Below are 60,948 nucleotides of genomic sequence, written 5' to 3' on the forward strand. Positions count from 1 at the left end.
GAACAGATCCAGCTGAGATTGTAGTAGCTCTTACAAATGCTGAGATTGTGGCATTAGGGGTGATTAATGGGGATTAGTGAAAAGTTTGTAGTAATTTCTTGGGTGAAATTAATAACAGCTGAAAAGCAAACATATGCAGTTTATAAAATCTAATTGGATTATTTCATGTATAGTAAAGAGAACACCAAGTCCAGAGGCACCAACACTTTATACTGATGCAAAAAAAAAAAAAAAAAAGGGGATGGCAGGTTATAAGTCATATAAAATAAGCAAGGTTGCCGGGCGGTGGTGGCGCACGCCTGTAATCCCAGCACTCTGGGAGGCAGAGGCAGGTGGATTTCTGAGTTCGAGGCCAGCCTGGTCTACAGAGTGAGCTCCAGGACAGCCAGGGATATACAGAGAAACCCTGTCTTGAAAAAACCAAATCCAAAAAAAAAAAAAAAAAATAAGCAAGGTGATCAAAAGTTCATATATATCAGTTCAGAAATCAGAATTGTATGAAATCTTTATGGTATTATTAGATTATCCTGACCCTCTTAACATAATTACTGAGTCTTTATATGCAGAGTCATTTTGTATATAGAAACTGCTGAATTTGTACCTGATAACTTGGAATTAACTTTGCTACTTGTACAATTACAAGTCATCAGAAGTAGAAACTATCCATTATATATTACTCATAATTGGTCTCATACAGGTTTACCAGCTATTAGCTCAAAGAAATGACAAAATTGACCAATTACTAATAGGAAATGTGTTAGAAGCCCCCAAATTTCACAAGAAGTATCATTTTAATGGGGAAGGGTTAAAGAAAATTTTTCCATCACTTGGTAATAACTCCAAGAAATAAAAAAAAAAAAAATGTCCCACATGTTCTCTATACAATCAAACTCCATTAACTGCTGGTGGTACCAAAAGAAATGACACCTGGCAGATGTTTTCCATTTGCATAATTTGGAAAGGGAGGGTATATATACCATACCATTGACACATTCTCAAGATTTCAAGGCAACTGCTTTGAGTTCTGAACAGGCTGATTGTGTACTTACACATTAATTGAAAATAATGTCAATTACGAGGCTATCTGCACAAATTAAAACTGCATATATATTCAGTAAGATGAAGCAATTCTTTGCATTTTATGATATAAAGCATGTCACTGGTATACCACACAATCCCACAGGACAGGCAGTTACAGAAAGAGCCAATTGTACCTTAAAAGAGATGCTTATTAAACAAAAAGGGAGAATGGAAACCCCGGGCACGGACTAAATAATGCATTATTAACTCTGAATTTTCTTAATGTTGGTGAAAGAGGGGCAGCAGCTGAGAGACACTGGGTTATCGAAAAAACTGAGACTCTAAGCCAACCAATACACTATGAAGCTGCGTTGACATTAGCATGGAAACCGCAACAGTGTTAAGATGGGGACAAGGTCCTGCTTATGTGTCCACAGGGAATGAGAAAATATGGCTGCCAGCAAAACTTATGAAGTATAGATCACACCAACAAAACTTATAAAAATCAGATCTGACCAAGGAAAACCTCTTATCCCCTGAGATATGAATGTTATCACAAAGCACATAGCCCAAAGAATTCAGATGGTCTCAATTACTGATTTCTTTAAAAAAAAAATGCATGCAAATCAACCTCAAAGGGGCTAGCCCAAGTGATCGATCACAAAGAGACAGACTGGACAGATGAGGCAGAGACTGCATAAATAGAGGCTGGGTGATAAATGCTACAGCTAGCTTTTTTTTTCAAGCTAATCATTTCTTTTCCTGGGGGCCCAAAACAAATTCTTCACCCCAATTCATCAAGAAATAAATATATAGAAGAAGACCATTGTCTTAATCCCTTAAGTTGAGGTGGGTGGTTTTGGTCACTTGATGTATTATAGTTAATGTCATTTAGGATTTTAGGTTATTGTACTGGCTGGTTTTGTGTGCCAACTTGACACAGGCTGGAGTTATAACAGAGAAAGGAACTTCCATTGTAAAAAATACCTCCATGAGATCCAGCTATAAGGCATTTTTTTCAATTAGTGATCAAGGGGGAAGGGCCCCCTTGTGGGTGGTACAATATCTGGGCTGGTAGTCTTGGGTTCTATAAGAGAGCAGGCTGAGCAAGCCAGGAGAAGCAAGCCAGTAAGAAACATCCCTCCATGGCCTCTGCATCAGTTTCTGCTTCCTGACCTGCTTGAGTTCCTGTCCTGACTTCCTTTGGTGATGAACAGCAGTATGGAAGTGTAAGCTGAATAAACCCTTTCCTCCCCAACTTGCATATTGGTCATGATGTTTGTGCAGGAATAGAAACCCTAAGACAGTTATTTTGCTTAATTATTGTTTATTGGTAAAAATTTAAGTTTTTTTGTTTAATTATTGTATATCGATAGAAATTTCAGGTGTTTCTTTATTGTATCCTATTTTGAGAGAAATATAAGGTTTTTGCTTAATTATTCTATATTATTAGATGTTTAATATTTGTTCAATTATTGTATATTAATAGATGCTTAAGGTTTTTTGTTGCTGGGCAGTGGTGGTACACACTTTAATCCCCACACTTGGGAGGCAGGAGGCAGAGTTGGAGGCCACTGTGAGTTCCAGGACAGCCAGGGCTACACAGAGAAACTCTTTTTTTTTTTTTTTTTTGGTTTTTTTTTTTTTTTTTGGTTTTTTGGATTTGGTTTTTTTCGAGACAGGGTTTCTCTGTATAGCCCTGGCTGTCCTGGAGCTCACTCTGTAGACCAGGCTGGCCTTGAACTTAGAAATCCTCCTGCCTCTGCCTTCCAGAGTGCTGGGATTACAGGCATGTGCCACCACCACCCAGCTAGAAACCTTGTCTTGAAAAACAAAAAAAAAGAAAAAAAAAGGTTTTTGTTTAATTATTGTATGTTAATAGAAATTAAAGTTTCTTTAATTACTGTATAGTAATAGAAATTTAAGTTTTTTTCTTTAATTGAATATTTATAGAAATTTAAGAGGTTTTCCTTTAAGGATTGTATATTGATAGATATATAGGGTTTTTTATCATTGTATATGGCTAGAAATTTAAGGTTGTTACACTGTTGTTTGACTGTATTGTACATTAGCAATTTATTAAAAATGTGATGGTTCTTATTTCTATTCTGTGTAGATTGTTAATGTTACAGAAAAGGACAATTCTTAAACAGAAAGGGAAATATGAAGTGGAAACCTAAGGGTTCTTTGGAAAGTCAGTTGGTTGGTGTTTTGCTGGGGCAAACATGTGAAGGAACATTTTGTTAAAATGGGCACAGGTGTGAAAGGCTAAGGCAGACTCATAAGGAGCCTTTTGCTGAAGCAGACACAGGAGAGAGGATGTTCTGCTAAAGCAAGCACGTGAAAGGACACATGATGAGGGATTCTTTGTCAATGACACGAATGTATTGATGTGCCTCACGCTGCGTAATTGATCTGCATTTGTTGGGACGCCATAGAGAGAAAAGCACCAAAAAAACTTCCAGTGGAGTGCCACAGTGTCTTGTAGTTTCTGCGGACTCAGGCTGATTGGGTGCAAGTGCTGAGGCAAGACACGTGGAGGACACGTGGAGGACACGTGGAGGGCACGTGGAGGACACTGGAGGACACTGGAGGACACGTGGAGGACAAGTGGTATTGGAGGGCGTATAAAAAAGGACAGTGGTGGGTGTGGCTTGCTGGTACAGTTAGCTTGCAAGGCTTGTGGGTCTTCACCAGAGTCTTCACTGATCTTCGTTTTCCTGAGAGAGACACAGCTAAGACCTACTCCTGATGTTCCTGTTGGTCCCTCTTACTGACTTGCACCAAGGCTGAGGCCTGGCTGTCTCTGCTAGATCGTGTCACCACTTTTGCTAACCCAACTCTACCAAACTGAACTACTGATGTGTCGGGAGCCGCCCGAACGGTCCTACGTCCTCCATTACAAGATGGCGCCTACTTCCTGTTCTTGCTGAGCCGTAAACAGGCCGAGTGCGCATGCCCGAGCGGAATTTCCCGCCACTGAGTCTCTGCCTACCTCGTGGCGTCATATGGGGTAATGAGCCGCAGCCAACCAGGGTACGCCACATCCAAGGCGGGAGGACTTGCCTATATAAGACTTGGGTCCCCGCTCCCTCGGGGTCTCCGCCCTGTAAGCTTATGCTCTCCCTCTCAAGATGCATTAAAGCTTTCTACAGAAGGATCCTAAGTGTGCCGCGTCGTTCTTGCTGGCGAGACGGTAGCGCGGGACAACTGGTAAGAGAACAGATCCCTGCATTTAGCAGGAAGCTTTTGCTTCCACATTAAGGAAGATGGCTTCAATGGTCCATGCATCATACTAAGCAATTCCTCTTCTGCATGGCTGAAGGAAGCCACAGTAGGCGGCCCCAGTTCTAAGATTGTCGCAAATGCCACGGTTCTCTATGGGTGGTGGCCACAATTCAATATGACCAGGAAAGCATCCTCCCCGCCAATCCAACCCAAGCTTGCTCCCTTCTGCACTGGACGGCAGGATGTTAAATTAGCCCTGCCTTGGACTGGATGTCAATCCAGAGATGCTGGCTGGGCTATAGAAGGTTTGTTCTCCTTCTCTCCCTTCATTGGGCAGGGACACAATTTCACAAACATGGATCCCAGCCAGGCTAATGCTAACCCCTTTGACCAATGGTTGTTGTGCGGGATTAATGGTAGCTGCACGGACCTCTCACCTTTAGCTATGATAAAAGGAGGCCGAGGGGAGATGGGCCGGTTGGAATTTGATTGGAAAGGGACCGTAGGCGAGTCTAGCTCAGGACAACGGACTATGAGTGGTGTGAAGTATAAGGCTTTTGCCCATGAGGAATTTCCAGCCGCCCCTGTCTGTGTGTGGCCGCCCTTCATTTGGATAGTTAGCAACCTGAGTCGGGTGACGGAAGTGTTAGACTGTGGTCATGGGGGCTGTTTTTACACTCTGTGCTGGGATGCGCAGCGATTCCCCATGTCCGTGGTCACCCGAATGCCCCGCTTTGTGCCCATCCCCGTGAATGCACCCAACAGCATGACTCTGTTCAGGCAGAAAAGAGACTTTGGCATCTCAGCTATTATTGTAGCAGTGATAGCCGCCACAGCAGTTACCGCCTCAGCCACTGCCGCGGCCCTTGCGCTCTCTGGATCTGTCCAAGCGGCCCAGAGCACTAATGATTTATCAGCCAATGTGTCATTGGCGATTGACAAACAGAATTCAGCCAATACCCAGATACAGGGAGGCCTTATGCTGGTCAACCAGCACATTGATTTAGTTCAGGAACAATTGGATATCCTTTGGCAGATGGCTCAACTAGGCTGCGAGCAGAAGCTCCCTGGCCTATGCATTACCTTCATCCCTTATGAAAAATTTACCAGAGCTGCTAATCTTTCTAAGAGTTTGTCTCAGTTCATGTTACAGAATTGGATCTCCGAGTTCGAGCAGACGCTTCGCAAGCTTCGAACTGCAGTACTCCAGATTAATTCCACACGACTTGATCTATCCTTCACCAGAGGATTGTCCTCCTGGGTCTCATCGGCTGTTTCCTACTTCAAGGAATGGGTGGGGGTGGGAATGTTTGGCATGGCTGTCTGCTGCGGGCTGGTGTTACTGTTATGGTTAGTCTGTAGGCTCAGAACCCAAAGTAAACGAGACAAAGTGGTCATTGCGCAGGCACTTGAGGCTCTGGAGAATGGAACCTCCACGGAGGTATGGCTGTCAGTCCTGAGGCAATAGAAGGCCGGCCCAAACAGCTCTTGCACGCCTGGAGTTAAGCTCATTGCACATGGCAGAGTGGTGGACTGGCGCCTGGGGAAGGTTGTTGAACGAGGTATCGCATGGAGGCTAAATCACCTCCAGGAGGCATATCGCCCAGCATGGGGGTTACCTGCCCAAGTCTCCCCTCTCCCAAAAAACGGCAGAGGACAGGTCGAGGATACCCCGGACGTAGCAAGGAGTCTAGGGGATATCCCCGTACATGGTCTGATTTCTCACAGGGAGGGACGATCACTGTCTCCACCTTCTAACCAGGTTATCTGTTAGCCCTCATAGTAAATCAAAAAGGGTGAGATGTCGGGAGCCGCCCGAACGCTCCTACGTCCTCCATTACAAGATGGCACCTACTTCCTGTTCTTGCTGAGCCATAAACAGGCCAAGTGCGCATGCCCGAGCGGAATTTCCCACCACTGAGTCTCTGCCTACCTCGTGGCGTCATATGGGGTAATGAGCCGCAGCCAACCAGGGTACGCCACGTCCAAGGCGGGAGGACTTGCCTATATAAGACTTGGGTTCGCGCTCCCTCGGGGTCTCCGCCCTGTAAGCTTATGCTCTCCCTCTCAAGATGCATTAAAGCTTTCTACAGAAGGATCCTAAGTGTGCCGCGTCGTTCTTGCTGGCGAGACGGTAGCGCGGGACACTGATGTATGTGTGAAGTGTTTGCAAATGGATAGATCTGTCGCTGCCTGCTGACATGTGAACTGAACTGCTGATTTCCAGACAACACATTTAGGAGTGTTGTCCAAAGAACCTTTATAAACAGGTCTACTCCCCCCATATCCTTTCTTTTCCACCACCTCTGGTGGGTGGTGGGCTACAAGGGAGGTTAAAGCATTTAAGAACCATCATTAAAAACAAGGTTTGAGGAGTACACATGGAGGGACCCTTGGCTCCAGCCATGTATGTAGCAGAGGATGGTTTTGTCGGGCATCAATGGGAGAAGAGATCCTTGGTCCTGTCATGGCTCGATGCCCCAGTGTAGGGGAATGTGAGGGTGGGGAAGTGGGAGTGGGTGAGTGGGCTGGGGAACACTCTCATAGAAGCAGGGGGAGGGGGAGGGGATAACATCTGAAATGTAAATAAAGATAATATCCAATTTTAAAAAAAAGAAAAAAAAATAAGGTTTGAAAAAATTAAAAGTTACAGTGTGTCAATATCCACAGTGCTTGGAACGCTGGGATCTGCATCCTGTCCCCTGACAGGGAATGACACCGCAGGCATTGGAAGCAAGCTCAGGCCCCACCCAGCCCCACGTTCCTTCTGTCTACAGTAAAAGGACTGAGGTCCAGGCTGGAAGAGGGGCGCAGTACACAGGGATTAGCGGACTGTGGAAGCCAAGTCCCCTGGGTCCAGTAGCATCTAGCCTCACACAGAGTGAGGCGACTGCGGGAGGCGAGGCAACTGCGGCTTACCTGTAACAAAGCTGCAGCTGCAGGCGCTCAGCAAAGACCGTGGTCCTTGTGGTCCTCGGTTAGAGCGGAGGAACCCTGGACCCAGAGCTTACCACTTCTTTTTGCTCTGCAGCAGAAAAGTGAAAAGGTCCTCAATACACCTAAAGAATGCTCATGCATGTGCGTGTGTGCGTGTGTGCGTGTGTGCGTGTGTGCGTGTGTGCGTGTGTGTGTGTGTGTGTGTGTGTGTGTGTGTGTAAGCATACAGCAGTTGAACTGAGGGTTTCCAATGGGCTTGGCCGTCATATGATCCTTACAAGGCCTGGATTAGAACCCAGATCTCCAACTCCATAGATCCTCTAGGCCAAAGCATAAACCACTTGGAGAAGCGTTGACTACCCTGGGCCTCATTTTCCTCATGTGTGGAATGACCGCATCTGGACCCCACCCCCGGAGGGCCCCCAGAGGCACACCCGCACAGCTTTGGGAGAGGTTTGAGAAGAAGCTGGCTGTGCGCTGCTGGGAGCTAACATCAGTGGGAGAATTTTTCTGTTTTCCAGTTTGCTTCCAAACAGCTCGCCCCCAGGTTTACAAACGGAGAAGCGCCCAGGAAGGTACCATGGCAACCATAGCGACTCCAGGGAGCTGAATTTGCCTGACTTGTCCAGACTGACAAAGCATGTCACCACCCACGGCCTGCCCTCTTGCAAGTGTGTCAGGATAGATCCCCAGGCTGGTCCAGAGGAGGAGAACAAGACTGTCGGTGCAGCTTGAGCAAACCACTTTCTCTGAACCTCCCGCCCTGCGCGCACCCAGCATGGAAAATATGGACAAAAGAAAATATCCGATATTATGGTTACCGAATTCCAAATTCTGAAGAATTAGATATCCAGAAGATAATGGTTTTGAATGGGGCTTTCTGTGAGGGTGTTCGGTTGCTTAGTAAGAAGTTTTACTGCCCTCGGGTATGAAGAGCCCTTTATACGTGTAGACTAACTGACCCTAGCACTCCCTATAGAAAGGGTGTGTTAGACACCACGAGGACCAGTACAGTGAACCATGTGTGGATTTGCGTCACCCAGAAGACATGATGTGGCGGTTATATTAAGAGACCCCTTGTGAACGCTGCTGGAACTCAGGAGACTGAGACCGACCACGGATTGAGTCAAACAGTTTCAGGGAGGGTTTGCCTGGGGATGAGCCAAGTGGGGAGGAAATTGATCTCTGTGCCACAGCTGTACCCCCACTGCAGACGCCTCTGGGCAGGCATACACTTCCTGGATTCCAGTTATTTATGGACATTGTCAACTGGGACTCTGGTTACAGAAACCAGAAATCCATGCTGCTAATTTAAACAGACAAAGGGATGTCTGTGAATTGCCAGCAAGGATACAGACCCAGAACAAGGAAGACCAAGAACAATGTCCAAGGGGCAGGCTCCCAGCTGCCACCTGCCCTCGCCAGCTCTGCCCAACCGCACCCTTTCCATAACCCAGGCCCCTCTGTACTGTAGACACTGATGGATGATGGATCTGACACCCCAAAACCCTTACTCCCAGTCAGCCCTCACTCAGGAGGTAGGATAACTCACAGTCTTTGATGGTGGCTTTCCTGGGGTTCCCACTTTAACTTCTCAGGCCCTGAAAAACTGGGACAGTCAGCCATCCTGTCAGCGCTCGGGAAACGGTTTAACCAATAAGTATTCAGGGCAGCATTTGAACAGCCACTTCAGCAAGCCTGGGTCCAAACTAAATCCCACCCACTGAGCTCTAAGCTGTCTTCTTTGCTCTGTAGTTTCCTTCTCAACATGAGTTACCCCCTGAGATTATCCTGGTCACGTACTAGTCTCAATTGTTTCCCCAACACTATAATGTGTACCCCAAAAAGACAGAGGCCTCACCTCTCTTATCCGTCACTGTGTCACCAACACAAAGATAGAGACTGCCTCCTCGCAGGTATTTAAGAAATACTTGTTAGAGGAGCCAGGTGTGGTGGCACATGCCCATAATCCCAGCACTTGGGAGGCAGAGGCAGGTGGATTCAAAGATTTACACTATTCTGGGCTACATAATCTGCTTGAGACCAGCCTGAGCAATAGAACAAAGGCCCATTTAAAAAAAAGAAGAGAGAGTGACTGGAGAGATGGCTCAGTGGATTAAGAGCCCTGGCTGTTCTTCTAAGAGACCCAGGTTCAATTCCCAGCACCTTCGTGGGTGCTAACAATCATCTCTATATCTCTAATCCCAGGGAATCCAGTGACCGCTTCTGCCTCCTCAGGCAACAGGCCTGCAAGTGGACATAGACATTATAAGTAGGCAAAAAACCCAAATATATATAAATTTTTTTAAAAAGGGGGGTTCAGGCTTGGTAGCACATGTATTTAATCTCAGAATCTGGGAGGCAGAGCAGGTATTTGAGGATAGTCTGATCCACATAGTGAGCTCCAGGACAGTCAGGGCTATGAAGAGAAACCCTGTATAAAAAAAAAAAGGTAGGCTCTCCGCCAGATCGCTGCCATCATGGACACGAGTCGCGTGCAGCCCATCAAGCTGGCTAGGGTAACCAAAGTGCTGGGCAGGACCGGTTCCCAGGGACAGTGCACGCAGGTGTGAGTGGAATTCATGGATGACACCAGCCGTTCTATCATCCGAAACGTCAAAGGCCCCGTTCGAGAGGGTGACGTGCTCACCCTCTTGGAGTCAGAAAGAGAAGCTCGGAGGTTGCGCTGACCTTGGCCACTGGGTCCTGGATATCCACCACTTAGCCCACGAAATGACCTGCAACTGTTGAATAAAGCATTTCTATTAAAAAAAAAAAAAAGGTAGGTAGGTAGGTAGGTAGATAGATATAATACATATATTAGATTTTCTGAGACAGTGTTTGTCTGTGCAACAGCCCTGATTGTCCTAGAACTCACTCCGTAAACCAGGCTGACCTAGGGCTCACAGAGATTCGCCTGCTTCTGCCTCCTGAGTGCTGGGATTAAAGGCATGTGCCACCATGACCAGCTTAAAATATTTTTTAAAAGCTACATTGCAGACATAATTATTGTATAATGATTTAGGTGCTATTGCAGACTTTTATTTTTTTAAAACATATTTATTTATTTTTATTTATACGAGTATACTGTAGCTGTCTTCAGACACACCAGAAGAGGGCATCAGATCCCATTACAGACGTTTGTGAGCCACCGTGTGGTTGCTGGGAATTGAACTTAGGACCTCTGGAAGAGCAGTCAGTGCTCTTAACCGCCGAGTCATCTCTCCAGCCTGCAGACTTTTAAAAAAGAGTTATTTTTATTTTGTTTGCATGAATGTTTTACTTACATGTATGTAAGTGCACTATGTATGTGTGTGTCTTCACTAAAAAATATTAATATGAAATAATATTAATTTATGTGGCAACCTGGCTAGTGCCCAGAAATGGGGAAATCCCACCCCCACTCCTACCCCCACCCTTAGCTTTTTGAAATAAGGCCTCACTGTGTTGCTAAGACTGGCCTTAAACTGTGTATCCTCCTGCCTCAGCCTTCCAAATTCTGGGATTGCAGGCATGCTCTCTGCCCTGCCTGTCCTAGAAGATGCTATGTATCAGATGAGATTAGCATTCGAAGCGTAGGCTTCTGGGTAAAGCCGAATGCCGCGTAGGCTGTGGGGGGTCTCACCCATCAGACAAAGGCTATGCGAGCCAATGAGCTCTGTCTCAGACACACTGCTCTCCTCTGGACTTGAACTTCGATATCAGCTCTTCTTGAGATCTCCAGCCTGCTGGTCTACTATACAGATTTGAGTTTTGGCAGATTCTTTGATCCCATGTATCAATTTTTTAAAAAAAAGATTTATTATGCATATGTAAAGCATGTGCTTGCATTGGTTTATGTGCACCGCATGTATGCAAGAGTCCATGGAGGCCAGAAGAGGAGGTCAGATCTCCTAACCCTGGAGTTACAGGTGAGCCTCCATATAAGTGCGGGAACTGAACCCAGGTCCTCTGAAAGAACAGCAAGTACTCTTAACCACTGAGCCATCTTCCCCGCCCCCTGAGCAGTTCTGTTTCTCTAGGAAGCCATGCCTGCGGGATTTACTATGCACTCAATTTCCAAGACAGGACAGCAAGCATGACAAATGTGAGTGATCCCACAGTAAAAACACTAGTGGTGACTGTTGGCAAGCACGCTGTAGGGGGGCGTGGCGCGCTGAGGGGGCATGGCGCGATGAAGGGGCGTGGCTGTTGAGGGGGCGTGGCGCGCTGAGGGGGCGTGGCGCGCTGAGGGGGCTTGCCTTTGCCTAAACTGAAGCCAGGAAGAGGAACCGGGCAGGGAGGCCTTGAGGAAGACCTAAGATTTTTGGTTCAGTTTCCTCTTTTTCTCTTCTCTCTTTCTTTTTCCTCCTCCTCCTCCTCCTTCTCTTCCTCCTCCTTCTTTTCTTTTCTGGAGACAGGATCTCCCTATGTAGCCTTGGCTATCCTGGAACTCACTCTGTAGACCAGGCTGGCTTTGAACTCACACCTGTCTGTACCTCCCAAATACTGGGATTTAAGGCCTGCACCGGCACCTCCTGGCTCAGTTTCCTCCTTCTTAAGAATAGAGAGAAAGAAAATGACCTCCGTTGTCACAGAGAGAGCATGGAATGAGCCCTTTTTTTTTTTTTAAATTAAGGGGTGGGGAGGACCGAAGATTCAGCTCAGTTAGTAGAACACTTACCATGTGCACAAAGCCCAGGGTTCAATCCCCAGCATCACCTAAACGGGGTCTGGTGGCACATTCCAGTAATTCCAGAAGTGAAGGCAGGGACAGTCACAATTTCAAGGTCATCCTGTCAAGAGTCTAGTCTATGTAAGATCCTGTCTTGGAGGGGAAAAAAGTGTGTGGAAGGAAGGAACTGTGGTAGAAACTGCTTAGTACACTGCAGGTGTCAGGCTCTATCCCCAGTGCTGATATAAACACACAGAACCCAAATAAATGTGTGAAGGATGTGCCTGGTGAGCTAGAAGGACATGGGAACTTACATTTTTAAAAACTCATTTATTGTTGGAGGGATAGGGGTGTGTGCAGTATTCCCTAAACCCCCCAGCATGCCATGGACACACATGGAGGTCAGAGGGCTACTCCTCTGACATGGAAACTTCTGGTTTCTTTGGAAAGTAAGCTATGTCAAATGAAGTTTTCCTGAAGCAGACACAGGTGAAAGGATGTCTTGCTCTAGCAAACACGTGAAAAAGACATGTGATGCTCAGAAGAAATAGAAACATGACCCCACAGACAGTGGGAGGCGAGCATTGGTTTGCTTTGCTCCACCTCGCTAATCTTTGCTAACTACATGTATATATTGGTTCGCCTTATATTGTGTTGCTGGGCTCCGCTTGTGTTGGCACTAGAGAGAAACTCAGCAAAGAACTTCTTGTAAGGTTCCTGCAGCTTCCATGGCCTTGGGCAGGTTGGTGAGTCTTGTAGTTTCTGCAGCTGCTGGTTCATGTGTGGTGTCTGCTGGTTTGTATTTGGTGTTTGCTATGGGCCTGAACTGCTGATATCCTGATAACAAAGAATGGTCTCACCCTCAAAGAACTATTTCTAAACATGTCTACTTCCCCTGTGTCCTAATAACTTTCTCTTCTACTACCTCTGGTGGACAGAGGGCTAGAGGAGAGGTTGAACATTTATTAAAATAGGCTGCAAATTTTTTGCCTATACTCCCCAGAAGTCAGTTCCCTCCTTCTACCAGGTGAGTCCCTGGGAATGAACTCCAGTGGTCAGACGTTCAGCATGCACTTTTAAAAACCTGTAGGTCAGGCTGGTGTCCCCAGGAAGGAGGCTTCTCTGTCCTCCCTGAACTCAGGACCCAGGGTCAGCTAAGATTAATGAAGGGGTGGGAGGAGTCTAGGTCTGAGTGTGGAGCTGAGATCTCATTTACTCATCTGTCCTTGAGGGCGGGCTCAGGCACCTCTGAGCCTTGCTATGGAAGTTAGCTTTGTGGAGGGGAGGACTGGGCAGTCTGCATTCTCACTGAAGAGACAGAAGGGAAGAAATGAGCAATCTGTGAGCCTCCTTGGGAGCCTGCTTTCATGTCCTATTTATTATATTTTTTCTTTGCCTTTTCTCGTTTATATTAAAATGTATTTTTATTTGTGTGTATGTGTACTCGAGTATATATATATGTGCATGGGTGTGCATGGGTGCGCTTGAGTGTATGTGCATGTGTGTGTGTGCTTAAAGTAAGTGCTTGTATATGCTTGGGTATATGTGCATGTATGTGCTTCAGTATATGCACACATGTGTCTTTGTGCTTGAGTATGTGTGCACGTGTGTGCTCCAGTGCATATACATCTGTGTATGCTGATGCACCTGAGGACATGGGATTCCCCAGGACCAGAAGTTACAGGAGTTTTCGTGACACATAGTTGTTATGTGGAGGCTGGGCTCTGAATTCCGGTCCTCGTGATTGTACAGAAGCGCTCTTACCCCATGAGCCATCTCTCTAGGATGCTTTATTTTGCTCCCACTGTGTCTTTGAAACAGGCTCTCACATAGCCCAGGATGGCCTCAAACTTGCTAAGTCAGAAAGGATGACCTCGAACTGCCGGCCTTCACCTCCCCAAATCTGGGATTATACATTGCTGAGGTATGTGATGCTGGGGATAGAGCCCAGGACTCCATACATGCTAGACAGGCCTCCACCAACTCATCTGCACCCCCAAATCCATTTTATTTTCAATCTGCAGCAATCCAAGTGTGAGAGAAAACTCCGAATTTCTTCCCCTTATTCTCTTATCCTTCCTCCCCCGAAGTTTCCCCCCTTCCTGAGAAGATTCCTACTGAACAGCAGCAGTAAAGGCAGTGTGTGGAGTTATTAAGGCCCAGTGACTCAGGAACCCCAGTACCAACCCTAAGAGAAAGAAGTGTTGTGAGCCACCACTAAGCTGCCAGCACACGCCTTCTGGACAAAGCGACTGTATGTTACTTGTTTATTTTTTATGACTTTATGCAACTGTCTAAATCTTGTAAAAATAAATAGGGAAAAATCCAACGAAGTTCTTTTCATCCTTTAAAGTTATAAATGCATAAACCTTCACATGGCAGCATCTTGTAGAAGATCTGAGATGCAGGCCCTCCTTACCAGGAGCAGATGGCAGAGGGCTGAGCAGAGTCTGGGCTGCTGTCCTTCCTGCATTTGGAAGCGTGACTCACTTCAGCCTTCAGACTTCTCCGAAAAAGAGAAGCAGGCTCCCAAGGAGGCTCTCAGATTGCTCATCCCTTCCCTTCTGTCTCTCCAGTGAGAATGCAGACTGCCCAGTCCTCCCCTCCACAAAGCTAACTCCATTGCGAGGCTCAAGCTGCCTGAGCCCGCCCTCAAGGCCAGGCAAGTTGGCAAGATTGCAGGTCCACGCCCAAGCCTGGGCTCCTCCCACCCCTCCATTAATCTTTGCTGACCCTGGGTCCTGAGTTCAGGAAGGACAGAGAAGCCTCCGTCTGGAGCCATCAGCCTGACCTTTAGCAAGGTCCCGGCCACAGTCAGGTTCTTGAGACGCCCTCTTACAGTCTGCACGGGCACCGCTTCAGCCCCAAGATCTTGAATTTCTGGTGTCCACTCCCCGGTGATCTTTCTTGTGCTTGCGTTGGATAATCAGAGCCGGATAGGTGTGTGGTCTGGAAAAGGCAGGCTCCCTTTCACTGTAGAGGGTGCTGCCAGAGCTCCTCCTCCTCTTCCTCTTTCTCCTCCTCTTTCCTTCTTTCTTTTTTCTTTCTTTCTTTTTTCTTTTTCTTTCTTTCTTTTTTTTTTTTTTTGATTTTTTGAGACAGGGTTTCTCTGTGTAGTTCTGGTTGTCCTTGAACTCTGTAGACCAGGCTAGCCTCTGCTTCCCAAGTTCTGTGTGTCTAAAGAGCTATGCCACCACACCCGTGGTTGTTGTTGTTGTTCTTCTTCTTCTTCTTCTTTAAATTTATTTTTATTTATTTTTACTTCATGTGCATTGGTGTTTTGTCTGCACGTATGTCTGTATGACGGTGTCAGATCCCCTGCAACTGGAGTTACAGACAGTTGTGAGCTGCCATGTGGGTGCTGAGAATCGAACCAGGGTCCTCTGGAAAAGCAGCCTGTTAACCTCTGAGCCTCTGAGCCTCTGAGCATCCTCTGAGGTGCTTCTTTTATAAAGTCAACAGATTTACCACTTCAGGCAGCTTTTGAAAATCACGTTCTTCCTGTCTGCATTAGCTCACTGCCTGTTGCCAATGGTGCAGTAGCAGCCGAGTGAGTTTTAGAGAAAAGGTTTGTTTTGTCTCACAGTTCTGAATGTGTGAGATTGAGAAGCTGTGTCTAGGGGTGACCTTCAAGCTTGCAGGCTCCATTATCATGTTTTTATCTTTATATCTGTGACTGAACTCACACACATATTCCAACTCGCACACACATGCCAGGGTGCCCACATGCAAGTCAGGAGACAACCTTAGGTGTTAGTCCTCACTACCTTATTTGGGACAGGTGCTGCGACCCTGTGCCTGATCCTGAAGGCTTGATTTTCCCTCTGCAGATGCCAGGCTAGCTGATCCCCAAGCTGCCGGGGAGTCTCATGTCTCTGCCTCTCATCTTCCCATAGGAATCCTGGGATTCTGGATGCAGTGGCTCCTGCTGCTTCTTCCAGCTTTGCTTGGGTTTTAGGGAATCAAACTCCATCTTGCCAGCCTACCTGCAGCCTCTGTGTGCCGTGTAAGGCATTATGTAAAGGAAGATGCTAGTGTGTGTGTGTGTGTGTGTGTGTGTGTGTGTGTGTGTGTTCTGGTCTCTCTATCAGGATCATCAGGCCCTGCCCCCACAGCCATGTATAATTCCTCTCATCTCCCAAGGACACGGCTCTAAAGCCCACATTCATATTTGATTTCTACTCCCACACAATGGGGATTAATTTTCAACTCATGAAGCCTTGAGGGACACACTCAAACCATATCCAGACCACAGCTCCTTTCCTGTTACAGTGTGAACAAACAAGAACTAGGAAGTCTAAGCAGAACACAAATGCCAGCCAGGGCTGGGGCCGGAGGCACTGCTTCGCCAGGCAGGCAGTTCTCAGTGCCCTAGAGGTGCAAACTCTTCTCCTTAGTACTTCCCCGAGTTACTAATTTTTCAATTCAGCCTCCACTGGTATTTGCATATTAGGGAAAACAAAAGAACCAATACACATCAGGTGTGTTGCTCTGGCTTCAGGCAGTCTGGGAATGGGGGGGGGGGGGGAGGCTGCATTCACAGGATCGTCAACAGCTCTAGCTAGCTGCTGCTGAGCTGGAATTCTCCCAGAGAGATGCAAGGGCCCAAGGGGACCAACCATCTGAGCTTTGTGCTTTCCCAGAGTAGGGGCCTCCTGCTGAGCACAGCAGGGTCTTGGGGTCTGGCACAGGGTCACTACTCTGCCACAAGGTGTGGGGGGGAGGCAATGGGGTGTCACTCTGTAGCAGGGGTACTTGCATTGCAAGCTGAGAGAGAGAGAGGGAGAGAGAGAATGAATACACAATACAACAGACTATAGACACATCAGTGCACTGTAAACCAACAAAGGAAATGAGCCAAGGATGGCATCTCAGAAGAGATGTGTCCCCTGCAGGGTCATCCTGAACCCCCAGGATCATAGGGAACTGAGCATCACTGGTTGTAGGTCCTTGTCAACCCCTGTGCTGACCAGAGCCTCCTCTTTCACATTCCGGAGGCAGAGGCAGGTGGATCTCTGAGTTTAAGGCCAGCCTGGTCTACAGAGTGAGTTTCAGGACAGCCAGGGCTACAGAGAAACCCTGACTCTATAAAAAGATAGATAGATAGATAGATAGATAGATAGATAGATAGATAGATAGATAGATAGATAGATAGTATAAAGATGTTATGTGTATGGCTGCTATGTATATATGTATGTATGTATGTATGTATGTATGCATGTATGCATGTATGTATGTATGCCTGTGCACCACATGCATGCCTGGTACTCCTGAAAGCCAGAAGAGGCCCTTGGAATCCCTGGAGTTGGAGTTAGACTCGGCTGTGAGGTGCCATGTGGGTGCTGGGAATTGAACCTGGGTCCTTTAGAAGATCAGTCAGTGCTCTTAACCGCACAGCCATCTCTCCAGCTTTCCTCCTTCACATTAATGTCTTTTCAGAGCTAAGCTTCAGTGTCAGGCTTGGGGAGATGGCTCCCCCTGCAGAGCTCAGCTTTGAGGAAGGGCAGCCATGCCGGAGGCAGGAAAACAAGAAGGAGAAGGGCGGTAACAGGTGACAGGGGGAGCTTGTCTTTGGCACCTTGGTCTCATGCCCCTGGAACTCGGCTGTTTTGTGCTACCCACGCAGTCTCTAGCCCTTGCGAATGGACTGCAGCCAGAGGACACTCCTCTGTGGATGACCAGAGTCTACTCCACAGCAGCTTCCTCTGTGGATGACCCAGTCACCAAAGCCCTTACTCCTGAGTCTCTCAGGAGCAGCTGATGCTTACAAAATCATCACTTCCCAAGAGTAATTCAGCGACAGTGGCACCAAACTGTGATCCATCACTCAGGAGGCTAAGGCAAAAGGAAGTCAAGTTTGAGGCTAGCCTGTGCTATAGAGTTCCTGGCCAACCCACGCTACAGAATGCTAAAAAAACAAACAAACAAACAAAACAAAACCCTTAATTTAGGATCTGGAGAAATGGCTCAGAGATTAAAAACATGTAATGGCAGCCAGATGGTGGTGGTAATGGTGGCGCACACCTTAATCCCAGCACTATAGAGGCAGAGGCAGGCAGATCTCTGAGTTTAAGGCCAGCCTGGTCTACAAAGTGAGTTCCGGAACAGCCAGGGCTACACAGAGAAACCCTGTCTCAAAAACAAAACAAAATAAAAACGAAAACAAAAAAGGAGGAAGGTGTTCTGCCTATTGATGGTTCGGTTCAGGGACTAAAAACACGTGTGTGTAGGTGGCTAAAGAAATGGCCCCAAGGTAAGAACACTGGCTGACCTTCTCAAGGACCTGGGTTCAATTCCCAGCAGTCACATGGCCGCTCACTGCAGCCCGCAATTCCAGTTCCAGGGGACCTGACACCCTCACACAGACTTACATGCAGGCAGAACATAAATAAATTATTTAAGAAAAAAAATCAAGTGCCCAGAATCATGAACCCTGGGATTTAGATCCCAGCACCCATGAGGCGGGCAGGGTCCCCGGGTCTCCTGCTACTCAGCTGAGCAGAAACAAGAGGATCAATTGGGCTTCTTAGCTTTCAGCCTAGGGAGGAAACTGGAGTTCCAAGTTCAGGGAAGCCCCTGCCTCACTGGAATAGGCACTGGGAGAAGAGGACACCTGATACCCTCCTCTGGTCTCCATGTGAGGAGTCCAGATACATGCATACATGCACATATGCACATGTACTCACTTAGGTATACATACATACATACTTACATACATACATGTATGCACATATGCATATGTACTCACTTAGGTATACATACATACATACTTACATGCATACATGCACATATGCACATGTACTCACTTAGGTATACATACATACATACTTACATACATACATGCACATATGCACATGTACTCACTTAGGTATACATACATACATACTTACATACATACATGCATGCACATATGCACATGTACTCACTTAGGTATACATACATGCATGCACATATGCACATGTACTAACTTAGGTATACATACATGCATGCACATATACACATGTACTCACTTAGGTATACATACATGCATGCACATATACACATGTACTCACTTAGGTATACATACATACATACTTACATACATACATGCATGCACATATGCACATATGCTCACTTAGGTAGGTATATATACATACATCCATATAGATAAATGCATATACATATACTCACTTAGGTATACATACATACAGATACATACATACACATATGCATGTATATTCAGGTAAGTATGTATACATACATACATGCATATACATACATAATTACATAAATGCACAGGCAGGTGGGGTGGTATAGGCCACCTGGCTCACCTGTAGTTCTAAAAGTGACTGGTAGCCTTGGAGAGTGGGTGTCCAGCCATCAGGCATGCTGGGTTTTGTAAGGCACAGAAAGTGTTTGTGTTCAGGACACCGCTGTGGCCTCACTCCTGAGCCCCTCAAGGCATGGTGCCAGGAGATGATAGATGACAGACAGACAGACAGACATATATGTCATGGATATTTTTCTACAGGTCCTGGATTCATTTCCAGCACCTACATGGCAGCTCACAATATCTATAACTGGAGTTCCATAAGATCTGATGTCCTCTTCATAGACATAGTCGTGCAGGCAAACAAAACACCCATACAAATAAATCCTTTAAAAATTTAAAGTCATGATCATATTCAAATGTAACTGTAAAATAGGTAACTTGGGGGTGTGACCAGGGCACAGTAATAGAGTGCCAGCCTAGCATACATGGGGCCCGGGGTTTCATTCCTAATATGAGAGAAAATAAAATTAAGGCTGGAGAGTTGGCTTAGAGGTAAGAGCACTGGCTGCTCTTTCAGAGAACCCAGGCTCAGCTCCCAGCACCTCACAACCTTCCGTAACTCCACTTCTGGGGATGGGAGACCCTCTTCTGGCCTCTGCAGGCTCCTGTATGCACAGTACACATACACATAAAATATAATAAAAAAAATCTTAGCCAAGCATGATGAGTACACCATTAATCCCAGAACTAGGGAGGCAGAGGCAGGTGGATCTCTGTGAGTTCAAGGCCAGTCTGGTCTACAAAGCAAATCCAGGACAGCCACAGCTACACAGAGAAACCCTGTCTTGGGGAGGGGGGTTCAAGACAGATAGATAGATAGATAGATAGATAGATAGATAGATAGATAGATAGATAGGTAAAAACAGGTAAGTGCTGCAGAAACACACCCTACAGTACAGGGGCTTAGAGAAGCCTGTTTTTTGGACATCAGTTTTCTCCCTGTTTTTGTGAGCTGGATAACAGCCTCCCTCCAGAGGCTCAGTTAGTTCTTGAATCTTTTATGTTGCAGCCATCTTATTGGTGGCCCCGATGGCTGCCTCGCCTCCCTCCTACATGCTCTCCTGTGAGGTCCAGTACACAGGGCACTCTGGTGAGGTCCTGTACATGGGGCGCTCTGTGAACCCCACAGCCTGCTGGCAGAAGAGCGATTCATCATTCCACATCTCCCGGTTGGTGCCCCTCCCATCATGTAGCCACCTCCCACAGAAAGGAACCAGCAAAACAACCCGCAATCCCATTAGCTGAAGGGGATGAAGGGCCAGAGAGCCAGCAGTAAGGCCCCTAAATAGAACACTCACGGTACACTTCTAATCACCTCGCTCACCATGACTTGTGCCATTATGTAATCCCAACTTTTTTTTTTCCTTTTTTCTGCATTGTAAACAGACAGCAAATACTCTGCAAAGCCATTTACCAGTGATTCCCGACTCCATCCCAGGGCGTTTAAATGCACACAGCACACTGTTAGCCGCTTTGCCCCAGCTCTCCCCTGCGGTTCCTCCTCCCGCTAGCGCTCTGCCCTGCCATTCTCGATGCTGAGCTAGAAGAAATCTTCCCTTTCTAGAAATATCTCTAGCATTTTTCTCCCCAACATAATTTCCAAGAAGTAAATTATATACACCCTCAACAAACTTTTTTTTTTTTGCCTTCCAAATGATGGGGACTGAACTCAAGGCCTGCAGCATATGTTAGGTGAGCAATCGCTCACACTTTGCCATCTCAGATCAAGACCCCGGAGAGGTCCCTCTACCCCATCCCCCACCCACTGTCTGGCTGGAATCAATCTTCTGTCTTCTATCACCATAGATTGCTTCTGTCCATTCTAGAGCACCATAAAAACGAACTGTGTAGCAGCAGAGTGCTCAGGACTGGGGCAGGAGGATTACCTGATGTAGGGGGCCAGCTTGGACCCTTGGGGCTCCCTAGCTCCAAGTGAGACACCCTGTTTCAAGGAAATAAAGTGGAATAAGACAGAGCGAGATGGAGCAGGACACCCAGTGCCCTACTCTGTTCCATGAGTACCCACAGGTGCACATCACACACACACACACACACAAGTACACATAACACACAAGTGCACACAATACACACACAGAGTGCACATAAAACACACACACACACGTACACATAACACATACCAGTGCATATAACACACACACACACATGTACACATAACACACAAATGCATACAATACACACACAGAGTGCACATAAAACACACAAACACACACACACACATACACATAACACACACCAGTGCACATAACACACACACAAGTGCACACAATACATACAGAGTGCACATAAAACACACACATACACACACACGTACACATAACACACACCAGTGCACATAACACACACACACACAAGTGCACACAATACACACACACAGTGCACATAAAACACACACACACTAAATTCTCGCCAGTAGGGCTTTTTCTCCATTCCTCTTTCTCGACCACCAAATTCAGGCTAAACAAGGCTTCTTGCCAATTCCCCAGTTTCTCATGAGTATGTTCTCTCGACCTACAATACCCCTCCAGCCAGATAAGGCCTCCCAAAGTCCCTTAAGCACTATGCTATATCCCTAGCCCATTTCTAGGTCCAGTTCCAAAGCCACCTCTGTGAACCTTCCCCGACTGCCTCAAGCAAGTGGAATCTACCTTTCCTCCGCTCCCACTGGCAGAACAGCGTGTGTTATCTTTTAGAGAGTTGATCTCCCGTTGGGGTTACAGTCTTCCTGGCCCATTTGCGTCTCTTCTTAAAAGTCCCTGAGCCAGGCAATGGTGGTGCACGCCTTTAATCCCAGCACTTGGGAGGCAGAGACAGGCAGATTTCTGAGTTCGAAGCCAGCCTGGTCTACAGAGAGAGTTCCTGGACAGCCAGGGCTACAGAGAAATCCTGTCTAGAAAAACAGACAAACAGTCCCTGAACAGGAGGAGGCTAAGGATTTGTATGATTATTGGTTAAAAACACTTCCTCGGGGGCTGAAGAGATGGCTCAGCGGTTAAGAGCATTGACTGTTCTTCCGAAGGTCCTGAGCTCAAATCCCAGCAACCACATGGTAGCTCAAAACCATCTGTAATGGGATCCGATGCCCTCTTCGGATGTGTCTGAGGACAACTATAATGTATTCATATAAATAAAATAAATCTTAAAAAAAAAAAAAAAAAAAAAAAAAACACTTCCTCATGGGGCTGAGAGCCGGCTCAGCAGTTAAGAGCACTGGCTGCTCTTCCAGAGGTCCTGAGTTCAGTTCCCAGCAACCACATGGTGGCTCACAACCATCTGTAATGACATCCGACTCCCGCTTCTGATGTGTCTGAAGACAGCTAGAGTGTACTCATACATAAATATAATAAACAAATCTTTAAAAAAAAAAACCCACTTCCTAAGAACGTTGACTGCCTGAATTACATGCCTGGATCCCATGGTGGCAGAGAGAACCTCCCCACCCCCAAAAATTGCATGCCTGCACTCAGGGACACAATACACAATAATGACGTCAGTAAATGAAAATTTGCTATAGCAAGTGTTTACACTGGTCAAGCTATGTATGACACCTCAGATTACAAAGTCTAGGCTGAGAGCCAGTTCAGAAATAATACTTTAGTGCCACCTACTGGCGTGGTGGAGTATGACAGCTCTCAGTTTCTCAAGTTCGGGGAAACTCAAAATCGTGTGTGTGTGTGTGTGTGTGTGTGTGTGTGTGTGTGTGTGTGTGTGTGACTGTGGATGGCACCATTCCTCCGTGCTGAGCTCCGAGACTATAAAAAACAGGGAGGGGCTGACCAGAAGCAGTCGTTACTCTCTGCTTCCTGCACGGTAACCAGCCAGCTGTCTCAAGTTCCTGCGGCCCAGACAACCCACCATAGTGGATTGGACCCTGAAACTGTGAGTCACAATAACATCTCCCTCAAGCTGCTTTTGCTGGGTGTCTCTGCAGCATTGGGGAAAGTAAAACATTTACTGATTGAGCTAACCCGGCCCCACCCCAGTCCTTTCTCTTGCCTTTTGAGACACGGTCATAATGCCCAGGTTGGCCTCGAAAAGAACTATGTAGCTGAGGGTAACTTTGAACTCTGACCCTCAGGCCTTCACTTCCCAAATACTGAGGGGAGAGTGGGAATCGGGATGAATGGCTTAAAGTTTTGTGGGCACCATGTAAGGCTTTGGCTTTTACTGAGAGCAGAGACAAGATGGTGAATTAAGAGACATCCTCCGATGCCCACACTCAAAGGACCCTTCTGCTGCTGTGTGGAGGGAGCAGGGGCCACAGCAGGCAAAGAGAGAAGCAGGCACCAGCCGAGAGACTGCTGCAGTCCCCACGGTGAGGGAACACAGGAACTATGGCCAGTTGTGGTCAGAAATAATGCACTAAAGAGCATGGTCCAGTGTCGGAGAGAGCCCATCATCCACCAGATACGGCCTTAGGAAGCCGTCCTAGTCAGGGTTGCTATTTATCTTAGTCAGGGTTTCTATTCCTGCACAAACATCATGACCAAGAAGCAAGTTGGGGAGGAAAGGGTTTACTCAGCTTACACTTCCACATTGCTGTTCATCACCAAAGGAAGTCAGGGCAGGAACTCAAACAGGTCAGGAAGCAGGAGCTGATGCAGAGGCCATGGAGGGATGTTTCTTACTGGCTTGCTTCCCCTGGCTTGCTCAGCCTGCTCTCTTATAGAACCCAAGATTACCAACCCAGGGATGGTACCACCCACAAGGGGCCCTCCCCACTTGATCACTAATTGAGAAAATGCCCCACAGCTGGATCTCATGGAGGCATTTCCCCAACTGAAACTCCTTTCTTTGTGATAGCTCCAGCCTGTGTCAAGTTGACACACAAAACCAGCCAGTACACTATTGCTGTCATGATATGACCAATGGTGTGACCAAAGCAACTTGGGGAGTGTGGTGTTTGAATGAAAACTGTCTTTATAGACCCACAGGGAGTGGCACTATTAGGAGGTATGGTCTTGTAGAAGTAAGAGTGGCCTTATGGGAGGAAGGGGTGGGGGGAAAGGCTTTGAGGTTTCAGAGACTCAAGTCAGGCCAAGTGTGTCTGTCTGCTGTCTGTCTGTCTGTCTCTCCCTGTTACCATATCCAGATGTAGAACTCTCAGCTATTTCTCCAGTACCATGTCTGCCTTCCTGCCATGAGTATAATTCATGGAACCTTTCCAGCTGTAAGGCAGCCCCCATTTTCTATTAGAAGGGTTGCCGTGGTCATATTTATTCACAGCAATAAAACCCTAAGGCTTACACTTCCACATCACAGTTCACCATTGATGGAAGTCAGAGCAGGAACCCAACAGGGCAGGAACCTGGAGGTAGGAGGTGATGTAGAATAGAATCCAGGACCACCAGCCAGGGACAGCATCACCCACAATGAGCTAGACCCTCCATCAATCACTAGTTAAGAAAACTGCCTTACAGGCATGCCTACAGCCTGACCTTAGGGGGGCATTTTTTTTCTATTGAGGTTCTCAGATGACTCTAGCTTGTGTCTAGTTGGCATAACAGTGGCATCACTGAAGTGGATGGACAAATTGGTTATTAATGAGGTGGAACAGCTCAGGGAAAAGTTTGGGTTTGGGCCACAGACATGGATAAAATGGCTAATGACAGCCTTGCTGACAGTGGGGCACTGCAGTGTTCAAGAGACAGACTTGGTTTGTCTGAATGTATTGACCTGTGATGGTGTACGTATGCTTGGCCCAGGGAGCAGGACTAGTAGCAGGTGTGGCCTTGCTGGAGTGTGACACTGTGGGCATGGGCTTGTCATAGCTGCCTGGAAACCAGTTTTCTAGCAGCCTTCAGATGAAGATGTAGAACTCTCAGCTCCTCCTGCCCGCACCACGCCTGCCTGCATGCCGCCATGGTCCTACCTTGATGATAATGGACTGAACCTCTGAACCTGTATACCTCCAATTAAATGTTGTCCTTATGGTGTCTGTTCACAGCAGGGAAACCCTAACTAAGACAAGACCCAACGCTAGATGAAATTGCCTCAGGCTGTGGTTTATCTATTTTGTGTGTCTGCTTGTGGAGGTCAGAGGATAACCTTTAGGAGTCAGGTCTCTTCTACCATGTCGGTTCCCGGATGGTACTTAGGTTACTAGGTTTGGTAGCCAGCACTCTTATCCTCTGAACCACCTTGCCGTTGCCCTGGTTTAGTTTTTTTTTTTTTTTGTTTTGTTTTAATTTTTGTTTTTGAGACAAGTCTTCATTATGTAGCCCAGGCTTGCTTCCGTCAAATTCATGATCCCTCTGCTTACAGCTCCCAAGGACTAGGGCTACAGTGCCCCTCCATGTTAAGAACCCTGCCTTGCCAGGGTTCAAGTACATAAAGGATCAATGTACCAGCAACATCACCCACCGCAGCTGGGCCAGCAGACTGGGAATCAGCACTGGGAGGAGCTGGAGAGCTCACTGGGGAACCAACCGGAGAGGACTGAGTAAGAGCAAAGAACAAGGTGGGTAGATAAGTGAACAAGACTCTAGCACGCCACCTAAGTCCCAGCTACAGTTAATTCGTACGACACGGCCTCCCAGGCTGCCAAGATGGCGAGGAGAGGTGCTTGCCCGCCAGCCTGCCTGCCTGAGTTAGATACCTGGGACCCACATGGTGAAGGAACAGAAACAACTTTTACAGGTTGTCCTCTGCACACACATGTACTAAATTAATAAATGTGATATTTATGTATGTTTACTCTACCCATTTATTCATTTTGGTTTTTCAAGACAGGGTTTCTATATGTACTCCTGGTTTTCTGAAACTCGTTGGGTAGCCCACTCTGAGATCTACCTACTTCTGTCTCCTGAGTGCTGAGGCTAGAGGCATGTGGCACCACCACTCTTGCTGACAAATGTATTTTTTTTTTTTTTTTTTTTTTAGCTTTTAGGAACTTTATTTTCCTTCCATCTTTTTTCCCTGTGCTCGGCTGTGTGCGGAGCAGCTCAGGACCACTCAGTGGTGGCTCCGACCCACTCGGTGGCCTGCGCTGTGGGAGCTGCTGACCAGTCCTCAGTGGCTGGCTGGGCGCTCCAGTCTTCCGTGGGGAACTGCTGGATGGGCACAGAGGGCACCTGCACACCCTCAGACCAATCGGCCACCTCAGGCTGGGCAGCAGTGAACTCAGGAGCTGGTGCGGTCCATTCTCCCTGGAATTCCTCCTTGGTCACAGCCTTCTCGGCAGCAGCCTGCTCCTCCTTCTCAATCTCCTCTGGGTCTCGGTAGAAGTAAAGATCAGGCATAACCTCCCATGGGTGCTCACGCGAGATAGTACCTCGCATGCGGAGTACTTCCCGGGCCAGCATCCACCACATCAACCCCACCGAGTGAGCTCCCTTGTTGTTGCATGGGATGGCAATGTCCACATAGCGCAGGGGAGAATCTGTGTTACACAGAGCAATGGTGGGCAGGTTGACGTAAGAGGCCTCTGTGAGCGGCTGGTGGTCAGCCCTGGGATCAGTCACCACTAGAAGCCGTGGCTCCCTGAAGGCAGCTTGGATCTGGTTAGTGAAGGTCCCGGGTGTGAAGCGGCCAGCAATTGGAGTAGCTCCTGTGGCAGCAGCAAACTTCAACACAGCTCGCTGGCCAGTGTTCCTGGAGGAGATGACGCTGACGTCAGCAGGGTTCTCAATGGCAACAATAGCTCGAGCTGCCAGCAACAGCTTCTCCCAGGTCCTCTTCAGATTTATAATGTAGATACCGTCACTTTTCCTTTTGTAGATGTACTGCTCCATCTGAAAGTCGAGGTTTGTGCCACCTAAGTGGGTTCCTGCAGCAAGGAATTTGAGGACATCCTCCTCCTTCATCTGCAGGACGTCGAGGGCTCCGGACATTGTGTAAGTTTCCCTTTAAGTTACGATGGGAATCAAGAACAACGCCGTATGGACCCGTCCCCGGGTAGCGCGGAAAGCGACAAATGTATTTTTAAAAAGGAATATTTGGACTGTTTGTATGCCTATGTACAGTATGCATGTAGTATCCGCAGAAACCAGAAGAGGGCGCTGCCAGACCCCCTGGAACTGGAGTTAATAGGGTGGCGGCTAGGAATAGAATCCAGGTCCTCTGGAAGTGCAGTCAGTGCTCTTAAACATGAAGCCATCTCTCCACCCCACTGAAAAGCAAGTTTTAAAAGACAGTCTCAAGGAACCCTCCAGTCCTTACCTCCCCAAAGCAGGGATCCAGCTTTTTACAGGTGCTGAGGACTCTAACTCAGGTCCTCCACCAGCCCATCAAGTAATTCACTAAAGCAATTGTTCCAGGCCCTAAAATTAATTTAAAGCTCTATAAAAGAATATCACTGCCTTCAGCATCCATTTTTTCTTTGCAATGGTGAAATTTACACAGAAGCTTGCCCAAGATCCCACAACGGGGTAAGAGGATGGAGCGGAACACCAAGAAAGGTGAGGCTGTGAAAAATAAAAAGCAAAAGAGAAGCCACACTGGGAAGTCCAACTGTGACAATTTTATAGGTCGGACACCATCCGGCTTGCCAAGACGGCACATGCACAGTACTGGGACTCAGTCATTGTTTGCTGAAAGGCTAGAAAGTGTTCTACTGCTGAGGTTTTTACATTCTGAGACTTGGGAGGTAGGTGACCTTTGAACTTGTCACCTGCCTGCTTCCATTCTGCGATCAGCTGGGTTCCAGCGCTGCACCACTTTCTGATCTCACTCAGCATTCTCTCCCAAAACTCTAAACTCAGCGCATTCATCTCTTCCTTCTCTCCCCTGTGCCCGGCAGGGGCAACAGGTGTTCGCAAAACGGTTGATGTCAACCGTTTCCTTTCTTCAGGAAGAAAGAAAGCAGACAGAGAAGCAAAATTGGGAGTTTCCTGCGGGAGGTGCTGACCGTTTACAGGACAACTTGGCCAGCAGGCGGGACTTTCCAGCTTTCAGCATTGAGAATTCCTATCTAATTTAGGAGCCTTGAGGTCAATCCCGGGACTCACACGGTGGAGGAAAAGAACCAGCTCCCACAAATTGATCTATACATACAATAAACAAAGGGATAAAAGGCAAGCGCCATTGGCTAGGAAGCAGATCTGAAGCAGAACACACTGAAGCCCCAGAGCGGTCCTGGCTAGGGTTAAGTGGACCTGAAGAGCGGCAGAGTGCAGGGCAAGAGAAAACTGGACCAGCATCGAGGCAACCACCAGAACACGGCGGGAGTTCCGGAGTCGGTCCAGAAGCAGCCTCCAGACGCAAGCGGGTGGAAGCATCATCCCAATTAGCCTTTACAGAAAAGCACCTTTTGCACCTGCAAAGCCTCCAACAGCTATTCCTAAAGCCTCGGGGTTAAGGAGTTTCACTGCCTGTGGTGATTCAACTCCCAACGCAGGAAAAAAACTTGGACTATTACTCCTCAGATCTTAGGCCTAAGGACCTATCCTACTACCTACATTCTCATCTTCAGGGCATTTTTGAATTTTTGAAAGTGTATTCCCATGCTCTCCAAGCATTAAAGAAGGTGTGGGGCAAAAAAAAAAAAAGTGTGGGGCGGTGGTGGCGCACGCTTCTAATCCCAGCACTTGGGAGGCAGAGGTAGGTGGATTTCTGAGTTTGAGGCCAGCCTGGTCTATAGAGTGAGTTCCAGGACAACCAGGGCTACACAGAGAAACACTGTCTCAAAAAAACAAAACAAAACAAAAAACAAACAAAAAATAAAGGAAGGAACAGAAAACTAGTCTGCTGCCATTTTCCATGGGAGGAATGGAAAGGACAACTTGCAACATGTTAAAGGTTAAAAAAAAAATTAAGATGAAAACCAATCCATGTCTCCTAAGCCCCAGTTTAGAATAAATAAGGACAAATAAAAGTGCCCTTCAATTCAAAGACCCCTTCTTCACACAGCTAGGGAGGGGAGAAGTGAAATGTTCAAGTCTTCATTACGTTAATTCTCTACCTAGATTGGATCATCTTGTTTTAAAAGGCTGGGCGAGACCAGCCTGGTCTACAGAGTTCTAAAACAACGAGGGCTGAACAAAGAAACCCTGTCTCAAAAGAAAAAAAAAAAAAAAAGGATAAACTAGCCAGGCAGGGGTGGTGGTACAGATCTTTAATACCAGCACTTGGGAGGCAGAAGCAAGTGGATCTCTCTGTGATTGAGGCCAGCCTGGTCTACAGAGGACTGCCAGGGACTACAAAGAAACCCTGTCTTAGAAAAAAAAAAAAATCCGCCAGAGCGAAAAGGCAGGGTGGGGAGTTGGGGGTTGGGGGTATGGGATGGGGCTTGGTGGGAATCCACTGCACTGTCACAACACACATGGGTAGCTAGGGACATAGCTCAGTGGGAGAGCTACAGTAGTTTTGGATTCAATCACCAACACTTAAGTAAAAAAAAAAAAAAAAAAAACCTCTGGAGTCACCTTATGGGACAGTTCAACAATATAAACTACAGGTGGAGGTGGCTCAGCGGTTAAGAGCACTGACTGCTCTTGCAGAGGTCCTGAGTTCAATTCCCAGCAACCACATAATGGATGGCTCACAACCATCCATAATGAGATCTGATGGCCTCTTGTGGTGTGTCTGAAGACAGCAACAGTGTACTCACAAACATAAAAAAATATATAAACTACAGAACTGATATTAATCCATAATGATATACCCGAATAAATGCAGAGACACGCCACATCCTTCTGATTATAATTAGTAAATGAAGGAACTGAGGTAGTGAATTAACATTTGACCAAATCCACAGTAATATTTGCTGCAGTCAGTAGCAGTCCATTGATGCAGAAATTAGGGTCAGAGAGCATAACCTCAATTACATGCCTGCATGTGACTACAAAGGGAAAACCGTGCAGTGCAGAGGTCTGGCAGACACTGCTCTAACCTAGTGGTGTGGGTGTGCCGTTGCTAGTCATAGCATCACATAATGGATACAATACACTGAAAGACAAGGAACTGTGAGTCTCTGGTCAAACTAGTAAGAGTTATCAAGTGAATAGGCCATTCTGTGACTGGCTAGCACTCTTAAGGTGTCAATCTAGAAATAATGTGTAAAGCCAGGTGTGGTGCCACCAATCTGTGTACTCCCAACTACTGGGGAAGCCATGACAGGTTTACAGATTCAATGTCAGGCTTCAGTTTCAGCCAAACTGCCTCAGATAAAGGTCAGAGACAACTCTGTGGCAGGGTACTTTATACACATAAGGCCCAAGTTCAGCTAGGACTAAAGAACTGAATGTTCAGGCTGGAGAGATGGCTCAGCCATTAAGGGCACTGACTGCTCTTCCAAAGGTCCTGAGTTCAAATCCCAGCAACCACATGGTGGCTCACAACCATCTGTAATGAGATCTGATACCCTCTTCTGGTGTGTCTGAAGACAGCTACAGTGTACTTACATAGAATAAATAAATAAATAAATCTTAAAACAAAACAAAACTGAATGTTCTAAAATGCAGAGGAAGTGGGATGCACTGGAGGATTCTGGGTAGTATGCCGAACCAGAAAAAAGACAAAAGGCACACACAATTCAAGTCTGTAGATTAGCTCATAGTGCTTCATGGATATTTACTGGTTTGGGTAACTTTATTATGGTTATGCAGAATGTTAACATTTAAAGGGAAGTTGAGTGAATAGAAGAAAGTTCTATTATTTTTGAAAAAATAAGTTTTAAAAATAGGACATGCTGGGAGTAGACAGCAATCAAATACAACTAAAAATAAAGTGAGGAGACTTGAGAGATTCATGCACTTTGTTAATATTCAAAATTTGAAATTCTCTGAACTCTTGACACCGATGTAAGATTGTTTCTTCTCATTTCAACACAGGAAAGTATCCAATGTTATGACACTCGTAAATGACAAAGTGAGCCAAGCTGAGAGACTAGTCAGAGCAGGAGAAAGGGCTTAGCTGTTGCCCGAGGTCTTCAGCCAGCAGGAAGCAGGAAGCAGCATTACCTGCTCCCTAGAGTCTCGCATAGCCCAGGTTGGCCCAGAACTCACTATGGAACCAAGACCAACTTCCTGCTCTCCCTGCCCCCAGCGCTGGGATTACAGGTGTCGCTACCATGTTCTCTTATGTGGTATTAGGAACCAACCGCAGGGTTTTGTGCACACTAGGCTAGTACCGTACCAACTGGGTTGCAACTCCATCCTGAGTCTAACATTAGAAAAAAGGGGGGGGGGGCCAACACAGGGTTTGTGTAATTTTTTTAACAGACCAAATCCAAGATTCTTAATGCCTCCAATATTCAGGAAGGTTACAGCTCCTGCTCCCATTGGTCTGTTCCCAAAGTCACGACAGTGTCTATGTGATATGAAGAGATTGGGAAGAAACAGTTTTAATCACTATGGTGCTAAACTGCAAAAAAAAAAAAAAATTTCAATAACCTCAATAAAGTATGAAAAAACAGAGGTAAACCTGCTTTTCTCTGGATATTTTTCCACTTAAAGGCAAATTACTAAACAAAGTGACCTATGAGAATACTGTTAAACCTGGAGATGGCTCAGTGGTTGAGTGCCTGGACTGCTCTTCCAGAGGACTAAGGTTTAGTTCCCAGCATCCAAAGCAGCTCACAACTGCCTACAACTCAAGTTCCAGTGGATCTAACACTCACACAAATGTACATGCAGGCCAAACACCAATGCACATAAAAAACTTTTTAAAAATTAAATGTGAAAATTTTGTGTATTTAAACTAACAAAATCATTGAGAACTCCAATATGGGGGAAGATATATTTTATAATAAAAAGTTTGGCAGAGGTGACTGGAGAGAGAGGTGGCTCAGTGGTTAGGAGCACCAACTGCTCTTCAGAGGTTCTGAGTTCAATTCCCAGCAACCTCATGGTGGCTCACAACCATCTGTAATGGGACCTGCTACCCTTCTGGTGTCTAAGAGAGCATGCTCATATGCATAAATAATTCTTATGCATAAGTCTTCCCTGTGCCTTGATACACAGTGCTGACTCCAAAGCTAGAGACTGACACTGATTTCTCACTAGCACCAGGAAGCACCAGCTGACTGAGACAGACATCCCAGCATCCTTGAGCTCTCTTACATAACAGCCTGTGGATCATGGCCCTAAATTCCAGTGTAACACTGTCCACAGTATTAAACTTTATTTCCAGAATCTCTTCGTACTGAGTTTTTGAACAATTAACTCTCTAGAATTAGGACATCTTAAGAGCAAAGACTCTCTAAAGCAGAAAAGCCTTTTAAGCCTTAGGGAAAAAAACAAATTCCTCTGTGATTAAAGTTTGCAAAGAGCAAACCACTAGAATTTCACCTTTGGGACCTACATCTTTGGGGCTAATCAGACACTTACATACTAGGATCCTGGGTGCGACCTCTTTTTATCGGGCCCTATGGAATTAACACAGTACCTTGGCACCATAAAGCACAAATACTGTTGAGTGGTTTAGCAGTGCTTTTTTCTCTATGAAGAACCAGAAACGAGCATTATGAATATTGTCACAGCCTGGTTTACAGAAGTCAGGGTTTCTAGTCCTTAGGAACAAAGCAAGCCCAAACAATGAATGTCCTTCCAATGCAACCTTTTTGTTGACAGGGTCTCATGTCAACTGGCCTTAAACTTGCTAAGTTGTGAGGATAACCTCTCACCTTATCCATCCTGCTCCTGTCTCTGAAGTGCAAGGTACAGGCATGCAACACCATGCAGGGTCTTTAACACAAACCTTCTAAAATGAGTCGCTATTTCACCTCTCAAAACTCCTTGTACTCCACAATCTCTCCCCAGAACATAGCAGACTCAAATAATACTAAATGGCACTACAAGTGATGCTCAACAGGATCTCACGTTTATTGAGAAGTGATTAATGGTAAAAAGAAAGGCAATGCCCTTTCCTCATTGGCTGAACAAGAAACTGAAGAAACATTCACTACATGTTTTACAATATTTTCTCTTCCAAAATGCATTTCTGAAAACAAGTTTTTACCACTGTTCTTAGCTTTGAAATCAAATTAATCCTGACTTAATCAGTATAATACACAAGAACAGAACTTTCTTAGGACTCCTAGTACTTTACTTTCAGTAACAAAGGGTCAGAGAAAATGAACCACCCTTACAGACACAACCTTGGGTAACACTGGTATTAAACTTTCCTAGACAAAAATTCTTCATAAAAATTTTCTTCCAGTTCGGAAGGGAAAAATCAAATTCCCACTTTCTGGGGTGGACACCCAAAATCTGCGCAACTCAAGTGTTCTCCAAGTGCAAATGTCAAAATGGGAGGAGGAAAGGGTTTAAAAATGAGAGAAAATTGTATGCACTTACGGACTTAAAAATCCGAAAATATAGTAAAAAGACACACACACACACACACACACACACACACCCCAAAACAAAAAAAACAAAAACAAAAAACAAACAAACAAACCCAAAGCATTATGCTCTGAATCACAACCAAAGCCAAAATAAAAGGGACATTTTTTTACCTAAACTACCTAGAGGGAATTTTTGTTTAGGTTTTTCTTTTTTTTTTTCTTTTTTCCCCCCCATTTTCCAGTTAAGTCCTATGTCTTTTGTGAAATTCCAATACTTAAACTGCAAGTTTGCAATTGTCTCTGAAGTCAATGAAATTAAGAAAAAAAGTCCTAATTTTCTTGCAGGTCATCGTGTCCTCTTAGGATAAGCAGATGCAACCGTTGCTGCAGTCTATGCAGAACCGCTTTCTATTTCCCACGACCTTGACGTTCCTAAGGAGGCAAGAAAAAAAAGAGTTAAATTAGCTAAAAATTATCTAAATTAAAAATTTATTGAACAGAACCTCTAACTCCTTATCCCAAATAAAAATGAGTAATTTTGTACATAATTTTTACAAAACTTAATGATTAGCCAGTGTGATTACATACAACTATAATCCCAGTATTTGAGAATGCTGAGGCAGAAAGATCATAAGTTTGAAACTAGCCTGGACTATGAAATAAGACCTGTCTAAGGAAATAACATACATACAAACTCAAACGACAAGGTTTTTAAAAGGAAAAAGGGAGCCGGGCAGTGGTGGCGCATGCCTGTAATCCCAGCTCCATGGGAGGCAGAGGCAGAGGTAGATTTCTGAGTTCGAGGCCAGCCTGGTCCACAGAGTGAGTTCCAGGACAGCCAGGGCTATACAGAAAAACCCTGTCTCGAAATGGGAAAAAAAAAAAAAAAAAAAAAAAAAAAAACCAAAAACATTTCTAAAACAAAAGGAAAAAGGGCTGTCCAGCTGTAGTGTACCCATCTTTGACCCCAGTTCTGAGGAGGAAAGGCAGATGATCTCTATGAGTTCCAGGCCAGCCTGGGAGGTCTACAAAGTGAATTCTAGAAGAACCAGAGCTATGTAGAGACTTTGTCTCAAAATACAATAAAGAAGTGCAGGGTCCTAAACTTACCTATTTTCTTCCAGTGACCTTACAACTATGGTTCTGATGTTAGTATGAGTCTTCTAAAAACTATAGCAACCCCAATAGTTAGTGCTAGTTAGTTTCCATGTCCCAGATAACAATTAACAATATTAACAATCTCCTACTTTCACTCCAAGACTCTAAGTACTTCTGAGGCTTATTTTGTTATTGTTGCTGTTGTTATTTAAGAGTCACAACCTGATGGTGGTGGTGCACGCCTTTAATCCCAGCGCCTGGGAGGCAGAGGCAGAGGCAGGCAGATTTCTGAGTTCGAGGCCAGCCTGGTCCACAGAGTGAGTTCCAGGACAGCCAGGGCTACACAGAGAAACCCTGTGGGGGGGGGGGGGGGGGAACAAAAACAAAACAAAGAGTCACAACCCAAGCTGGTCTCAACTTGGGAATCCTCTCCCCTGCCTCGAACTCAGTGTGCTGGTATTACACCACAACAAACCATTATTTCCATCTTAAACTACTCAAATCTCAAAGTTACTTACCTGCCTGAGTCTATCTACCCAAGATGAAAAAGAACCAAAATTAATAACAAGGATCAAATCTCTTTCTACAACGTGTTAATCTTTGAGAGAAACTAAACAATTTTACTCGTCATTACTCGGAAGGTAGAGGGGATTCCCAGGGCAAACTGGATAAATCCTAGAACTGGGAAAATCTAGGACCAGCAAGAGATCCTGCCTCGATACATAAATTAGAGAGCAACCAAAGAAGAGACCGATGTCACCTTTAGCCCCCTATAATATTGTATGCATCAAAAATTTAAATACAAAGTAACTTATATACACGTGTGAAAATGTCACAAGGGCCTACTTATCACAACAGTAAACATTGTAACTAACCCATATATTCCAATCTCTAGAAATCAGCTGCCATTCAGAAAGGGAAAGAAGTTCCATCAATGTAACAGAATCATAAGTTTTAATGTTCTTAGAAGTTTTCTATTAGACTCTCCTACAATCTCAATAATGGATATTATGATGGTATGCATGATAACAGCTCGCAGGGTTAGGGTTAGTAGATTAGATGTTCCTACTTTAGTCTCCTGAGTGCTGGGGGGGGGGTGCTGTGCTGATGCCATTATGCCTGACAGTTTTGTTTACTTTTTAAAACCGTTTTCCAACTGTTTTCATTACTTTTCTTTGCTGTGATGTAACACCATGACAAAGCAATTTCTAAAAGAATTCATTTAATTTAGGTTTCAGATGGTTAGAATCCTTGATGGTGGAACAAAAAAAGCATGATGACAGGAACATCTGAGAGCAAATGTGTGTGTTCAAATATTTGGTCCCCAGTTGCTACAACTATTTGGAAAGGATTAGGAGGTTAGCTTTTTGAGATGCTAATTGTAGGAGAAGGCTTTGAGGCTTCCTTCCCTCTCTGTGTGTGTCACACACACACACACACACACACACACACCAGTTCAGGTCAACCTATTAGAATATGACCCTGTTTCAAAAAATAAATAATCCTGAAGTCAAATAATCTTTCAGTAGTGCCTTTTATCAGTCTTTCTTCAGAGGTAGGAAGTAGCTCAGTGGGAGAATGCTTCACTGCCTGGCAGGGCTCTGGTTAATCTCCAGCACTAACAATAACAACCAATTAGCTGGCACATGTCTGTAATCTCAGCACTTGAGAGGCTGAGACAGGACAGGGAGTTCAGGGGTGGCCTGAATTTTAAAAACTAACTAGTTCACTAGTTCATCCCGAAGTACCATTAAAATCTTAAGAAGAAAAATCCAAAAGCAAACAAAAAAATACATCTTCATTTACCTAATAGGTGATTAACTATTAAATAAAATGGTGCTTGTCATATCTTAACATAAACCCAGAAATAGTTTTAACCTGTTTTCCTTATATTGTAAGAGATTAAACCCTAACACATATCTAATTTTATCAAAATTGTTTAGTTATAGCACTTAAAGCTCAGTATGTGACACATGCTTGTAATCCCAGCACTTGGGAGACAGAGGCAGATGGATCTCTGAGTTTGAGGCCAGCCCTGTTTACATACTGTGTTCCAGGAGAGCCAGGGCTACAGTGAAATACTGCTTCAAACTACAAACAAAAAGAAATCAAAAAATCAGAACTCAGTGGTAGGATCTCAAGTACCAGGCAAGCATTTTTCAGTATTAAAATTCAAAGAGCCATCTTAAATGTTCTATTTCCAAACACAGTTGTTTTTAATATATATACCAAATGATGATGATGGTAATAATAACAACAAAGTCCTTAAAGACTATACAGATGGGCTGGAGAGATGGCTCAGAGGTTGAGAGCACTGGCTGCTCTTCTGAAGGTCATGAGTTCAATTCCCAGCAATCACATGGAGGCTCACAAACCATCTGTAATTGGATCTAATGCCCTCTTCTGGTGTGTCTGAAGACAGTGACAGCATACTCATATATACAGAGAATAAATAAATCTTTAAAACAAAACAAAACAGCTGGGGGGGGGGGGTGCAGTGCACACCTTTAATCCCAGCACTTGGGAGGCAGAGGCAGGCAGATTTCTGAGTTCGAGGCCAGCCTGGTCTACAGAGTGAGTTCCAGGACAACCAGGGCTACACAGAGAAACCCTGTCTCAAAAAAACCAAACCAAACCAAACAAACAAACAAACTATACAGACACTTTAGCATTTACACCAAAGCACCTTAAAAAAAAGTAAATCATTTGGAAACTAGTAAATAAGTCACATCTTACATACTAAATTAGGTTTTTAAATAGTTTTGAGGGGCTAGATAGAAATGGCTCTGTGTTTAAGAGTACTGGCTACTCTTCCAGAGGACTAGAGAACTATGGTTCAATTCCCAGCACCAACAAGGCAGTTCACAACAATCTCTAATTCTAGTTCCAGGAGATCCAACCCAACACCCTCTTTTGACCTCTTTAGGTCAATATACACATAATACACAACACAACACATACACACACAAATTAACAAAGCTAATTATTATATGACCAAGGCAAGATTTATTAATTAGTATCTAAAGGGGTAAAACTCTAAGGAACAAGATATTCATAATCTCCTGCTTGTGGAAAAACAAAACAAAAAGCCAGGATTTTAACACAATTTTTAAGATTTTAATTTATGTGTGTGTATATATATGTGCATGCCTGTGGAGGACAGAAGAGGGGTGTCAGACCCCTGGAGCCAGAGCTATAAGATGTTGTTAACTGCCCAACACAGGTGCTGGGAACTCAATTCAGGTCCTCTGAAAGTTTAGCAAGTTCTCTTAACTGCTGAGCCATTTCTCCAACACCTTAACACAGGGTTTTATGTAACTCAATGTGCTTTGAAATTACAATTCTCTCACCTCAGTCTCCCAAGTGCTGAAATTACAGGCACACACCATTACATCTACTAAAAATAGTAAAGTGGAAATCCTGGAAGGTTAATACCTTATACGAAATTACCAAAATTAGTATTCCCAATAATGGCATAAACTCTCTTGAAATCACTAAGATTAAAGCACATGAAACCAAATAATCCTGGACAAAAGAAACTTGCTATATGACATTAAGAAAATTGGAACCACGGGGCTGGAGGGATGGCTCAGCAGTTAGGAGCACTGACTGCTCTTCCGGAGGTCCTGAGTTCAATTCCCGGCAACCACATGGTAGTTCACAACCATCCATGATGAGATTTGATGCCATCTTCTGGGGTGTCTAAAGACAACTGCAGTGTACTTACATATAATAAATAAATAAATCTTAAAAAAAAAAAAAAAAAGAAAATTGGAACCAGGCACTGTGGCCAGCACCTATAGTGCCATTTACTCGGTGGGCACCGGAACCAAGGTGTTCTCAGCCAGCATAGTCACTACGCTAAAGCCAGACAACTGCAAAAGGCTGTGTGTGGGTAATAAAACTATACTGCCAATGTAGAATTTCCTGATTTGGATAACACTGTGGCTATATTAGAGCTGATTTGGCTAGTCTTAGCAAGCCAGCTTGCTTCAGGAATCTTTTCTCTCTGCCTGAGGGATCCTAAAAACCACAAGGTGGCAGTGTTCACTTCTTTTTTATCTTTTTTTTTTTTTTTTTTTTTTTTTGTTTGTTTGTTTGTTTGAGACAGGGTTTCTCTTTTAGCCCTGGCTGTCCTGGAACTCACTCTGTAGACCAGGTGCGCCACCACCGCCCGGCTTTTTTTTTTTTATCTTTTTTTTTTTTTTTTTGGATAGTGTTCACTTCTATTCTTTGAAATGTCCTACGAAATCTCAAACACACAGACCCAACTCTCCTGCCCCTTACCTCAATGGATGCCTCAAAGAGCAGCACCTCAAGCAAGACTATGACATATAAACATATAGACAGACAGACAGACACACACACACACGTACAAGTACATGTTAGGTTGTACCTGCACAAATATAATTTGCAATCTAGGTTAGTATCAAAATGGCTGAAAACTCTTTGCCTTAGCCTCAGCCTCCTAAAGGCTGATTAGAAGATTAGCCCAACATTCTTTTTTTTTTTTTTAAGGATTTATCTATTTATCTTATGTTTGTGAGTACATTGTTGCTGTCTTCAGACACACCACAAGAGGCCATCAGATCTCATTACGGATGGTTGTGAGCCACCATGTGGTTGCTGGGAATTGAACTCAGGACCTCTGCAAGAGCAGTCAGTGCTCTTAACCGCTGAGCCACCTCAGCCCAACATTCTTGCCTTTAATGTAATACCCTTTCTTCTTTAAAGATATCCGTTCCATAGGCTGGAGAGAGGGCTCAGTTGTTAAGAGCACTGGCTGTTCTTTCAGAGGTCCTGAGTTCAATTCCCAGAAACCACATGGTAGCTCACAAACCCGACACCCTTTACTGGTGTGTCTGAAAACAGCTACAGCATAGTCACATACATAAAATACTTCTTTAAAAATAAAATCCTTTCCAGCCTCTGAGACACAAAGGCAGGTGGAGCTCATGAGTTCAAGGACAGCCTGGTCTACAGATGGAGTCCTGCAGAATCATGGAGCTCTGAGCTTAGATTACAAGAATCATGTGAAAACCCAACCAGATGGTGGTGCATCTCTATAATCCTAGAGGGAAAGAAAAGTTAGGACAGACATGCAGATCCCAGAGAGCTCTCACTGACCAGTCACTTAAACTCCAGAAAGAAACTCTCAAAAATAAGCAGATCAAGAGGAAGACACCTGACAAAGTGCACACACAAGCAAGTCAACCCATACGAAATATTCTCTCATTTTCTATTTATTCTTTGTATTCTGCCTGCTTATCTGTGTGTTACATGCACATTGAGACCCTTCAGAGGCCACAAGAGAGCATTAGATCACCTGAAACTAGTTACAGATAGCTATGAGCTGCCATGTGGGTGCTGGGACTTGAACCTGAATCCTTTGAAAGAGCAGCCCATTTCTCTTAATCACAGAGCCAAATTTCCAGACTCTCTTCTCGCTTTTTAGTTTTCATATTATTTTAAATATGCATGCAAGTGTCCACGGAGTCCAAGAATTAAAGGTAACCGGTTGTCAGCAGCCTGACTTTTTTTTTTAACCAGGAAACAAATTTCAGTCCTCTGCAAGAGATCCAAGTGCTAAGACATCTCTCCAGGCCCAGTTCTCATTTTTAAAGACAGTGTTGGTGACACAGGCTGAGTTTCAACCTCCTAGATAGTGTACTACCTTTCCCAATTCTATATTTGCTTATTCTTTCTTCCTTCACTTCTTTTTCTTTTTTGTGGTACTAGAGATTGAGCCCTATGCTTTCTGCATACTAGGCAGGCTCTCCCACTAATCTATACTCCCTGGGCCTCTTTCTATTTCTAAGTGTTCATAAAACACAACTGAGTCATATTCACGGTCTTTGGATATAATTTTATTAATGCTAAAAATGTGATAATACACCCCATAAATCTGAATAGTTCTGAATAGTATTTAAATTGTACTCAGTGCTGTGAATAAGCCTAACAGTGTTGACTGGATGAATCTAACAGAATGACCAAACTACTACTAAGCTTCCCTACCATAGGCCAAGGAGTACAGCTCTATCAGTTTCCAGCTTTAAAAGAAGGCTGAAATAGTTTATGAAAATCATCTTTTAACTTCCCATCCCCTCTTCAGTCACGTAACTGGCTAAAGTTTTGGGAACACCAGAATGAAATACATTCGTTAATAACTTTTATTTATAGCATGCTGGCTCAACCTATAATCCCAGCATTATGAAGCTAAGGCAGGAAAAAAATGCTGTGAGTTCAAGGCCAGCCTATGCTAAACAACACAGCCAGTACAAAACATACATATAAACCCCCTCACTTTCTTATTGTCTCATTATTTTCCAAGACTAGTATTTGGTAGCCAACTCCTGTATACATTTAATTGAAACAAGCTTGAAAGCCCCAAATCTATTCAAGTCCCTGAGTAAACTTGACAATTTCTCAGGTGTGTGATAAAGCAGAACTTTTTTTTTTTAAAGATTTATTTATTTATTATATGTAAGTACACTGTAGCTGTCTTCAGACACACCAGAAGAGGGTGTCAGATCTCATTACGGGTGGTTGTGAGCCACCATGTGGTTGCTGGGATTTGAACTCAGGACCTTCCTAAGAGCAGTCGGTAACCACTGAGTCATCTCTCCAGCTCCAAAGCAGAACTTTTTTAAGTGAAACTAAAAGTAAAAATTTTAAGTACTATTTCTAAACTGAATGAAAGAAACTGTTTGCAAGCTGGACTATTCCCAGAATCATTATTTGACCCTCTACTAACAAAGAGCTACATGTGAACTGCCAACATCTCACAAACGATTTTATCAGGCAAGGCACAATGGCACAATCCTAGAATCCCAATAGTTGGGAAGTGGAGGCAGGATCATGTATGTTCAAGATCATCCTCAAACTATAAAGTGAACTAAAGGCTATGCTGAGCTAGAAAGCTACATGCTTTCTCAAGCAAATGAACATCCCCACAACGGCTAAAATCACATATTTAAGTCACAAGATATCTAAAAGGCACTCAATTTTCAAGTTTAAAACTTTTAAGTGAAATGGGGACTGGAGAAATGGCTCAGCAGTTAAGAGCACTGAATGTTCTTCCAGAGGTCCTGAGTTCAATTCCCAGCAACCACATAGCGGCTCGCAACCGTCTGTAATAGGATCTGATGCCCTCTTCTGGTGCATCTGAAGACAGCTACAGTTTACTCACATACATACAATAAATAAATCTTAAAAAAAAAAAATACATGTGGAAGGGAGGGACAAGACACTGGAAAGATGAAAGATGGTTCCTAATACCTACAGGGGTGGCTTACAACCATTTATAACTCTGCCTCCAGATCTAACACTTCCTTTGGCTTCTTCAGGTACTCACAAACATGTGGCATATAATCTCTCACAGACACACTTTTAAAAAATTAATTAAAAGACATTTCAGAGCCAGAGGCAATGGTACTACCCACCCACAGCCTCACTTGTTCTGGAGACTGAAGCAGGCTGATCATTTGAGACCTAGACAATGGGAGGAGAGGGAGAGGAAAGACAGACAACTAACTCTCTCCATACTTGCCTCAAACTCCTGAGCTCAAGCCTTTTCTATCTGTACCTCAGCCACTGAAGTGACAGGAACTACAGATTTCTATCACCACACATGACTCTTCACTTATAATCTCTAAGAGATGCCTAGAATGCTTTTCTAGTAAAGAGCCTAAGTCACTCTAGCCTAAGTCACTTTGGAGGTAGAACCTAGCTATAGAAATAGTGTTAAACCCTTTCAGACAACTCAGATGATATCCTGGGTTGTAATCCCAGCATAGGCTACAACAAAACCCTGTCTCAAGGATAAGAGCCTGGTATGGTGAAAGGCACGCCTTTTCCCAGGGCTCAGGAGACAGAGGCAGACTGATCTGGCCAGTGAGTTCCAGGACAGCCAGGACTACATAATCCAACCCTGAGAGGAAGAGAGGGAAAGAGAGGGAGAAGGGGAGAAGAGGGGGAAAGAGGGGGACGGAAGGAGAGGAACCAGGAAAGAGTATTAATATTCTTCAGTAGATAAGAACACTGGCTGTGGCTACTCTTCCAGAGGACCTGGGTTCGACACACGGCTGATTGCAACCATAGGGGACTAACAAACACCCTATTTTATCCTCTACAGGCACTGCACATACTTGGTGCAGACATACATGCAAGCAAAACATTCATACACATAAAACAAAAATAAAGCTTAAGGACACACACAAGAGGACCATAAGACGAGCACAGCAAGTGAAGGTCCTTGCTTCAGAAATCTCCTAGAATGGCTGGGTGTGGTGGCGCATACCTTTGGTTGCACTCAGCACTTGGGAGGCAGAGGCAGGTAGGTGGACCTCTGAGTCCAAGTTCAGCCTGGTGTACAGAGAAAAACAAAACAAAGCCTGACAACCAAATCCAATCTCCAAAGCCTACATAACAGTGGAAGAGCCAAGCTCAAAGGCTTGTTCTCTGACCTGCATGGGTGCTGTAGTATACTCCTCGAATACCCACATCAACGCTTTTCCTCAAATTAAAAAAAATCAGTAGCTGTAGGAGACTGATTGGGAGGATTTATACTCTGAAGCTTTCTCCACTTCTACCCAGTGCCCACCTCCTTATCCCTTTGCTGGATAGGCCCTAAGGAATTGTTTATATAAATTATCCAAGAACTTGTCTATGTTTTTACGAGAACTCTGCCAATGAGATGATGTAACCTTTAATTTGTGTGTAAACTAGGAATAGACTACAGCCTTCCACTCAGTCTTATGACATCTCAGCAAATAGTTTGCATTCTTTTTTATTCTTCCTGCCTATCATTAAATCACAATCCTTGAAACTTTCATCAAGTAGGCTCTAATTCCAGGAGATCTGGCCCTTTTCTGACCTCTCCAGGTTCCCGCATATATGAAGTACAGAAACATTCAGGCTTAGATATACATAAAACTAAGTTTTTTTAAAAATTATTTTACTTTTGAATCCGTGTCTTGTGGTACAGGGAGTTAAGATGACTGTGAGTTATCTATCATGTGGTCGATAGGAATTGAACCTGGCTCATCTGCTCTTAAATCTTTTGAGCTATCTTTCCAGTTTCATAAATACTTTCTTTAAAGTTCATGAAGGGAGCAGTGGCCCATACTTTTAATCCGGGGAGGGGAGGGGAGGGGGAGGGGAGGGGAGGGGAGGGGAGGGGAGGGGAGGGGAGGGGAGGGGAGGGGAGGGGAGGGGAGGGGAGGGGAGGGGAGGGGAGGGGAGGGGAGGGGAGGGGAGGGGAGGGGAGGGGAGGGGAGGGGAGGAGAGGAGAGAAGAGAGACAAGACAAGACAAGAAAAAAGAAAAGAAAAGAAAAGAAAAGAAAAGAAAAGAAAAGAAAAGAAAAGAAAAGAAAAGAAAAGAAAAGAAAAGAAAAGAAAAGAAAAGAAAAGAAAAGAAAAGAAAAGAAAAGAGAAAAGAAAGAAAATAGTGCGGGGCAGTGGTGGGGCATGCCTGTAATCCCAGCACTTGAGTTGGAGGTCAGCCTGGTCTAAAGAGTGAGTTCCAGGACAGCCAGAGCTATACAGAGAAACCCTGTCTCAAAAAAAAAAAAAAAAAAAAGGAAAAAAAAAAAGAAAATGGTAGTGATTGCACACAACCAACACAAATTTTCTTGTGTGATGCTGAAGACAGAAGGTAGACTTTGAAAAAGCTCTACCAACATTTCACCACTAAGCAACATACCTGATACACTTTACATCATCCCTAAATCATATAGTATCAAATGTAAATGCTTGGTAAATTTACTATACTATAATATACTGTTTAGGAACAATGACAAGGCTGTAAGTGAAGGAGACTTATCTCAGGGCCTTGTATGTACTAAGTACTCTACTACTGAGTTAGACTACCAGACCTTCAATATTTCCAATCCAGTCAGCTCAATAGACACAGAAACCACAGCTATAGAGAACATACTAAATGCAAAGAAGTTGAAAAGAGCAGTTTCTTTTATGTCCAACAACTCAAACTTGGATTAGCCTTCTTTTTTAAGTATTTATTTTTATATATGTGAATACACCATCGCTGTCTTCAAACACACCAGAAAAGGGCATCAGATCCTATTACAGATGGTTGTGAGCCACCATGTGGGTCTTAGGACTTGAACTCAGAGGAGAGCAGTCAGTGCTCTTAATCACTGACTCCAGCCCCTCAGGGGAATTTTTTTTTTGGGGGGGGGGGTTCCCGAGACAAGGTTTCTGTGTAGTCCTGGATGTCCTGGAACTCACTTTGCAGACCAAGCTGGCCTCGAACTCAGAAATCCACCTGCCTCTGCCTCCCAAGTGCTGGGATTAAAGGCGTGCGCCACCACCGCCCAGCCAGGGGGATATTTTTAAAGGTAGTTCCCTCCTCCTTACTTTTTTGTGTTTTATGTACATGTACACCACCGCCCAGCCAGGGGGATATTTTTAAAGGTAGTTCCCTCCTCCATATTTTTTTGTGTTTTATGCACATGTACAGCTGAGTGTGTTGTAGGTGTGCTTGTCTCTGCTGGAGATTGACATCAAGTATCTTCCTGGAACTCACTCTGTAGACCAGGCTGGCCTCAAACTCAGAAATCCACATGCCTCTGCCTCCCAGAGTGCTGGGATTACAGGCGTACACCACCACCACCACCCGGCTATTTTATTTTTATGTGTCTGTGAGTGCAGGTGCCCTCAGAGACCAAAGGCACTGATCTCCTTGACCTAAGTTATTGGTGTTTTTCAGCCAGCCAGCATAAACTCAGGTCCAATGCTGAGTGCAGTATAGTCCATGCGCTAACTGCTGAGCCATCTCTGAAGTTTTTTGTTCCACCTTTTAAAAAAAAAAAAATGGGGTCTAGGGATTGAACTCAGGCTGCCAGGCCAACACAGCACTTTACCCACTGGGCCATCTTGTTGGCTGAGTGTCAGCATTTTAACATACACTGTTCTGAAGCATTTCAAATGACTCATGTTCTAATTATCCTTAACATCAGGTCTGCTGGGGCTTGTTCACTCAGCAGGGTGGAAAGTATTAGCCAGACTTGCACTACCTTTGTAGGTGCTATCACTGTGTCCAGAAGGGGGCAGCAACACCTTTACTGTCAACCTCTGGCAAAGGAACTATCCATTCTCAATGCTTTTCTTGGCTCATTTGCAGACTTAAGGGTCAACAGTATTAGAAAAGGCAGGAAAAACAGAAAGGCATCACCTCTGCTTGCCTCAATTCACTACATTTTTCTTCTTTCAAGAATGACAATCAGGTCAACAATGGCTCAGCAAGTAAAAGTACTTGCCATCAAGCCTACCTACTTGAGTATGATCCCTGGGAACCACAATAGTATCAGAGAACTACTATAGCAGACTGTCCTGATTTATACATGCAGTGTGGGCCATACAACCAACACGTATACACAATGTAAAATAAAGGACAACAAAATAAAAGAGCTATAGGAAAGTCCTTTATCACACAGTCCCTTGAACAGAGGGGAATTCAATGCAATGTTTCAAAAGCCGCCTGCCTCCAAGGACATCTAGGCTTTTTGCCCATCCCCCCACTAAACAACCCAATGTTTGCTGATGCTGAACCTGCAGAATTTTCACTCATTCCTCCATTTCTTTTTTCCCTTTAGCTCAAGAGTGCCATGCAGGCCAGGACAGCCTCAGAGGTAACTCTGAACTTCTAATCCTCCTGCCTCCACCGTTCCAATGCTGGAATTAGAGATATGGGCCACTCCATTACGCAGTGCTAGGAGTTGAACCCAGAATTTTGTGCAATCTGAGCAAGCATTTTACCAACAAAGCTACACTCCAAGACCGCAGAAAAGAACCAACTCCCACAAGCTGTTTTCTGACTTCCACACATATTGAGTATACAAATACACCCACAAATAGAACTGGACATCCATCCAGTGGGTCTAAAGAGGGAGCTTCAAAGTGTTGAAGGAAGGAATAAATGAAAATCAACAGTATGGTTTTTTTTTCTTTTTTTAAGACAAAACTTGCTGGGCAGTGGTGGCGCACACCTGTAATCCCAGCACTCTGAGAGCCAGAGGCAGGAGGATTTCTGAGTTCGAGGCCAGCCTGGTCTACAGAGTGAGTTGCAGGACAGCCAGGGCTACACAGAGAAACCCTGTCTCGAAAAAACCAACCCCCCCCCCCAAAAAAAACCCAAAGCTTCATTGTGTAGCCCTGGCTGTCCTGGAAGTCAGGCTGGCCTCAAACTCATTCGATCCGCCTGCCTCCTGAATGCTCTCTGTAAAGGCATTTGCCACAATGCTGGGCAAGTATGGCAATTTCTGCCCTAATCATTTAATAAGAACATATAGAACCTGTATGAAATATCTCTCACCTGCTTGAGAGGATTCATTACAAAAAATGATATTTTAACAGATCACAAAGCCACTAAAAGAGATGTTCTGAACCAAGCCAGTGAGATGGCTCAACAGGTAAAGGCAAACCCAGAGACCTACCTACATAGTAGAGAATCAACCCCTAAAAGTTGACTCTAGGGCTAGAGAGATGGCTCAGCAGTTAAGAGCACTTACTGCTCTTCTGAAGGTCCCAAGCTCAAATCCCAGCAACCACATGGTGGCTCACAACCATCCCTAACAAGATGTCCTCTTCTGGAGTAGCTACAGTGTACTTACATATAATAAATAGATCTTTAAAAAAAGTTTTCTCTAACCTCCACTTTCATACATTGGGGTATATGTGCTCTCTCTCACCCAACTCTAGAGCTCTCAGTCTCTTTCTCCTCTTTCCCTCCTTCTCCCACCCACTCAAACCAAGACACGGCTGGCCTGTAATCCCAGCATTCAGGAGTAGACAATAGGATCTGAAGTTCAAGGCCAGCTGGGCTAGAGACAAGGGGTTGCAGAGGTGAGATGGAAGGAGAAACCCAAAAGATGCAAAGATTCATTAAAAATTACTGGAAATATAAAGCCAGACAGATGCGATGTTTGAAGGTTTCAGGAACCTGAATTACATCAGGTGACAGAATGATGCTATAATAATGACTGGCAATAATAGCAGTCTATACTTCAGTGTGGCCTGCCAAGATGCAAGTCTAATCATGATACAACAGCTGTGATATCATCCTCAGTGTAAGTTTAAGTGCTTCTTAAGGTACTGCATTCCTGCCCTACTTGCCATCAAGTCTCCAGTCATTTGGTAAATACACAGGCACACACACATAAAGTAGGGCTTGATGAGCTGAGTCCCTTTCTCATGAAACTTTCTTGAAAGCCTAATAAATGATTAAGAGATTACAGACTGTTACTGCGTGAACAGGAGAAACAACCAACAGAGCAGGCAATAATGATTGAAATGGAAACAGCTAGCAGTAAGTCTTCCTGAAACCCCAGTCTTCCCACAGAACATCAAAAGGCAATGGACACAAATATAAACAAAGTTTTAATTTTTACCTGGTGTTTGTTCACCAGTCTGAGAACAATCAGGATACTCATTTATCTATGTCTTTACAAACAGTTTGAGATGAACCATTACCTTTTTATTTAAAGGAGGATGATGCTGGGGTAGAACCCAAGGTTTGGTGCATGCTCCCAAACATTCTATCAGTTACACCCCTACTAAACCCATAGACACTATTTAACAACTTTCATTACTACATTCATTCTAGGAAAGGTGTAAGGCTAGTTAGTGCTAAGATAAGAATCTTACACCCAACTATATTGCTAAGTTCCTTATCAGAACTGAGGCTCAGTAGAGCTCTAACTTAGTGTGAATAAAGTCTTCAGTTCAATCCCAAGCAATGTAAACAGGACTTGGTGGCAATGGTGGTAGCTATAACACCAGCACTTGAGAAATGAAAACAGGAGTAGCAGAAATTCTAGTTCAACGGATAAAGGTTCTGGCCACATAAACCAGTTTGAGTCCATGAACACATATAAAATAAAGGTAGAGTAAGAACCAACTGTGTATCTGTGTCCCCCCCTACCCTCACGTAGGTACAGACAGGCCTCACACAATCAATTAAAAAAAGCTTTAAAAAACCAGTTGAAGCCGGGCGGTGGTGGCACAAGCCTGTAATCCCAGCACTCTGGGAGGCGGAGGCAGAGGCAGAGGCAGAGGCAGGCGGATTTCTGAGTTCCAGGCCAGCCTGGTCTAGAGTGAGTTCCAGGACAGCCAGACTATACTGAGAAACTCTGTCTCAAAAATACCAAATCCAAGCCGGGCGGTGGTGGCGCACGCCTGTAATCCCAGCACTCTGGGAGGCAGAGGCAGGTGGATTTCTGAGTTCGAGGCCAGCCTGGTCTACAGAGTGAGTTCCAGGACAGCCAGGGCTATACAGAGAAACCCTGTCTCGAAAAAAAAGCAAATCCAAAAAAACCAAAAACCAAACCAAACCAAAACAAACAAACAAATAAAAAAAACAGTTGTGGTAGTTTATACCAGTAGTATCTGCAGAAGGATACAAAGGCAGGAGAATTACAAATCAAGGTCAGCCTGGGTTATGTATTTATTGGGGGTGGGGTGGGGTAGAGAGCTCAGCAGTTAAGAGCATTTGGTTTGACAGAGGTTCAGGGTTCAGTCCCTGCACTCACACAGCAGCTCACAACTGTCCATAACACTGTGGTACACAGACATGTATAGAAGCAAAATACTTAACATAAAAGTAAGCCGGCTGGTGGTGGCGCACTCCTGTAATCCCAGCACTCTGGGAGGCAGAAGCAGGCGGATTTCTGAGTTCAAGGCCAGCCTGGTCTACAGAGTCAGTTCCAGGTTAGCCAGGGCTATACAGAGAAACCCTGTCTTGGGAAAAAAAAACCAAAACAAACAAACAAAACCATAAATCTAAATATTTTAAAGTAAACTAAAATATTAAATGATATATTAATTTCACCACTGGGTATGTTGCTGCATGTCTTTAATCCCAGCATAGGCAAACAGATCTGTGAGTTCAAGGCCAGCCTGGTCTACAAAGTAAATTCCAGACCACAGAAGACTCACAAGGTGAGACCTTGTCTCAAAAGTCAGATAAAAAAAAAGTTTCACAGAGCTGAAGAGATGGCTCAGTGGTTAAGAGCACTGACTGCTCTTCCGAAGATCCTGAGTTCAAATCCCAGAAACCACATGGTGGCTCACAACCATCCCTAACAAGATCTGATGCCCTTTTTTGGAGTGTCAGTTACACTACAGTATAACTGTTAGTTACAGGTACAGTATACTTACACATAATAAATCTTTAAAAAAAAAAAAAGTTTCACAGATTCAAGGTCCCTCTCAGTTAACAGGTTTTGAGGTCGAAACTACAAGACTTTCTCTCCCTGAACCACTCCAGTTAATTATCCAATTTAGTCCCTTGACTAAAAGTCAAACTAGACTCAGTGGGCTCAGCTCAGTGTCAGAACTGTTTCCTTAACATGCTCAGGTCCTCATTCCATCCACAGAACTGATTTAAAAAAAAAAAAAAAAGGTCAACCCTGGGTTCAATCACCAGTGCAGGACAAAAATTAAGTCAGCATAAATCAACAGTAAACTCCAGTTTCATAGGATCTGAAACCCTTTTTTGATTTCTGTGTGAACCAGGCCTGAATGTAGTACACATACAAACATGTGAGCAAAACACCTATGTACATAAAAGTTAACATATGAGTAAGGAACAAACAAGCTGGAAGATGGGTCAGTTGTTCAGATCACAGCAGAGCTTATAACTACCTATAACTCCAATTTCCAGGATACCTAATACCCTCTCTCTGGTCTCTGCAAGTATGCATGTGTTGCACAAGCATAATGCAGGCCCATACACATAAAGTAAAAATAAATCTTAAAAACCAAACGGCAGGAAGGTGGTGGGGTGTACCTTTACCCCTAGCACTTAGAAGCCAGAAACAGGCAGATCTCTATGAGGCCAACTTTGTCTAGAGTCAGAGAAACCCTTAAAAAAACCAACTGTGATATTTGTATGTTTGGCCCAGGGAGTGGCACTATTAGGAACTGTAGCTTTGGATTAGGCTTGTCACCGTGGGTGTGAGCTTTTAATACCCTCTTCCTAGCAGCTTTCAGATGAAGATGTAGAACTCTCAGCTCCTCCTGCACCATCCTGTCTGGACGCTGCCAGGCTCCCACCTTGATGATAATGGACTAAAATTCTGAACCTGTAAGCCAGCCCCAATCAAATGTTGTCTATAGAGTTGCCTTGGTCATGGTGTCTTGTTCACAGCAGTAAAACCCTAATTAAAATACCAACCAACCAAAAAAGAAGAAAAAAAAACACAAAACAAACATCCCCACTGTAGTCCTAAAGATTACAGATACATAATAGTCCCAGATTAATTCAAATAAATTAGTCTAGTTGGGCTTCATTTTCTATCACTCCACTTCGTGAAGAAAATCAAGAGAAAGTGATTGGGTAATAAAATGTTAAAACCAAGAGACAGCTTTTCTAATGTTCAGTTTGGGGGGATTTTAAAGATATTTTATGTGTATGAACTTTTGTAAGAACGGATATGGCACACATATGTGCCTATTGGTTCCCTTGGAATTGTGGTTATGGATAGTTATGAGCCACCATGTGGGTGATAGGAACTGAACTGATCCTCTGCAAGAACAGCTAGTGCTTTTTAATGCTGAGCCATTTCTCCAGCCTCTCCATTGCTGTTTTTGTATAATAAACAGAAACTTTCTTACAGCTGGGGGTGTGGCTCTGACAGAGGACTTGGTTCAATTCCTATCACTATACAGAAAAAATAAAGTGAGCGGTACAGAAAGGAACACAAAGTTCTGACAACTAATACTGTCAATTGTCAGGGGCAAGCAGATCCCAGGTCAGGAATACACCAATTCTTGAAAATAACAACAAAAAAGATGACTAAAGACACAGACCAACTCCAACACAGAACTTTCATTCTTTTCTGTAATTACATCCCCATTGGGCCCCTTTCCATCACATCATCACTTCAATTATCCCTTTGTATCTTTACAATTACCTGTCTATACCAGTTAAGTTCACACAGGATTGTTTCTGCTCTCCACTAATGCCCACATTCCTTCACACTAGGGTTCAAAAGACCAGTTATCCTCCCATAAAGCCTTAAGCTGCTAAATGACACCATTCTTTACAGAGCTTTTATTAACCAGTCAGTCACTACAATACCTTTCTTATGCCTGCTTATCCTCCTCCTTCCCCATAGTCTGAATGATAAGCTCCTTTACCTTTTTAACACTTTCTTCTTCCTCTTGGCGTTTCTCATAGTGTGAGAAGTCATCAAAAATGGAAGTGGTGTGCTTGTAGCTGGCTATGATTTTCAACACCTGCTTAGCTTTTTCCAGAGGCACTTCCTGAGTGTCCCTAGAGTTGGTCACTGGTTTATTCTCGTTGTTCTCTAGACGAATGTGTCGCAGTTGGCTATTAGGAACGTCCTTCACAAAAATCCATCTGACATCAAAACGACCCTTCCATTTGTCCTGGGACCACACACCTGCACATGTGTTGTAGTCCACAGCAGATTTCATCTCTGCAACTCCACAGAAGTGTCCACTGCCGTTGACACTGAAAAGTAAGTACACGGGACCCTTCCCGTTCATGGAACGATAGGCGGCATCCAGTCTCTTGTTACCATGCTCTGTGCTGCACCAGATATTATACTTAATGGACCGGTGGATATCGTCCTCAGAGTAGCTCTTAATGATGAAAACTCGGCCATGTTTCAGATTCCAGTCGAAATCTTTAGGGTTATAGTTATTAATGGACCGAAGTTTCTCCAACACTGGGTGAGGCTCTGAAGGAGTAGATCCAGAACCTGCCTGAGACTGTCCTACTCCATTACCATCCACCCCATTATGACCGAACCCACTGCCACGGTTCCGAGGTGCTACCCAGCGAGTTGGCTGAGCTGCCTGTTGCTGGACTGAGAGCTGAGCAGGCTGTGGTGGAGGTGGAGGTAATGGCTGTGTCTGTTGCCCTACTGATGTCTGAGCCACTGGTGGGCTATTATTGGCCTGTTGTCCTACAGGCTGAGGAGATCCCTGGGTTGGCTGACCTATATTTTGAACCAAAGCCTGTGAGGGGGCTTTGGCCACAGGACCCTTGTTATCCCAAGTTCCAATATCCATGTTATGCTTTATTGGGGGTGGTGGAAGACTTGATCCTGCAATGCCATTCTTGGTCTTCAGTTTAGGTTGTTGTTTTGCAGGCTTGCTAGCAATATCAGCCCAAGATGCTGGTTTTGGAGGAGCAATAGTAGCTGGAGGCAAACTACTAGAAGCCACAATGTTACTAGTGATGGACCCACTACCAACAGCAGAACCTACAACTTTTGGAACACTGCTTGCAACTTCTGTGCTACCTAGTTTCAGTGCTGCCATCCCTTGGTCTATAGTATTCATGCCAGGAGCTTTATTGAGGGTCTCATTGGCAAAAGCTGACTGTCCATCAATCATGGCTCCACCTAAGGAGCTGGGTGCATAAGCATAATTGCTACTATATCCAGAGCTTTGAGTAGACTGTCCCTGAGAACTGTTATTTCCCCATGCTGAGAAGTCAATCCCACTGGGAAAAAAATTAAAACCATGCTGACCAAGAAATGGAGTGCTACCTAGGGCTCCTGGTTGCCCAAACATTGCATCTGGTAGAAAATGGGGCTCTCCGTTGCTCAGTTGTCCATAAGAAGTTAGATAGGGCATGGCTGTGTCACCTCCAGTAGACCAAGCAGCTTCACCCAAAGAATAGGAAAAGCCAATGGAGGGGCTGTAGTAACTGGGTAAGTAGGAGTCTGACATGGCAGTATATGCATTATTCTGTGGAAGGAAAAAAGGCAGATATATCAAAACAAGGTATATATAAATAATATAAATAGCAGAACTTTTCCTTCCACATCATTTACAACTCAAGGATTTGAGCCATCACTACAATGGGAGCAGCCCATTCACGTGATCCTTCCCGAAACTTTCTGGCATTTTCCAACTATATGGAATTTGATGGGATAACTGAACTACTTAAGCTTTGTAGTCCAGCTGGCCTCAAACTTAAGGCAAGCCTCCTGCCTCAATTCTAAGTGTTGGGATTATAGGCATGTGACACTATATCTGAGGATCTGTGTAAACATGTAAAGCCAAGCTGACAATATGACACTGCAGTGGCTATTCCTGGTTGTTAACTTGACTATATCTGGAATGAACTACAATCTAGAATTGGAAGGCTCACCTATGATCCTAATCTGGAGGCTCAGAGATATAAGTTTCTGACCTGGATCTTGGCATGGAGATCTTGAAGCATAGTGGCTATGAATTTCAGAAGATTAAGACAAGGAGACCTCCCAGTTCAAGATCATCTGGGATTAAAGGCATGGAGGCACACGCCTGTAATCTGGGCCACACCCTCTGCTGGAGATATATAAGTACACTGAAAGGAGGAAGGTTTACTCACTCTTCCTTGCCTGCTTGCCTTGTGGGACTGAGCAAATGCTAGATCCTTGGACTTCCATCCACAGCTGCTGTTGCCCATTTTTGGGGAGTTGGACTATAGACTGTAAGTCATCAACAAATTCCCTAACTATATAGAGACTGCCCATACATTCTGTGACTCTAGAGAACCCAAACTAATACAGAAGTATATAGTAAATATGCATTTTGGTGACTGTTCTTAGACAGTCTTACTATGTAGCTTTGGCTATTCTAAAATTGTCTATATAGCTTTGGCTATTCTAAAATTGTCTATATAGATCAGGCTGGGATTAAAGGAGTGTGCCACTGGAACCAGACAGATGGCTCAACAGTTAATAGCATTTGAGTACTTTCCAAAGCTCCAGGTGTGGTTCCCAGCACACACATAGCAGCTAACAACCATGTTACCCCAGTCCCAAAGGATTTGATGCCTCCTTCTGTGAGCAATGCACACAGGTGATACATGACATACCTGCAGGCAACACACACTCTCTCTATATATACATAAACATACATATACACATACATTAAAAAAAATCATATACCACCATGCCTACCAGCTGTTGCTCTTAGACAAGCTCTCCCTATATAGCTGGCAAACCAGGTGGCCTTATACTTCCAGAGATCATCTGGCTTCTGCTTCCCAAGAGCTAGAATTAAAGGTTTGTGCTACTATGCCCAGCTTTTATTTTTCCTAACAGGATTTTACTCTATATCCCAAAGAGGTGGGGCAACTTCTAACTCCTGCTAATCCAGGTGCAGCAGAGATGATATCTTTATTAAAACTACTTAGTTTGGGATTTAAAGTGGGAATTTTGCTGGATGGTGGTGGCATAAACCTTTGAACTCAACACTTAGTAGAAACAGACAGCTCTCTATGAGTTCAAGGCCAGCCTGGCCTACAGAGTTGAGTCCCAGAACACCCAAGGCTATACAGAAAAATCCTGTCCAGAAAGACAAAAACAACCACCAAAAAGGGTGGGAATTATGGGAGGTCAGTGTTTGAGTTTCCCAACAGAAAAGCCAGACTTCATGACACACACCTATGAACCCAGCAATTGGGGAAAGTGGGGGAGGGGTACAGGCATGAATATGTCCAACAAGAACCTGATGCCCTCTCCTGACCTCTGCATGCACCAGGCACACATGTGCTGCACATACATACACACAGGCAAAACAAAACATAAAATTAATAAATCCTAAAAATGAGGGCCAAAAGATGGCTCAAAGAGTACAGATATCTGCTGTCACGCTCGATAACTGGAGTTCACACACCAGCACTCATGGTGAGGAGTACTGGCACTGCTGAGTTGTCCTCTGACTTGTACACACACGCCATGGCAGGCCCACACCCACATATGGAGATATGTAAAAAAACAAAGCTTGGTGAGATGGCTCAGTAGTCAGGCTCAAGAACCTGAGTTAGATCCCTGGAAACCGCAGGGTGAACAGAAAAACCCAACTTCTGCAAATTGTTCTCTGCCCTCCACATCTGTGTAGTGACACACACGGCCAGTCTCTCTCTCTCTCTCTCTCTCTCTCTCTCTCTCTCTCTCTCTCTCTCTCTCTCTCTCTCTCTGTGTGTGTGTGTGTGTGTGTGTGTGTGTATGTAAGAAAACTTTGGGGGAGGAAAAACAAACAAAAAGAACTAGAAATTTCAAGTTCTAGTCCAAATGTTTAGCTAGTCTAAGAAGCATTCTCCCCATATAAACTAACAATGTTCACTAAGTAAACTGTACAATAATCTGGAAGAGAAATAGTAGTTTCCAAAGGACTTAAAATTTATAGGGGCTGGAGAGATGGCTCAGTGGTTAAGAGCACTGACTGCTCTTCCAAAGGTCCTGAGTTCAAATCCCAGCAACCACATGGTGGCTCACAACCATCTGTAATGAGATCTGATACCCTCTTCTGGTGTGTCTGGAGACAGCTACAGTGTACTCACATATAACAATAAATAAATCTTTAAAAAAAAGGGGGAGGGGCCTGGAGAGATGGCTCAGTGGGTAAGAGCACTGACTGTTCTTCCAAAAGGTCATGAGTTCAAATCCTAGCACCCACATGGTGGCTCACAACCATCCGAAAAGAGAAAAGACATCTGATGCTTTCTTCTGGTGTCTGAAGACAGTTATAGTGTACTCACATATAATAAATAAATAAATAAACCTTTTTAAAAAAGATCTCAGTAAGTATGATGCTAGTTGAGACTACATAGGGAGATTCAAAAATTAAAAAAAAAAAATAGAAAAGACAGCATAAAGGCTCTGTGTTGGACACCTCATAAATTACCTTTTTTGGAGACAAAGTTTTACAAATGTAGTCATGGCTAACCTAGAATTCTTTAGGGTTTTTTTGTTTGTTAAAGATAGTTTAAACCTCTGTGTAACAGTCTTGGCTGCCCTGGAACTCACTTTGTAGAGCAAGCTGGCCTCAAGCTTACAGAGACCCACCTTCTTCTACCTCCCAAATGCTGTGTCTAAAAACTTTTACCATCATGTACAGGTTAGCCCAAAATTCTTAAGACCAAACTGACCTTAAACTCGTAAGATTCACTTGCCTCTGTCTCCCTAGTCCTTGAATTAAAGGTATGAGGCACAATACTCAGCTCTGTGAATTACTCTTGATGATATACCAAAAAAAAAAAAAAAAACCCACAGGCACAGACCTTCCAGGTCTATAATCACACCTCAGTTTTTAAAAGTCATTAAGTTTCATCTTCTCTAAGGAAAACACAGTGCTCTCACTAGCACAGATTAGCCTGAGAAATAGGTGAATGGTTATACTGAAATGGCAAGTTCACACATGCCAGAGCTCAAAAATCTGAATTACACAACACTTTGTAAGAACTACCTAGAATGGATCCTAAATGCTCCCACTCAGTTACAAAGATTAGGAATGCAAACTGCATCATTAACAGCAATTATTAATACTTCATTCCTCTACTTTGGTCTGTTTTTTTGTTTTTGTTTTTGTTTTTTTTTGATTAGCTGTTTTGCCAGTGTGGAAACTTTTTGAACTCTCAATTTGAAAATGTTTAGAGGCTATCTCAAAAACAATCAAGTCCAAATCTGATTAAATGCTCATATGTCAAGTTACTGAAAACCAACTATATTTCTTTCCTACAGAATAGGTTCAAACTTTTATATAAATGTTCCACGAACGTCTTAATCTATGCTACAGCATCTTTTTTTTTCTTTTTTTGGATTTGGTTTTGTCGACACAGGGTTTCTCTGTATAGCCCTGGCTGTCCTCGAACTCAGAAATCTGCCTGCCTCTGCCTCCCAGAGTGCTGGGATTACAGGCGTGCGCCACCACCGCCCGGCTATGCTACAGCATCTTAAAATCAAAATCTTCAATTCTTTTGGATACATATATCGAAGGATTTATGTTAACTAAAATTTTGTGGCTGTCCTGAGATGAGAAAACAAAGTTGGTGAATCAATTTCCATGCATACAGTTCATATTAGGAATATCTACATACATATGTAACTAATCTTCCCATCACAAATAGTAAATGTATCTCAAACTTTTCTTGGTGGCAATGGGGACTATACTAGAAGGACACATTGATGCATGAGCTTCCACTGAGCCCTACCTGGCCCTCCCTACACCTGCAATCATTCTTGGGCTGCTTGTCAACTGTGTGCAACAGTGTTCAACCACCTTGAATTCCATAAACACATCAGCCAAAAAGAGCTAGGCACGAAGCTGTTCTCCACAGATACTAAACAACCGAAAACCAAACAGCAAGCACCCCGGCTCACTTTGACATAGTTTGAATACACAGAGAGCCCCGTTAGAGACAAGGGCACAGCAGTTTTGTATAGGTGAAGTTGTGGTGATTACTCACTAGATTTTCCTCACTACATTATCATCCCAATTTTCCTAAAAGACAAGGTTTTGTTTTCTTTAGAGCTCGGCTAAACGCTGGCCAGTATTTTTAAGCTGTGCACGGATCCATTCCTAGCAAACTAGCAAACTCATGCCAGTATTACTGCTCTTATACAACGAATGTTATCAGTACTATAGTCTCAGAGCACATGCTTTTGTTGACCGCACAACATATATTTTTGATGTTTTATATAACAAATTAAAATAAGTTATATTAGGAGAGTCAGCAACCCCCACCCACCCCACCCCCAACACAAAAGTGAGACTTACTGATAGGGCAGAGAAAGTCTAACAGTACAGTGTACCCTCAGAAATAGAACGATCAACTACTCACCGGCCTTGCCTGTGGGCTCAAGTAAGGCTCAAAATCATCATCATTTAGTCCATCCTTTTGATGCACAGAACCATTTTGTACTAGAGGGGAAAAGTCAAATTAGTAATGGTCCGATGAGCTCCCTTCCAAATCCTCCAATTTCCACCCTCACCAGGAAGAAACCATGCTAGCTCAGAGTCACTTAGTTAGAAACTCCGGGGAATAACGCTGGGCGCCAAGGCTGAAGCGAGATTCGACAGTGAAAAAAGTCTCTCCACCCCAGAGCAAGCTGATCTTTTTAAAAGGTCAGTTTATTGGCTCCTTCGAATTTCAATTCCCTCCGGCTCTCTCTACCCCCTTTCACATGTGAGTTACTTCCAGAAAGTGATCCACGAGGAGGAAAAACAAAGGGCTCCTAAGACCTACGGGGAACCGAAGGACCTGGTGCTTTTCAAAAGGCATTCCACCCCCACCCGCTCATGAATTACTCGTTGTTAACGAAAAAGCTGCACGCCAGCTGCAGGAACACGCTAAAAGGGACGAACACCCCGCGCGAGACACCTGCGAACTGAGCGGCTTCGGAAAGGTCCTTTTCCCCGGGGCGCGTCCCCGAGACACCGCCCCCACTGCCCGGCGTACCCCCCCCATGCCGGCCGGCGGCCACCGGCGGAGCGGGGCTTACCTTTGTTTCCTTGACCTTTTGGTCTCTGCGGGAGGAGGGGACGTCGCCGAGCAGCAAGTCGTCCGGGAAGAAAACGGAAAAGGAAAGACAAATGAAAGCAGGGCCCGAGCAGGGAAGAAAGGAACAGGCCTGGGGGAACGCGTGGTGAGGGGGAGGCGGGGAAGAGCGCTGGGCCGGCGAGTCGGCCGGGCAGCGCCGGCAGCGACACGAGGGAAGGAGAAGGAAACGAGGAAGGGAAGCCCGGGCCGCTAATGGGAGGGAGCGCGGCGCGGCCGGCGCGGCCCGGGGAGGAGCGGGAAGAGCCGGCCAGGCGGGGAGGCTCAGGGCGCGGCCGGCCTGAGGCCCGAATGCCGACCCGCGAGAGGCACCGCCGCGGCCCGGCCAGGAGCAGCGGGCCCGGGCCTAGTCGGGCCCCGTCTCGCCTCACACAATGGCCGAGACATGCGGGCTGGGCCTGTACCTGCTCCAAGAGGCTGCTGGCCGACATGGCTCTCGGATCCTCACTGGTAACGACGGTGGCGGACTCCTCGTCGGGACGGCGGCGGCGGCGGATGAGCCCCGACGGCGGGAGCAGAGGGCGCGGCGGCGGCTTTTGTCCCTGACACTCGGAGCCTCGGCGGACGCAGCGGAGACACAGCGCGCGACTCGGGCTCCGGCTCCGATTCAGCGACACTCTAGCCGGAGAGCTCAACGCCCGTCTCTATGCTCTGGAGCGCGCGCCCGCCCCTCGCAGCCGGAATGTGGGAGCCGAGCGGCAGAGATGGGCAGCGCGCGTGGCGCGAGCGCTGACTCTCACATTCACTAACCCACGCGGAAGGGCCCGGCGCAGAGCATCTCGGGAAGGTAGAACCGTGCCCGTGGCGCCCTCTGGTGGGCTGGAGGAGCGGAAGCGGCGCGCGCGGTCTCCCCCCCCACCCCTGCTGCTTTGGGCCTAGGAACTGGGTGGCCTGGGGTCGCCACTGGAGTTTTTTGACAAACATCTAGAAAAAAATTGCTTTGTCTTAAGAAAACACGCAGAAGCCCGTTTCTTAATGTTGCAGGGGCTGCTTGCTACTACATGCAAGACTTGAGCAGCCCTAATTCATAACTGCATTTGATAACTCTCCCCCAATTTGAAAAGGAACCAGAAGAGAGGTCCTAAGAGATCACAGGGAAAACTTCATAGAGGTCAGCCCAGAAGACACCCGCGCCCTTCACTAGGGACTATTGTCCCCTTCCTTTCTCAGGGACTGAAAAAGGCACCCAGAAGCAGCGCTTCCACTAAATATTAAAAAGCCGTCCCTCATTGCCCTTCACACAAGACCCTTTCAGCTTTTGAGGAAGAAAAAATATACAGTCCCTTTGCAGAGAAGTCAGTGACCCCAAAATAATCTAGTAAGCTTTATTTCCAAGAAAAAAGACACCTCACACATATGCACACAATGTCGCACATACTTCCACCAAGTCTGTCAGACCCTAAGAGGATATATTCTTGATCTGAGGACAGGAAAATGAACGCTATTCCAGTATGTGCTGTGTGCAGGGCTTTGTCATTAAAATGGTGCTTTCTGATATATTGAATTTAGAGACTTCCAACAAGTTCAAAGTGGCTATCAAACAGTGTCACAGCTGGGAAAGCTATCAAGCTATTAAATAGATCTGTGATTTTGACACAAAGAACAACATAATATCATCCTTCAACAGATTGAAATGAAATCATGTATTCATGAACTAAGGTCCATTGGAAATCCAAAGGATGAGCAAAGACTTTTTTTGTGTGTGTGTAGGGTTTTTTGTTTGTTTTTTGAGACAGAGTGCCTCTAGCTGTCCTCAAACTCTCTAAATAGACCAAGCTAGCCTTGAACTCATAATTCTGCCTGCCTCTGCCTTCCAAACACTGTTAGCAAAGACATGCACCACCCAAAGGCATTTTTAATTTAAAAAAATCACTCTATTCAGGGATATTTATTAGTAGGTTTTGTTATTGCAGTCGGTGGACACCCGAGCAATGCAATATTGTTAACCTAATACCGTTCGCTTGCTAGACAGAGAAGGTTTTGATTTGACAGACTCAAGAGGAAAAAGCCAAGACTCTTGGATTTTACTTCATAAATTGCTCAGAGTGCAAAGTGCTTCTTTTCTGCTTATACTCACATTTATGGCTTAAATGAAGATCAGGCACGAAAGTTGAAGAACTTAGTA

General features: G+C 44.8%; 2 protein-coding genes and 1 pseudogene across 2 annotated transcripts; 1 reads left to right on the forward strand and 2 right to left on the reverse strand.

Moving 5' to 3' along the window:
- Positions 1-9,646: 9,646 nt before the first annotated feature.
- On the forward strand, positions 9,647-9,966 carry LOC127681385 (40S ribosomal protein S28-like; annotated as a pseudogene).
- Positions 9,967-26,039: 16,073 nt separating this feature from the next.
- LOC127681378 (40S ribosomal protein SA) lies at positions 26,040-27,075 on the reverse strand. The gene has a single exon (XM_052177578.1). The coding sequence runs from the start codon at positions 26,999-27,001 to the stop codon at positions 26,114-26,116; it is 888 nt and encodes a 295-aa protein (XP_052033538.1). The 5' UTR covers positions 27,002-27,075; the 3' UTR covers positions 26,040-26,113.
- Positions 27,076-32,908: 5,833 nt separating this feature from the next.
- Ythdf2 (YTH N6-methyladenosine RNA binding protein F2) lies at positions 32,909-59,584 on the reverse strand. The gene is made up of 5 exons (XM_052177566.1): positions 59,228-59,584; positions 58,768-58,792; positions 58,107-58,186; positions 51,656-53,239; positions 32,909-33,828 (listed from the first exon to the last, which is right to left on the reverse strand). Exons 1-5 carry the CDS (start codon positions 59,252-59,254, stop codon positions 33,805-33,807), a joined length of 1,740 nt encoding a protein of 579 aa, XP_052033526.1. The 5' UTR covers positions 59,255-59,584; the 3' UTR covers positions 32,909-33,804.
- Positions 59,585-60,948: the final 1,364 nt, after the last annotated feature.

The sequence above is a fragment of the Apodemus sylvaticus genome, chromosome 3 (assembly GCF_947179515.1).
Source record: "Apodemus sylvaticus chromosome 3, mApoSyl1.1, whole genome shotgun sequence".
NCBI classification, from domain to species: domain Eukaryota; kingdom Metazoa; phylum Chordata; class Mammalia; order Rodentia; family Muridae; genus Apodemus; species Apodemus sylvaticus.

What these genes read in the sequence shown, in the direction of transcription:
- LOC127681378 (XM_052177578.1), bottom strand. Translation starts at nt 27,001, where the DNA reads ATGTCCGGAGCCCTCGACGTCCTGCAGATGAAGGAGGAGGATGTCCTC.
- Ythdf2 (XM_052177566.1), bottom strand. Translation starts at nt 59,254, where the DNA reads ATGTCGGCCAGCAGCCTCTTGGAGCAG. An exon ending in TGAGCCCACAGGCAAGGCCG is followed by an intron (nt 53,240 to 58,106) that starts GTGAGTAGTTGA and finishes TTCCTTCCACAG; the next exon opens with AATAATGCATATACTGCCAT. An exon ending in AAGAAGAAAGTGTTAAAAAG is followed by an intron (nt 33,829 to 51,655) that starts GTAAAGGAGCTT and finishes TTGCCTCCTTAG; the next exon opens with GAACGTCAAGGTCGTGGGAA.